Genomic DNA, 72,089 nt, shown 5'->3' with positions numbered 1-72,089 from the left:
TATCATAATGTTACCACTTCCTTATAGGTTTTTAAAAAATACAATATTTGAGAAATTAAACCTAGGCTTTTGCAAAGTAATAATCTTGTAATGAGGGCTGTTTTCTTCAATACCAAAAGAGTATTTGAATGACAACCACAAATTTTTAGTCTTATCTATCCTTATATACTATATTGCTTACTGTTTCCTATAGCTAATGTAAGACTACTGTCTACTAGAGATGGGTGAATACATTCAAGTGGAATAGAATCCCACTTGTATATTACAATATTTAGAATTTTCCAAAATGCACATTTTTTTGTAATTCAGTTTGGCGCAAATTCAGTAAAATGGATGCTGCTGGCCAGCACTTTTATAAACTGTAAAAGGCCATCAAAACTAAAAAACCTTTTCATCCATCTGGTCCTTGTCACAACCTCACATTGCCTCTGCTTGGGCTGAAATTTCCATAACTCTCTTGACCCAGGAGGGTTCTCTGCAATCCTGTGAAAGGTTTCAGCATCATGACATAATGGTATAAGGTGTGAACTTGCAAGTGCATGTGCAAGCCAGAAACCTCAGCTCAGCATGTGAGGTCTGAGAATTTCAGCATGAGTGATGATGATCTGAAGATGTGGCAAGGACCATAGAAGTGTGATGGTCAGGATCAGAGGACCAGAAAGGTGACTGGTAAGGTGAGTATGAGGATATTTTTTTCTATGTAGACCTCAGAGAATAATTAGGGACATTAAATTTGCAGAGAATAACTTCTCCAGGACACAAATTGCCCAAGAAAACACGCAAAAATAGTCAATATCCAAATTTTGCCTGATACAATCATTTCTATTGTATATCAATCATCTGAGCACCATCCTGCAATGTCTTAATAGTTTATTCACTGCCTCTAACATACATGTTGCTGTACAAGACACAGTTTTTTTTATTCTCCTATACTTTCCCAGATGAAAAGTTAAAAATATTATTATGAGATTATTATGTTACTTTTACTGTTTGACCAGTACTGGATTACTGTTTTATTTGAATAAAGACATTTACTGGATACAGACAAAGATATCTTTTGGCTTTCTCTGTAACATGGAGCTGTACATCAGCAGAAAGAGATTTCTACAATCAAGGTGTTGAACATGTTGCGGACAACAGTTTGAGGGTAATGAGAGTTATTTCATGCAGAGATTATTTTTACCATGTTTGTAGAACAGTTAATATACTCATATTTCCACACATAAAAGAATTTGCTCCAAAAATTTTCCATAGTGATTCTGTAGGAATAAGTACGGAAATCATCAAGATAAATATGTCATATGAACACCGTCCCTGTGGCATGTGGTTGTTATGGATCCATTAACCCCTTTCCGACATGTGCCGCACATGTACGGCACATGTTGTGTCTCTCCCTTCAGCGCGGGCTCTGGCGATGTACAGCTGTCATGTGCCCCTAACAGCCACGGGTGGAATCACGATCCATCCGCCGCTGTTAACATGTTGAATGCCGCTGTCAATCGGCATGACATTTGAGCATGACAACCCGGTGTCTGCAGGAGATCTCTGCGGTTGTCATTGCCAGGATGCTATAAGCGCCCCCAGTGGTCAGCGCTCATAACAAGCAAGCAATTCTGCTAAACACAGGAGATCTGAAGATAACCTCTGTGTGGTACAGGTGATCGAAGCTTCTAGTCTTCCATGGAGATTATTGAAGCATGTAAGTATTAAAAAAAGTCTTTAAAAATATTAAAAAATATTAAAGTTCAAATCACCCCCCTTTTGCCCCATTCATCACAAAACAATAAAAAAATCAATTATACACATATTTGATATCACTGCATTCAGAATCACCCGATCTATCAATATATAAAAAAATTAATCCGATCGGTAATGAGAGAAAAAAATCACACCTGAATTAAGTTTTTTTGGTCGCCGCAAAATTGCAATAAAATGCAATAATGGCCAGTCAAAACATAATATCTTCCCCAAAATAGTATCAATAAAAACATCAGCTCGGTGAGAAGAAAATAAGCCCTAACCCGGCCCCAGATCCAGAAAATCTTGCTACAAGTCTCGGAAAATAGCAACTTTTTTTTTTTAGCAAACTTTGGATTTTTTTTTCACCATCTAAATTCACCACTATCACCATCACCACCAATTTCACAAACATCAATTCTAGTGTCAACATTCAGACTCATATGACAATAGTGCATGTGTCTTGACCAACCAAAGAAAAACACATAAATTCAATACTCAAAATTCAGACAATAGCCTGTGTGTCCTGGCCTACTGAAAATAAACATCTGGATAATTAAGATTAAATGCTGTGTTGTCATAGTATGTCTTTTATTTCTGCACCCAAGGCATTTATTTGATGTTTAGCACCATATATCTTTAATGGCTACATGTTCTATTCTTGAAAAACACAAATAAAATAAATATCTAAATGAGCCCTTACTCACCTGTTAGCTATCTGCCAATCTGAGCACTTCACTGTTGACATACAAAACATTTTTGTAACTGCTGAAACCTATCACTGATTTCTGCATTCATGCAGCCCATCACTGTTGAGCTCAGTGATTGGTTGCAATGGTCACATGAATGATGTTTAGCATCTCATCATTGCAGAAACATCAGCATTAATCAAACTAATAAGGAACATACTGGGTGAATAATATTTTTTATTGTATTTTAAAACACTTAATGCTCTTAGACTACAATGCTATTAAATCCATGAAACAGCCTGGGAAAAATATACACTAGGGACGAGCAAATAAATTCAAGTGGAATTGAATTCTACTTGCATTTTACAAAAATCCACATTCACCAAAGTATGGATTTTTTTGTAATTTGACTCTGTTCAGATTCATCAAAATGGCAACCACTAGCCTCCTTTTTTCTGAACCATAAAAGGCCAAAAAATTGCTAGAAAATAAAAAAAACGTATAATCATCTCTCCGGCCCCTCCGATACTCACTGGCATCAGTCCAGTACTCATTGTATCTTCACATTGGTGCTGAAATCCCTCTAGCCTTATGAGGTTTTTAAGCCTGGTAGGGTTCTGTGCATGTGCCTGCAAAGGTCCCACACCAAGGCGTGTGTCACAACATTTGTAGCTGCATATACAGAACCCTCCCAGTCCTAACAAACCCAGAAGTCTTGGCCTAGTGACCGGGGCTTGGGAAATTTCATTGCTGCTAATGCTGTTCTGAAGATGCAAGGAGGACCATATGGGTGACAGTTAGAAGCAGAGGGGATGGAGAGGTGAATTGTAAGGTGAGTGTAAGAATTTTTATTATTTTTTACATATTAGTTATTATGCTCTCGGGTGTGTAGAGACATCAGAGAATAATAAAGGGCACTAAATTAACAGAGAATAACTTATTTTCTAATCAGATTTCCTCAGAAATAATATGTGTCAATAGGCAAACTCGAATTTTGCCTGATCCTTTCATCTCTAGTATACACAGCATTATGACTATAGAATGGCCTAAGGGAGCCAGGGCGTGACTGAAGCTATGTTCACTAGAGTAACAATTAGTTCTATAAAAAAATTGTTTTATTCAAAGTCTCACCTCCTATAATTGTTACAAATAATGATCTGTAATATTTAAAAAAAAATCGTTTATTTTGGTTGTGTTTAAAAGGTGGTTCAATGTCCTCAATGTCAGCCCTTGAACACTTAATAGCCATTAAAATAGGATTTGTGTAGTTTTCATATGGAGCAGCAATAAGGGCCCAACCACTAATTGAAACTCTCTCCAATTTGCTTATTTGTAGTTTGTAAGGAATATATTATATTATTAATATTGGTTTATATTTCCAGTTTCAAAGTAAACATGCCAGATTATAGACAGTATTATTCAATGTTTTAGGTAAGTCTAATCTCTAAATATTTAACTGAAATTCACTTACTTTAATTTGTAATAATAATTTGCAAGTGTTGATGAGCGATATTAGGGTGATTTTCAGCAACTAGGGTAAAGTGAAGTTTATCTCATTCGACTCGATCAGTAGTAACACTGGTACAACTGGTGCGTGCATCCTCTTGTAATAGAAACTGCAGAAAGAACTACTGAGTTTGCAATGTAGGCACCACATTAACTAGCTAATTATAGCAAGCGTGTTTGATAAATTATGACCCGCATCAACAGGTCCAAATATAAAGTTGTTCGAGAGATTTTCGACTTCCTTGAATCATCTGTATAAAACTAAGTTTTCGGCTGGAATGGATGGAAGATGACATAGTTTCAATCTGAGCTAGGTCCACGTAAGGAGTGTTTAGCATTTTGCACCAATCAGCTTGCACAATGCCATCCAAGAGATGATTACAGGGAAGTGTTAACACTGATACTCTTGTTCCTTGGTTCGCCAGCAAAGCCAGACATACATATCAACAATCAAGGCACCTTACGTGTCAGATCAGTGAGGGACTTGGCAATGCTGCTGCAATTAGGGAAAAATTTACTATAATACCCCGTTGTCCCTAGAAAGGCCATGACTTGGGTTTTAGTACGTGGGGTGGGCCACTTGGCTACGGCCTCAATCTTGGCCGGGTTCCGGTCATTGTTTTCCACCCCCCACCCAATGTCCTAAATACTGCACTTCTGCTTTGCCTACGTGACACTTGTTGGGGTTCAGGGTGATTCCGGCTTTGTGGATCCTATCCAATACTGTCTCTAGGTGATTTAGATGTTCATCCCTTGTTGCGCTGTAGACGGCGATGTCATCCAGGTAGGCACAAGCATAGTCCTGGAGACCACCCAGAAGCCGGTCAGCAAGCCTCTGGAAGGTCGCGGGGGCATTCTTCATCCCAAATGGCATAACCCGAAACTGGAATAAGCCAAACGGGGTGACAAATGCAGACTTGGAAATAGCATCAGGACTTAGGGGGATCTGCCAATAGCCTTTGCATAGATCGATGGTGGTCAAATACTTTGCCCCAGCCAGCCGGTCTAACAACTCGTCCACACGCGGCATGGGATATGCTTCCGTCACAGTTTTCTCATTTAGCTTGCGATAGTCTACACAAAACCGGGTAGTCCCATTTTTCTTAGGCACTAACACTACAGGGGACGCCCAGGGACTATCTGACTCCTCAATGACCCCTAAACACAACATCTCCTGTATCTCTTGTCGCATCCCTTCTCGTACAGACTCTGGGACGCGGAAGGGGGGTTGTCTCAGGGGGGGTCTGATCTTGTGTCTCAACCTTGTGTTGTGCAAGTCGGGTGAACCCCGGTCTCTCTGAGAACATCCTCTGCCGCTGCCTCAGCAATGTCTCGGCCTGCTCTCTCTCCCAGGCCCCTAAGTTTTCTCCTAAGTGTACCTGGTCCCAGGTTTTCGACTGAGTCCTCTCACCTAAGACATCAGGCAAGGGGAGTTCGGCTAAATCCTCTGCTTCGGGTGCGCAGATGGCAGCTACCTCTTCAGGGCGCTCCCGGTAGGGCTTCAGCATATTCACATGGAACATGCGGATAACCCTGGGGTCGTCACAATCGGCGACATTGTTGGTGGTGTCGGCTATTTTCCCCACTACCCGGTAAGGCCCCTGCCATGCGGCCTGGAATTTGTTCTGACTAACCGGTTCAAGTACCAGGACCTTCTGTCCTATCTCGAAGGTGTGATCTCTAGCCCTATGATCGCACCATACGCGCTGGCGCCGTTGGGCCGCCTGCATGTTCACACGCACAGCCTGAGTCAACTCCTGCAGGCGGTCCCGGAGGTCCAGCACGAAGGGCAAGATAAGGGTTCCTGCTATGGTTTCCTCCCCTTCCCAGAGTTCTCGCACTAAGTCTAGGGGACCCCTCACCCGCCTCCCATATAACAGTTCAAATGGGGAGAACCCCATAGATTCTTGGGGCACCTTCCGATAGGCGAACAGGAGGTGCGGCAAGAATTTCTCCCTGTCCCTAGGAGGTCCGGGTGAACGTCCCAATGAGTTGTTTTAACTTCCGTTAAAGCGCTCACACAACCCATTGGTTTGCGGGTGGTATGGGGTGCTTCTAATGGACTTTGCACCACACAGTCTCCACAGTTGGCTGGTCACCTCTGCCGTAAATTGGGTGAACTGATCCGAGATAATCTCCCGGGGAAATCCAACCAGTGAGAAAACCTGGAGCAGGGCAGCCGCCACCATCTCTGCCAGTATGTTAAGTAAGGCAACCGCCTCGGGATACCGCGTGGCGTAATCTATCACTGTCAATATATACCTTTTCCCTGACGGACTGGGTTTGGCTAACGGCCCTATCAGATCGACCGCTACTCGGCTAAATGGCTCCTTCACAATGGGAAGGTGGTGTAAATTGGCCTTGCAGCGATCTCCCCTCTTGCCAATGCGCTGGCAACTGTCACAGGTCTGGCAGTACTGATGAACATCATGTGATAACCATGGCCAAAAGAAGTTTGTGTCAGACGATGCCTGGTGCGGCTGACTCCGAGGTGCCCCGCCAAGGGTATGTCATGAGAGATTCGCAGCAACTCCTGCCTATACTTTTTGGGAACTACCAGCTGTCGTTGTACAGTGGGGCTCATCCCTGAGTGAGTTTGCTCTGTAACCCTGTAGAGGAATCCCTGATGCCATATAAACTGTTCACCTTCCAGTACCCCTCTCCCCTCCTGTGCCTTCCCGCGATACCCCTGCAATGAGGAATCCTCTAGTACCTCCCTCCTAAATTCTGCTGGGGTGTCCCATGAGATGTGGCTGGCTATGGGAATACGCGAAGGGCTGTAGTGTCTTACCTGGGCCTCCTCCGAGTGTGATTCCGCCTCCGCAGCTCGAGCTTGTCTCCGGGTAGTCACAGGATATGTCTCAGCCAGGAGGGCGAATGAGAAGGAAGACAACATGGGCACTAAGTCATTTCCCAGCAGGACATCTGCAGGCAAATCCTTCATCATGCCAACCTCGACAAGGCCATCCTCGGCCCCAGGGCTGTGGAGTCGGTAATAGAGATGAGCGTTGTTCTACTCGAACTGTTCGCCAATCTCAAATTCGAGCTGTTTTGGGCGGTGTTCGAGCCGTTCGGCGAACACGAACGATTTGAGAAAAATTCGGCTGTTCGAGGTTATGTTCGATAACTGTTCGTGCACCAAAATCATAACTGGATTTTTTCTCAGTAATGATGAAAATTAATGTTAATACGCAGTTTGAGTGTACAGCGAGGTGGGGGGAGGGGCAGGGGATGGATCTCTGCAGGAATAATGAAGATCTCCATTTTTTTTTCTCTTTCCCGCATTTGCAGTGGGGAGGTGCAGTCTGTCAGCCTATCAGCAGCGCACACACGGAGCGAACTGCTGTTTTTCACACAAGCAAGGGCATGTGTCATTGGCAGTGTATGTCACATGTCCTTGCCCTATAACACCAAGCCATTTTCCCCGTCGCCACCATTTTCTCACTGCTGCAGCTGCGTGTTAGACGGCATCGCTGTTGCTGTGTGCGCTATACCTTGTTAATTTCAAGCCAATTTTCGCACAAATCTACAGATAGCTTGGGAGTAGGGAATAGTTGTGATTGCAGTCCTTTTAAGGACTAGGTTACAGCATTTCCTACGACTTTTATCAGGCAGGTCTGTGCTCTTAAATAAATAGATTGTGGGAGTAAAGACTAATTGTAATTGGAGTCCTTTTCAGGACTAGGTTACATCAGTTCCTATCAGTTTTTGCCAGGCAGGTCTGTGCCAGTGCTGTGCAAGTTTTTTTCACAGCATTTGGCTGAATCTAGAAAAGCTAATCCTTTTTGGCCTATTGCAGAGTGTGTTAGTCAGTGGAGTAGCCTATCTGTGTTGCAAGATATACCACCTGTGTATAGAATACCAATTTTTTTACTGCACCTAGTGAAGTAAAATCTTTTGGGCATAGCATCATTCTATTAGTCCATCTATACTGACCTCCATCAAGTTGCAAATTGAATATAATTTTTTTCTGCATCTAGCGCTGAAAAAATATTTGGGCTTCTAGCAGTGTGTGGGACTTGTTCTATTAGTCCATCTATACTGACCTCCATCAGGTTGCAAACTGAATATAATTTTTTTCTGCATCTAGCTCTGAAAAAATATTTGGCCTTCTAGCAGTGTGTGGGACTTTCTCTATTAGTCCATCTATACTGACCTCCATCAGGTTGCAAATTAAAAATAATTTTTATCTGCATCTAGATCTGAAAAAATATTTGGCCTTATAGCAGTGTGTGGGACTTTGTCTATTAGTCCATCTATACTGACCTCCATCAGGTTGCAAATTAAAAATAATTTTTATCTGCATCTAGATCTGAAAAAATATTTGGCCTTCTAGCAGTGTGTGGGACTTTCTCTATTAGTCCATCTATACTGACCGCCATCAGGTTGCAAATTAAAAATAATTTTTATCTGCATCTACCTCTGAAAAAAAATTTGGTCTTCTAGCTGTGTGTGGGACTTGTTCTATTAGTCCATCTATACTGACCTCCATCAGGTTGCAAACTGAATATAATTTTTTTCTGCATCTATCTCTGAAAAAATATTGGGCTTCTAGCTGTGTGTGGGACTTTCTCTATTAGTCCATCTATACTGACCTCCATCAGGTTGCAAACTGAATATAATTTTTTTCTGCATCTAGCTCTGAAAAAATATTTGGCCTTCTAGCAGTGTGTGGGACTTTCTCTATTAGTCCATCTATACTGACCTCCATCAGGTTGCAAATTAAAAATAATTTTTATCTGCATCTAGCTCTGAAAAAATATTTCGCCTTCTAGCAGTGTGTGGGAATTTCTCTATTAGTCCATCTATACTGACCTCCATCAGGTTGCAAATTAAAAATAATTTTTATCTGCATCTACCTCTGAAAAAATATTTGGGCTTCTAGCTGTGTGTGGGACTTGTTCTATTAGTCCATCTATACTGACCTCCATCTGGTTGCAAACTTAATATAATTTTTTTCTGCATCTAGCTCTGAAAAAATATTTGGCCTTCTAGCAGTGTGTGGGACTTGTTCTATTAGTCCATCTATACTGACCTCCATCAGGTTGCAAACTGAATATAATTTTTTTTTGCATCTAGCTCTGAAAAAATATTTGGCCTTCTAGCAGTGTGTGGGACTTGTTCTATTAGTCCACCTATACTGACCTCCATCAGGTTGCAAATTCAAAATAATTTTTTGTCTGCATCTAGCTCTGAAAAAATATTTGGCCTTCTAGCAGTGTGTGGGACTTTCTCTATTAGTCCATCTATACTGACCTCCATCAGGTTGCAAACTGAATATATTTTTTTTCTGCATCTACCTCTGAAAAAATATGTGGGCTTCTAGCTGTGTGTGGGACTTGTTCTATTAGTCCATCTATACTGACCTCCATCAGGTTGCAAATCGAATATAATTTTTTTCTCCATCTAACCCAGCCAATAGTTTTGGCCTAATACCACAGTTTGGCCACTCAGCTCTGCTCAGTTCCCATCCATTGTTTTTTTGTGCAAACAACTCCAGAGTTGTGAATTAGTTAACCACCAAAATGAGTGGAAAAAGGCCTGCTGCTGGTGGAAAAGGGAATAGGCGTGTTGGGAAGGGGAAAAAAGGTTGTGTCCGTGGGGTAGGTGTTAAAGCAACAGTAACATCTGCAGAAGAAAGACCATCTTCCAGCCAAACTAAAATGTCTACTTCTTTTAGCGGACAATGTGATAAGATCCCTTTCTTACGGCCACGCCAATCGCTACAAATTCCAGATGAGGCACAAAAACAGCAGGTGCTTCAACGGATATCAAGTGCTCCTTTATGTGGGCTCTCCTCCACATCAACTTCAACATCACAAATACTCCAGTCCTCAAAGGTGTCACCCCAATCGCACTTGCTTCCTCACAGCTCCCAAATCTCCAGCTGCCCGTCTGTGTATGAGGTAGAACAGATGGTTGAGTCTGCAGAGCTGTTTACTCATACAATAGCCTGGGAATCAGAGGTCGACTCCAGCGCTTCTGTGAATCAAGATGAGGAAATGATCTGCACTGATGCCCAGAATCTTTATGACTCGGATCCAGGACAAGACGCAGAAGGTTCTGACCATAATGTAGACCCTCATTCCCAAACTGTAACTCCTGTTGGTGGAGACAATGAGGAAGACGATGATGAGACTCAAATACCTGATTGGAGCGACAACTTTAGTTTTTTGTCAGGGCAGGAACAGGTTGGCTCTGAGGACGACGGGTGTGATAACGCACAGGGTGATGATGATGAGGTTGGAGATCCCACTTACTGTCAACCCACAGTCAGCCAAGAGATGAGGTCAGCAGAGGAGGTGGAGGAAGATGCTAGTGACGACGAGGTCAGGTTGCGCCTTCCTGGACAGAGACGTAGTACTGGAAGCACGTCAACAACTGCATCCTCAAACACAACTCTGCCTCTCACCACAAGTCGTGGTGGCTCTTCAGGTCGCATGGGTGCTAAGCCTTGCATAGCCTGGGCATTTTTTCAGATCAATAAAGATGACCCAACTCGTGTTATCTGTAACATTTGTCAGCAAAAGCTAAGTAGAGGCCAAAAAATACATAGTTTGAGTACTTCATGCATGAACCGGCACATGGACATGAAGCATAAGTTCCAGTGGGAAGCTCAGTGTGCTACAATGCGGCCTAGCCGGCCAGGCCAACCACCGTCTGCCATATCTTGTGCATCCGCGGCCTCTTCATTCTCTGTGACTGGGGGGACAGCAGTCACACCTGTTTTGGGGGCGCAGACCTGCCATCTCTTTACCCGCAACAGCCAGCGTGATTGGCAGGTCATCATTTTCTTTGGAGGTGGTAACACCAGCTGGTGTTGAGCGCTGTCTGACATCGATAGCACCACCTTTGGATCAAGGCAACCTAACATGTCCGCCTGCATCTTCCTCACAGACCGTCAGTTTGCCGGGGACACCCTTATCAACCCCGTCTAAGCACAATAGCCAGCCCTCGGTCCCTCAGATGTGGACAAGTAAAAGACCATTTCCTCCTAGCCATGAGAAAGCTAAGAGGTTGAATTTCACCATCTGCAAGCTCTTGGCTACAGAAATGCTGCCTTTCCGCCTGGTGGACACAGAGGATTTTCGAGACCTTATGTCCGTTGCATTGCCCCAGTACCAGATGCCCAGTCGGCACTACTTCTCAAAGAAAGGTGTGCCTGCGCTCCACCAGCATGTCGCACACAACATCACCGCTTCTTTGAGAAACTCTGTGTGTGACAGGGTGCATTTCACCACAGACACTTGGACGAGTAGGCATGGACAGGGGCGTTACATGTCGCTGACTGGGCACTGGGTAACTATGGTGACAGCAGTAAAAGGGGCTGCTGTCCAAGTCTTGCCGTCCCCACGAGTTGTGCGTCAATCCTCTTTATGTCAAAGTTCCTCCACTGCTTCTGCCTCCTCAACCTCCTCTCGGTCTTCCACCTGCACCCAAAGCCTGTCTGGTCATGCCACAAGCTTTCTAACTGCGCAGAAGGGATCCTGCACACCTCCTTACTATGCTGGCAGTAGGGCTCAACGTCATCAGGCGGTTTTTACATTTAAATGTCTGGGAAATGTGAGTCACACAGCTGAGGAGTTGTGGTCAGCTCTGGAGAACCAATTTCATGAATGGTTGTCTCCACTGGACCTGAAACCAGGGAAGGCCGTGTGCGACAATGCTGCAAACCTGGGTGCGGCCCTTCGCCGGGGCAATGTCACACACGTGCCTTGTATGGCTCACGTGTTGAACCTGGTTGTCCAGCAATTTTTAGCCCACTATCCCAGACTAGATGGCCTTCTGCAGGGGGCACGGTCGCTGTGTGCTTACTTCCGCCGTTCGCATCCCGCAGCTCAGCGACTTACATCTCTACAGAAGTCGTTGGGACTTCCACTTCACCGGCTAAACTGCGATGTGCCTACCCGGTGGAATTCAACTCTGCACATGTTGTAGCGACTGTGGCAGCACCGACAAGCCCTGGTGCAATACGTTCTGACGTATAGCCTGGGCCAACGAGATCCAGAGGTGGGGCAAATCAAGCTGGAGGAGTGGTCTCAGATGAGGGACCTATGCACCCTTCTGGACAGTTTTGAAATGGCGACGAAGATGTTTAGTGCTGACGATGCCATTATCAGCATGACTATTCCGGTGATTTACATGCTAGAGCACATGTTAAACAGAATTCGGAGTCAGGTGGTGGAACAAGAGGAGGTGGAGGAAGTAGAGGAGGAGGAGTTGTATGCGGAAGGGCTAACATCTGCAAGGTCCAGACGGTCGGCAGCACCAAGGCGGCAGGCATGTGAGGGTGGGGGAGATGGTTTTACCAGGGCGCATGGTAGCAGCCAAACTAGTGAGGAAGGTGCAGGAGCCCAGGAAGAAGTGGAGGACGAACTGATGGAAGACTCATCAGATGAGGGAGACCTTGATCACATTTCTGTTGTGCGAGGTTGGGGGGAGAGGACAGAGGAAGGAAGCATGATTGTTACCTCGCCACCAACACAACAGGGACTTGGTGCTCCTGGATGCGCAACACACATGAGTGCCTTCTTGCTGCACTACCTGCAACATGACCCTCGAATTGTGAGAATTAGAAATAATCCTGACTACTGGGTTGCCACACTGTTAGATCCCCGGTACAAAAGTAAATTTGCCGAAATTATTCCTGCCATAGAAAGGGATGCACGCATGCAGGAGTATCAGCAGAGACTGTTGCAGAATCTTACATGTGCTTTTCCACAAAACACCAGTGGTGCACGTAGTGAATCTCACAGTTCCAACTTGCCAACCGTGGGACCGTCAAGTGTTCAGCACTCAAACCGTAACAGAACCACAGTATCTGCTGGTAACATCAATTTTGCGGAATCATTTCACCACTTTTTTAGCCCATCCTTTGCAAGGCCACAGGAGACAAGAAGTCTGACACATAGTCAATGCCTAGAGACGATGGTACAGGAGTATCTCCAAGTAAACATTGAAGCCATGACTGTGTCACTGGACCCTTGCTCTTTTTGGGCTTCCAATCTGGATAAATGGCCGGAGCTAGCCACTTACGCCTTGGAGATCTTGTCATGCCCCGCAGCCAGTGTTCTGTCTGAACGTGTGTTCAGCGCTGCTGGTGGTGTACTGACAGATAAGCGCACGCGGATCTCCACTGATAATGTAGACAGACTCACGTTCATAAAGATGAACAAATCATGGATCCGAAATGACTTTTCTACCCCTGTGTCATCCTGGGGAGAGTAAAAGCTTGATGATTGGTTAAAATCACCCTACCAAACGTTTTAAGCTTTCAAATTACTAATCATGTTTATCTGTATCTTGACTGGAAAATAATTTGGGCTTTGTAGCAGTGTGCAGCACTGATCCTATTAGGCCATCTACACTAAGCTCCACCAGATTTAAAATTAATAATAATTTTTAGCTGCATCTAGCCCGGAAAATAATTTTCGGGCTCCGAGATGCGCAAGACACATAAGTGCCTTCTTGCTGCACTACCTGCAACATGACCCTCATATTGTCAGAATTCGAAGTAATCATGACTACTGGGTTGCACACTCTTAGATCCCCCAAACTTTTCGATCAACCTTTTCATTTTAATAAAGACCAAAAAAATGGTCATTTTTGAAATTATAAGCATTAGCAGGTTATTAGAAACTGAAATCAAACAGTTTTCAACTCAAAACTTTATTCTAGGTGATGTTACATTTTCACATAGGACCCCTTGTTCGAAAGGAGCTTCTGAACTCTCTCGTCCATTGAATTTGTCAGGTTTTGGATGGTTTCTGCTTCAATTGTTTTGCATGAGGACAGAATACCCTCCCAGAGGTGTTGCTTAGATGTGAACTGCCTCCCGCCATCATAGACACTCCTTTTGATGATGCTCCAGAGGTTCTGAATGGGGTAGAGGTCAGGGGAGCATGGGGGTCACACCATAAGTTTGTCCCCTTTTATGCCCATATCAGCCAGAGATGCAGATGTTTTATGTGCAGCATGAGATGGTGCATTATCATGCAAAAAAATGATCTTGCTGTGAAATACACGGTTCTTCTTCTTGAACCATGGCAGGAAGTGCTGTTTGAGAAAATCCACATACATTATGGAGTTCATTTTTAGCGCCTTCAGGGATCCTAAAGGGGCCGACAATCTCTCTCCCCATGATTCCAGCCCAAAACATTACTCTACCTCCTCCTTGTTGGCGCTGTAGCCGTGTTTGCGTGGGGTGTCCATCAACCAGCCATCCTCCACTCCATCCATCTGGACCATCGAGCGCTGCACGGCACTCATCCGTGAACAAAACAGTTTTGAAATCAGTCTTCATGTAATGTTTAGCCCACTGGAGCCGTTTCTGCTTGTGTGAAGTGGATAGAGGAGGTCGACAGGATGGCGTATGCACAGCTGCAAACCTCTGAAGGACCCTGCATCTTGTTATTCGGGGGACGTTGGAGGCACCAACAGCTTCAAAAACTTGTCTGCTGCTATGACAAGGCTTTTTTGCCGCTGCTCTTTTAACCTGACGTAATTGCCTGTAGGAAAGAGTCCTCAATTTGCCCTTATCAGCACGCACACGTGTGTACTGTGAATCAGCTACATACTTCTGAATTGCCAAGACACTTCATCCTGATCATCGCACAATGTTGATTGCAGTCATGCCTTGACCTAAACACTCCACAATTTGTTGCTTCTCAGTAGCCGACACATCCTTTTTCTTTCCCATTTTGGCAGAAAATGTAGGCTGCTTAATAATGTGAGACAGCCTTCTTAAGTAGTCTTGCCTTTCATTGGACACACCTGCCAAACTAATTAGCACAGGTGTCTGCAATTGCTTACAGTGATATAAAGAGCCCTGACACACATCACCATCAATGAGTTTAACTGACAAACAAACAAATTCTTCCCTTATCACTCCTAAACACTTTTTGCATAATAATTTGGAACACAGTGTACATGTGCTTTTCCACAAAACACCAGTGGTTCACGTAGTGAATCTTACAGTTCTAACTTGCCAACCGTGGTCTGTATGGAGTTGTTCAATAAAGGGCCCAAAATTAAGATAACATAGATGGGAGAGGTCTCTATGAATAGGAATTCCTAAGTATTTGATACCCTGTGAGGGCCAGGCAAAGGGAAAGTTGGACTGGATGGAATCCTATATGGATTTGGGGAGGGAGACATCGAGGGCCTCAGACTTCGCTGCATTGATTTTAAAATTTGACCATGTAACAAAGTGATCTATTTCAGCCATAACAGCATGGATGGATATATGTGATTGAGTGATATATACTAGGACATCATCAGCAAATAGAGAGCACTTGTACTCGGTGCCTCCCACCTCAATCCACCTAATATTGGGGTTATGGCGAATTGATGAGAGCAGGTGCTCCGTCACTAGGATGTATAAGAGAGGGGACAGAGGACATCCCTGCCTTGTCCCATTGGTGATTGTGAAAGGTGATGAAAATGTTCTGATACACCCCCTGGGCCTTGGGACACCCGGAGCCGGACCCTTTTTGGTGGATGCTGGTGGTTGTAGTCTTCGTGGCGGTGACCCGGTTCCGTGGCTCAGGGTGGTCAAACCAGTGGCGGAACTATTTATGTGGTTTTGATGTTTAAATGTCCGACTATGCCACCCGTGGATTGCGGTCAGAGTGAACTGCCGCTGCAGGGCAGACCGCTGAGGCTGGTGTTGTGGGTGCAGCAGAGCGTAGCATAACTCCCCACGGGAGGAGTATAGCCTCAGGGCAGTGTATGCGGAGAATGGGGTGATGGTGCAGGGCAGCAGCATTAACGACACGGAGTCAGTGATGCAGTCCAGGGCCTTTACTCACAGTTCTTATTATCCAGACCACGTCTGCAGGTAACGGCTGCCCACGTCGTACTGTGCTCACCAGGTGAGGGGCTCAGACAACTCCCAGATATCTTTGGAGCGCTTCACAGGACCCCCTTTGTGTGTCATTTGTCTGGCCTTTCTTACCAACCCTTCTGTCCGGCTGCCTCGGGCCTCCTCTTGGTAAACTTGGCGCCAGTTTCCCTGACCCTATGTGGTGCCTTCCTAGCGGGTGTAGCGAGGGGCTGCGCCACATAAAATGTCACAGCCTCCGGTTTCTAGCTGAGGGTCGTTTCCTGCCTCCACTAGTTTCGGGGACCGGTCTCCCCCTTTGGCCTGACCCCTCCACGCAGGTGGATTCGGGCGTGCGGTGGCGACTCGCCCGTCTGCACCCCTGGGATCCCTTCATTCCTCGTTCCTGGAGCCTTCTCCGCTCCTCTTCCTTCCTTCTCCCTCTTCCAGGCCTGGGCCTCTGTTACTATGCCCGCCTCCGGAGCAGAGCTCATGCAGAGCCCCTGCTCCCTGCCACTTCTGCTCAGACTTCTCTGCACTAAACTAAGATGGTGCCCACCTTTTATACTCCCTTCTCAATGCACCCAGGAACTGCTTCCTCCCTGCTCCTGCACTACAGGGTTCCCCTTCCTCAGTGTTCCCTCCCCCCACTCCAGCTAGGGACAGGGACTGTCGTGCCCATCTCAGAGGCATATTGGTCGCCCTGCCCCACGGCAATGTGGTGTAATGCATGCAGGTGTCGGGTCCTGATCCACACTCCATCCTTACCTGAGAGTGAGATATCACACCTCTGGGTGAGGTGCAATACCTCTGTAGCAACCGAGCCCTCAGGGTGCTACAGTTCCATTTATCTTCAGCCTAGGTGACGTATTGTGATACAGGGCCGTGATTTTGGCTATAAAAGGGTCCCCTAGACCCCTACCCCAAGCTTTTTAAGAGAATAATATATGGCGTGCCAGGAGACTCTATGGAATGCTTTCTCAGCATCCAACGAGAGTATCTAATTACAAATTTTTAACTGCATCTAGCCCAGGAAATACTTTGTGCCTAGTAGCAGTGTCTGCTAGTCAGCGGATTATCCCGGCTGTTAAGCAAGCTACACCACCTGTAGTTTGGACACTTAATTTTTTCAAAGGAAATGCTTCGGGACCACGGGATACTCAGTGAAGAGCATCAGGAGGCACCCCAAGGCATAGGGGCTGGGACTGGCAGTAGGATGCCTTGCGGTGGACAGCCGAGCTCGATCCTTATAAAAGCTTTTTAACTGCAGCAGCTTTAGTGGACGCTACTGGAGCTGGAATTATGCGGCTGCTGGCATGAGACTTTCCCTCCAATAGATCCTTGTAAATGGATTTAAAGTGTATTCATTCAAATTAGAGAGACAATTTAAATTACAAAGCTTAGAGCTTCCTCCACCACAGGGGGGCTCGCTCGACCCACCAGCGGACAGGCACCAGTATTGGGAGAGGGGGGCTGGCCGTCAGGGTTCAACGCGGCTCTGGCACAAACCCGGCGACACGGAGGTGGCACGGGCAGGAGCGGACTGAACGTGTCGGCTTCTCACTTTTTGGATTTTAGAAGGGCATGACATGCCTATATTTGTGTCTCCCCCTCCTTTTACTCCTCCACCTCTTTTCTTTTCGCATGACTATATGTACTTGTCACTTTTCCATGTGTTAGTTGTGTCTTCTGAGCAGTTTGTCAGCTTTTGGACACCTTTGAAGGTGTTTTCTATGTGTTTCTATGTGTTTTTGTTTGCCTGCCATTGGTTTTAACGGTGTTCGAAGGTGTTCGACGAACAGTTCGACAAACAGTTCGGCGAACACACGGGTGTTCGACGAACTGAACCGAACTCGAACACTACGGGGGTGGCTCAACCCTAGTCGGTAAGCCACAGTTGCGACTCCGACTCATGGATTTTATCATGTTCCGACTCCGACTCCGGCTCCGACTCCGGCTCCGACTCTGACTCCTTCGTAAATGGCCAATTCGTAACAATAAATTTACTGTTGTAAAATATTAACATCGTGCTTATTCAGTATCTCACCCTCATATAAGTAATCAGACCACTTAGAGCAAAAACTATATTTATTAGAATGCAATTAGAATATAGCAAATAACTTTTATAAACTTTTCTAAACTCTTGTAAGTAAATATGCAATAAACACTGTTATGCAGTTAATAAGAAGAAATCTATAAATTTGTCCTCAGAAAAAGTATTGCCTCTGTCAGATCCTCCTTTATGGATGCCCTCAAATCTGATCTAATTATTTTGAGAGCAGAGAACAACCTCTCTACACTAACTTGGGTTGGTGGCAAAGCAGTAACCACTCGGGCAACATCTCTGACAATGTCAGGATACAGAGGAATCGCTTGTTGCACTGTTATTTTTGATGAACGGTCGAATTTCTTAATTTCTTTTAGTGCACATGAAAAATTCTGCTGAAATGTCCTGGCTGTGTCCTTTGATGGGGATGACTCTCCTTCTATGCGGGAACGCTTTGCACGGTCCTTGTGATCCAAATATTTTTCGAAATTAAATTCTTCATCAGTTGATGATGAGGGTGAAGGTGTGGCAGGACGACCAAGTTCTTCTTGTTCCACCTGACTGTTCTGCAACCCTTTCATCCTTACTGCTATTTCAAACAGAGCTTCTTTTCCTTTAGTTAGCTGTTGATCATCTAGAAGAATCCGATGCATTGGGTCTACATAAACAGCTGCCAAAAGAATGTTATTTTGTAATAGTAGCTCCTCTCTCTGTTTCATTGATGTAGCAATGCCACTTGCAATTAACCCTCCTCTTTGGCACAGGCAAAACATCAGGTTCTTCCACTCCTTTAACCCTCCGTCACATACAATAGGCCTGACAGGCACATCTCTTTTACTTTCATTTCTCCTTTCTCACCAGATTGTGAGGAAATCCCCTCCCTCCAGGTAGTCTCCTGTCTCTAGCAGCTCTGTGAAACCTCATACCACAGTTGGATTGCAGAGCTTCAGGAGGATAGATATAACTGCGCTAATCTCTCAGGCTCATTGTATGTGAACACGTGACGCTCAATAAGGTTGGTATTTTATGTTTTTATTCATCACAATTGTTTATTTAGCTTGTTTTATGAATGTATAGCACAAAGTGTGAGGATATTTCATATAAATAAGGCAGATTAAAAAAGAAAGTGTGCTGCTCTGGAATATACAGTAGTTCCCTAACACATATTCCTTCTCTTGCTTCAGATTATCTGCTGAAATGGAGAGGAAAATGTACAATTTATCAAAAAACCTTGATATTGAGGAAGTAACAAACATGCTGTTAGATGATGCAGACCCCACACTGAATGAGGATTTAGGAGAGGAAAGTGAGATGGATTCTCATGATGAGGTGGAAGTATGTGAAGTGGATTCTGAAACAGAGCAAGATGGTGACAGTGATGAGGATGAAGATGTAGAATCTTATTATATGGGAAAAGATAAAAAAAAACAATGGAATAAGAAGCCACTCCAGAAAAAATGTAGGGAACCTCAAAACATTATTACTCACCTTCCTGCAATTATAGGAACTGCAAGTAATGCAAAAACTGCAGTTGAATGCTGGAATAGTTTATTCACAGATGACTTTATACCAACCAATATATAGACATTATAAAGGACAAGTTCATCTGCAACAGAACCATCAAGGCGACAGGTGAAATTGAACTGCGTGCTTTTTTTGGATTATTATACCTTGACGGAGCTTATAGGGCAAATAGACAAAGTTTGGAGGAACTTTGGAGTAAAGACGCGGATGGAGTTGAAAAATTTGGCCTTGTTATGTCCATAAACAGATTCAAGCTTCTAATTCGTTGCCTTCGGTTTGACGACAGAACTACCCGAACCGAACGTAAAACACATGACCGACTTGCTCCAATTCGTGATATATTCCAAAAATTTGTTGAAAACTGTAAAAAAAGCTATTGCCCTGGGGAGAATCTCACTATTGACTAAATGCTCCCTGGTTTTCGTGGTAAATGTGCCTTTCGTCAATATATTCCATCAAAGCCTAACAAATATGGAATAAAAATGTATGCCCTTGTTGATGCCAGTAAGACCTACACTTACAACCTGGAAGTTTATGCAGGAAAACAACCAGACGGTCCTTACTGTGTCAGCAACAAACCCAGTGATGTTGTAAAAAGACTGGCTGAGCCCTTATTTGGATCGGGTCACAATATAACAGCTGACAATTGGTTTTCAAATTGTGATCTGATTGATTATCTGAAAATGCAGAAGCTTTCATATGTCGGAACTGTAAGAAAAAATAAAAAAGAATTGCCTACACAGTTTTTAAGTGTGAAAGGGAGACAACAGTACAGCAGTATGTTTACATTCCATAATGGAAAGGTTTTGGTTTCCTATGTACCACAAGCAAAAAAAATTGTACTTCTTCTATCAACACTTCATGATGATGATGCCATCGATCCTGGGACAGAGGCACAAAAAAACCCGGAGATAATTACATTTTATAATGCAACCAAAGGGGGTGTTGATACAGCTGATCAGATGTGCTCAACTTTCAACGTCAGCAGAAACACCAAACGCTGGCCAATGGTCATATTTTTTGCTATGTTGAATTTGGGTGGTATAAATTCACAAGTCATTTACCTTGAAAACAAGCTTGAACCACTCCGTAGACGATTCTATCTGAAAAAATTGGCCCATGAACTAGTGCTTGGAGAGCTACGCAGGAGAAGTATGAAAACAATCGGTATCCCCTCTCGCCTTCAAGTTCAGCTCAAAAGATTCCGCCCAGAAGAAGATAGTGAAAATTCACCACCTGCACCACCTCCCAAAAGAAGGAGATGCACCACCTGCACCACGGAAAGTGGAATCAGAAGGCTTTCTAATTATGAATGTCACAAATGTCATAATGCAATCTGCCTGACACATGCAAAAATGATGTGTAATTCTTGCTCTTTGCTCTGCAAGTGTAATTTTTCTGGGGAAACTTCAGGATCTAATTCTGATTGAATATGTGTTTAATAGTACTTAAGGTACCTTAAAATTAAGTTTGTTTCCATAAATTTTCTTTGTAGAGTTTTTTGACAGAGTCGAACTGGGGACTATTTGGCGGGAGTTTTGAAATGTTTGTATTTCAGAGTTATTAGTTTTATGTTAAGTAAATGTTTTTTTTTTGCACCTGATTATGTGTAGTCTCTTTTATTACATCCCTATAAAGGTGACTGATCACTTTTAGAGCACTGAAATTGCAAACATTAGATATTATAGGTATTTTTCTAGCCTGCGCCTGACAGTGACATTATATGTGAACTCGTTAGAACCGATATTGTATGTGACGGAGGGTTAAGAAAACACCTGGAGTTAAGTCCTCTGCTTGTAATTTTTTAGTCACTGTAAATGGGTGCTCTAGCAATTTTTCCAGCTCTGTCACCTGATTCCACTGACTTTCATTTAGCGTCAGTTGAGGGTTAGCCATGTCTACAAGAAAGGTTTTCAGTTCAACCAAGCGCTGAATCATTAAGTACTGCCCCATCGTGTGGCTTGATCAATAATTGCCCCTTTTCCAGCACGTCTCTTCAAAATTGAGGGGTTCTGGCAACAGTAGCCAATTTTCTCACCTTGCCAATCCGTGCAGCAGCATGTCCTTCTTGCAGACTGTCTCTTATAGCCAGCTGTAGCGTATGCACAACACAGCGCATGTGATGAATGAAAGAACGTATTGACACAGTTTCAACAAGATCATCTAAACTATCATGTTGCTGTTCATCTGAAGCAACTTCAGTTTGCTCCTCAGTTACAATACTGTGTTCCTCTATTTCAAACATTTCTGTGTCTGTGGACCCAGAATGTTCTTCTAGCTGCTGGTCACCATCATTACTCTCATTCATTAGCTTAATAGTGCTTATCATATTTGAAGCATTATCAGTTACGACAGAAACAACTTGCTCTTTTTTAAGTTCATAGTTTTGCAGAACCTTTTCCACCAAGACCTGGAGAAACTCTCTGGTGAGATGAGCTTTGGTGTAATTTACTGCCAATGTCTTGGTAACTATTTCATTTTTGTCACAAACAAATCGGACATTGATGGCAAAATCGTTCACTCTGTGACGTGGGCAGGCATCCATTTTAAGAAACAGAAAGCGTCCCTTGAGAGTTTTTTAAGTTCATCCTTTTGTTTAAAAGCTTCTTTGATTACTAATTTTCTAATACTCTCTCTCCAGAGAAACATCAAACTTGCGGGCCATTTCCCCATTCAGACACATAAAAGCTGGTCATGAAAATAATGAAATAGGCACACTATCCTTTACAACAAGCTCTATGATCTGTTTTTTAAATGTATCTACTGTCATTATCACAGTAACTTTGTCACTGACAAAATATCTTGCAACTGATGGCTGCAAAGTTCTCTTCTCCTTTGTTTGGCTGGAAGAGCTGGGCACTGGTTCATTGGTTTGGATGCAGTCTTTCTCATCCACTGCTTTCAGTACTTCTGGATGAAAACGCTGTAAATGTCTCTTTAGATTAGAAGCTCTGGTAGGAGCATTTTTATCTTTGCCTGAATATGCACTGATCTTGGCTTCACAGCATTTGTTTTCGTCTGGGTCATTTGTCATACACTGACAGACATAATGCTTTCTATCTTGAGTGATGGTGAAATGTTCAAATACAGCTGATTTAATGTGACGCTTCTTTGACATTCTCAGGTTTTTAATTCTGCATTCACAATCCAAATGACAATTGGTTTTCCTAACAACAATAGTACAAAATTATTGCCAGGTCGTACAACTGATATAGTGGTCAGTAATACTGTTATTCCTCATGTACTCACAGTTAACTGATGCAAAGTTTGTTGAAAGGATAATACTTCTTACAGTCTTCCTCTTCTGAGTAGCAGCTGTGAGATGCTTCGAAGACGCACACCTAGTAAACATCTAGTCTAGAGGAGAAGCTTTACTACTAAGAATTTGCAACACATTTTCACTTTCAGTTTCATACATTGTAAGTAGGGGGGTTGGGGCAGCATGAGGTTAACCAAGTATAAGATTAGATAAGGGCAGTGGAGAACAGTGACACACAAGAATTAAGAAATGTCTCTATCTCCAGCAGAACTGCTTATCACTGTTGTTCATAGCTGGATAGAACATATATATTTGAGGAACATTTATAAAATTCATATGAATTTTCAATTCTGAAATATTAATAAATTTTTTTTAAAGCTGGAGTCGGAGTCGGTACATTTCTACCGACTCCGACTCCAACAAAAACTAACTCCGACTCCATGACTCCGACTCCGACTCCTCAGCCCTGCTCGGCCCCCCAGTTTAGGTGAATCTTGGCCATGGGCAGTCGATGTATGTCTCCCCCTGTTACACGGACCGCCACTGTCTGACCCGTCTTTTGGTCTTGGGCGAGATGCGACTTCACAAGGGTCAGAGAAGCTCGAGATTCTCTTAATCCCTGCAGCCATTTCCCATTAATCCACACCGACTGTCGATGTTGTTGTCGATTATCCGCCTGGGCTGCCTGCACCGGGTCCACTTCATGCAGCACTCCCTCTATCACTTCCATCCCATAATTAGCCATAGCCACCGATGCCGGGTCGGCTTCGCCTTGGCAGCAGTGTACCGCGGCCCAGTTGAAGGTAGCCGTTTCTGGTTTTGGCCACTGGGTGCACTGGGTCCAGTTGGGACAGTGTCTCTGCAGGTGTCCCAGCTGATGGCAGGTGGACTCTGGTAGGCCGGGGTATTGGTGGGTTCCCCGCCAAGCTTCTGTGGTTTAGGGGCCTCCAGACCCATGGGAGGGCCCCTTGAGACAGTTTTGGACCCTGACAATTGGGCCCTCCTGGCATCATAATGTTCATCGGTCAGCCGTGCGGCCTCTTCAAGAGTCGTCGGTCGTCGGTCCCGAAGCCATTCTTGCGTCTCGGGAGTTAACCCAGTAAAGAATCGTTCTAACGCGATGAGCTGTAAGACGTCCTCCTTTGTGTCTGCTTTGCTACCTTGTACCCACTGTAGCAGTGACTGCCATAGTCTACAGGCCCATTCAGCGTGGGTATCCGTTTCCTGTTTTGTGGTTTTGCGGAACTTTTGATGGTATGCCTATGGTGTTAGTGCATACCGGGCCATGATCACTTCTTTGACTCGCTTATAGTCCATACAGTTCTTATCCGATACAGTGCAATAGGCATCCGCTGCCCGGCCTGTCAGCTTGCTGGCCAGAATCTGGACCCAATCCTCCGCCTCCACTTTATGAAGGGTACACTGCCGCTCAAAGTCATGCAGAAAGCCATCAATGTCTTCCTCTGCCTCCCCCAACTGTTGAAAGGCATTGTATTGGATCTTTTTGTGGTTTACCCCTGCTTGTACCGGGGAGGAAGCCAGGGCTCCCCCTGTTCGCTGTATCTCCTCTCTCTGCTCCGCCATCTCCATCTTGGCTAGCTCTATCTTGGTCCGCTCTCTGCCATCTCCATCCTGGCTAGCTCTATCCGCTCTGCCCTCTCCATCTCCATCTTTTTATCCAGATCAGTACGCACATCAGCCATCACCTTATCTTTGATCTGTACTGCCGGGTTGGGAGCATAAAGTGCCAGTCTGCTCTTTACCTCCCTCTGGAATTCAGTCTACTCCACGTTCCCATTGGAGGTTGTTGCATTGTCGAGCTCCATAATGGCTGCTATCAAATCCGCTTTTGTTTTGTTGCTGGCGGTTAACCCTCGAGCTTCCACAAGGTCCTTCAACGTATTCCTCTTTAGCTTCTGGTAGATGTCTTCCATTCAGTCCTTGGTTCCTGAAGAAGATGGACCGTTTCCTACCGCTGCAACCAGTGTGACGGGAGCTAGTTACCCCATCCGCGGATGTCCAATCTTCTTCTGCAGGCCCCTGACATGACAAGGCTTTTCTTACACTGGGATATATAAAATATGACTATCGCACAGTGTCTCCAAGATGAACTTAACTTTTATTCTCACAAGCAGGTTTTATAGGGAATCACACGGGCTATTTTTAGTACCCATTGTTCTCAGCAGATAATACCCACATTAGGCTCCCAGACAGCAATTATGCAACAACCCATTAATCAGCACATTGTCTGTTTGCCACTGCTAAGTGAGCACAGGAAGGTGGGGGCCAAGAGTGCTTCAGTCACATCACAGAATGTCCAACAATATGCGATCCACAATATTCACCCCACTTTATAACATTATGTCCCATTAGCTGCATAGGCGCTACGACAACCCCCATGTGGCAAAATCTTGGAGTACGGGGTTGATCCGTCACACTTGTGGTACCTCAGTGAGATTATTGTGGGTCTGACTTCTGTTGACAGTGAAGTTCCAACCATACAAAAGGTTGAGATGGTACTGGCTCTGCAGAAAGAAGGCAACAATGTCTGGTCAACTCACGTGCAGCTTGCCAAAAACCTTGTGTCACACAAGAAGCTTCATCACTTCATGTCATCCAACACAAAAAAAACAGTTTGTTGCACTGGAAATAAACCAAGATTTTCGTCATCAAGATCCTTGTCTATGGCACACTAATGCAACTTACATCAATGCATCCTCAAAAGTTGCCGGATTGAAAATCGCTAATGATGCAGCCAAACACTCAATTCCATTCATGAGTACATTCAATTTGTCACTGAACATGCAAGAAGACAAGAAAAGTTTATTCTCCAGTATGCGAAGAAGCATCGCCATGACTATCCTGAACCAAATAAAGCGTGTTTCGCTAAAAAAAGTGAAACAGTGAAACTACTGTAAAATTGTGCATTTACTTTGCTGCAAGACATTTATTACAAATAATTGTTAGTTTTGTGATGATTGAGACACCAATAAACATTGTTGCAATGTTATGAAACTTTGTGTATGTTACAATCACACCAAATGGATTATTCCCAGGGGTGAAACCTAAAAATTTACACACACATTTTTTGGCAGTCACCCTATGTTCATATGAGCATCAGTTACTTGCAATACTTTTTAAACTAGAAGTCAGAATTGCATTTTAACTTAGAAATGAAAAAAAAGTTGAATTACTGAGCATAACACCTATTTATACCTTGAAAAACCTATTTCCTATTCACTATATTAGGGCTATTTTTACAAATCCAATAGTGTTTGATGCAACAAACCAAACTCTAAAAACATCTTTGTATCATTCATAAAAGAAAACATTTGCTATGTTTTATTGCGTCCTTGAAAAATCCTTGAATTAATCCATTTATTACAAAGTAGAAATTATTTTCACTTGAAACAGTACGTTTCTCTTTTCCTCCACTTAAAGTTGATTCTTTGGCTATTAGGTGAAGGATGTTCACATTGCACTACATTAATTTCACTGGACACTGAGTTTTATCTATTTCAACAAGCGCGCCCGTGTTAATTAGGCCTCACAGGGGGAGTGATTGTGAGGAACGCCGCTAACTGTCACTAATCAATACTTGCAGCACAAGCAGTTCTAACAGTAAATTACTTTAGTTCATGTGAAGGAAAACAATTTTGTATTCAAGCTAACATTATTTTTTCTAAAACCGCAAGCAACTAATGCTATCTACTTTTATAAATTGCTGCCATTAAAAAATAAATAACACTCAGGACAATGGCGCATGATTTTGTAAATGAAATGTATTCAGTTTAAGTAATCAGTTTCTTTTTGACTATATACAGGAGTCGTCATTCAACAATGTAAACTGTACCTCTTGTTATCGTAACATAAATTATGTTCATTAACTATCCATTGGCAAAACTTTTTCTGGGCATATAACGTATACTTGAATGTTCTAGTCTTTTATTATTATAATAATTTAATAGAAAAATATATGCCTTACTGCAGATAATTTTATTTTACATATATTGCCAGAAAATGTTATTGTAATATTTAAATTGCAATAACAAATAAGAGAAAAATCTTAAAGAGTGACCATCATTTTATTGTTTTTCATATATCAATAGTACACACGAAAATAAGAAACTTTGTGATATATCTTACTAGAGAAATCTGCTATTTTCTCCTCCTGGATTGATCATTCATTCTCAAAATTCTCAATTTACAAGTAAAATCTGTATTCAATGAATTGAGATTTCCCCATTACTGAGATAGGAGATGACAGTTGGTGCTCACATTTCTATGGAGTGCTGTAGTTTCAGGAGAACTTGCAGCAGAATGTCTGTGTATTCCTCAAGATCCCCCTCTATAGAATGCTATTCGCCTCAACTGTCACCTCCGATCTCAGCAATTTGAAAGTCTTTCTTTATCAAATACAAATTTTACCTGTGAATTGAGAGTGGAAGATCAGTCCAACAGGAGAAAGAATCAGATTTTTCTGATAAGATATATTACAAAGTTGTTTATTTTCATGTGAACTATTGATTTATCAAATATAAATTAAAACGATGGTTACTTTAACAATACTGTTTCCTTTCCCTTCAAAAATCAGCTATTTTTGAAAAAATACTTCTTAAACCAAATTTACTAACAGGAAAGTAATATGACACATACCATGTTATAGATATAATAGAGGAGCAATGCTATCACAGTCACTCTTTCTACAGCCATTTAATACACTTCTATAGACAAAGCCTCCTTTATTTAATGGTAAGGCATAACTCACACCACTTTATAAGCTACGAATTTCCTCTTTCGATACAGGAAAGTTATATTTTTTTATCAATCAATGATAAAATTGATTACAAATGATCATTTCATCATGGAATCGACTATTATATAACAAAGGCAGGATTTTTAATGGTGCCAACCGCTTATTCTGGTGCTATTAATATTCATTGGAAAAATTGGATAGAAAAAAATAATCACAATGGAATCATAATTTACGTCATGACAGCTCTTGGTAAATTCAGTTGTTTTTAGTTACAATATAAATCTAAAGGATTTAACACTGGCTATACACATTATATTAAAGTTGATTGATCATGGCTGAAATGTGCTACCATGTCCTCCAGGATCTATGGATCTCTCCAATCGAACACATCTGGGAGGTCATTGGTCATTGACAATTGTAAAGGGAGCTGCCTACAGTGGATCTTGATGATTTGTTTGCCTAAATACTTTCAAAATGGCAGAGCATTCCTCAGACGACCATTAATAACCTCACTTACAGCTTATCAAGTGCGTATATTTCTACGCATGGTGCTGAATAATCGAGGTCCTTTAAAAATGTAGTTTTAATTTTGTGTCTGTTGTTTAATGTTGAAGCATGTGTATATATATACTCCAATGAATAAAAGTGAAAAAGTAGACTATATTAGCCCATTTGGTGTGGCAATGTTTCGATTGTAAAACAACCTTTCTCAAGCAGTGAAAGGATAGAAGTGAGTGGTATATAAAGCAGAATTACATCATATCATGATTACAAGCTAATTAGTAAAAATACAATAAAAACATGTGTATAATAAAATGACGTGTCAATGCAATTCATGCTATGCATATTACATGAAAAGACATAGATGTCCATAAGCATATGGAAGCAGTTACAGTTATAATATAAAGTGCAAAGTGCAGTAATGAGATATTAATGATCACATGTGCAACAGTGATTAGGAGTCTGGCTCACCCAAGAATAATGTAACTCTCATATACATACATCGCAAAAAGTCAGCTTCCGGAATTGTGCAACTGAGCAATGTCTATGCGCATCATAATCATATAGCCAATTATAGCAAGCGGAGTTGCTAAGGATACTCGCGCATGCGTCCTGAAGATATTCAGTACATAGTTGCCATATTAGTTGAGAGAAAATGTTTCCTATAGCAGTGTAATCGTTATAACAGCACTTTACAGGTACCAGAGATTTTAGATAACCATTTGTCCATTATCGCTATCTTATTGTGGGGAAATCATTTCCACTTATAATTTAGCGATTTTGTCAGCACATCACAGATAAACTGAATGCAGAGAATAAGCTTTTCAAGGGGGATAATCCCCATATCGTAGCCAAGTGAGTGTAATGAAGCAATATAGGGGCATATGTAAGAAATGTGCTCAGGTATGCATAGCTCATCATTTACCTTGGGCCCTGCAATCGCCACCCCCTCCGGAGGATGCTAACAGCGTCCATAAGTGTTTGAAGTGGTACAAGCCCCTGTCAGGGTGAGACTCCTTCAAAACCACAAAGAAGGAAGAGGTGCAGTGACAAGAGCCATCTCTCTTTTTCAGCCATCCCAAATGACAAATGCACATTATGGCTCCAAACCTCTTATAAACCTCTTATATCTATGGTGTGCTGACAAAATTGCTTTTGGCGCTCTATGTACAGTACAGACCAAAAGTTTGGACACACCTTCTCATTTAAAGATTTTTAGTCATTCTCCCATGACAGCACCACAAGAGAGAGGATCCGCCCATCAAGGACAGGAAACCTACAGGTTAAAAGGGCGGCACCTCTCTCTCGCCTCAGTTTAGGTTTCCTGTCCATGATGGGATGATGGGAGACCTCGCAGGCTTACCTGCAGAAGATGGTCTCTTGCCCCAGAGGGAGCCATAGGGCGCTGGGATGGAGCTGTTGGCCCTGGGCCTCTGGAGATGCCACGGCAGGGCTCATTGGGGCACCTCCGTGTGCGTTGCAGCAGGCGTGACATCCCCTCACGGGAGGTAGATGTCCGCCATGTGTGGAGCCGCTAGCGGACGTCCTTCCCCCCACGCTGTATGACGCAGGAGATCCGGGCCGCGCCGGCGGGGCACGTGACAGGCGCGGCCCTGTGACGTGTTTCTGGTGCGTCGGGGACGTCACCGGAAGTGGGCGGAGCTCGTGCGCGCAACCAGGAATTGCGCGCGAGCATGAGGACGCCGAAGTGTCCACGAGGAAGACAACGTCAGCTGGGCAGGCAGCGGTGAGCCCACCTGGGGGAGGGGATCCACGAGGGAACAATTAACTCCCTCTTGGGTTTTTAAAAAAAAAAAAAAACCAGAACAACCCATACATGGTACCTGGTATGGCCAGTATAAAAGAGTCCTGGCAACATACAGAGGTGCTTCCCAGCCCATTGTTACATTGGTAGACATGGGAGATTCGCAGGAGCAGCTTTCACCTCAGCAAGAACAACTGCTACAGGAGCAGCCCTCTGGGGAGCCCTCACAACTGGTGGTGCAACGTCATTCCCGGTCTGGGTCTAGTCGTTCAGCTAGGAAGTTCACCACTAAGAGCAGAAAAAATGGTCCGGTTCAGCGTGATTCCCCGCCGGTTATGATGGATTCTTCTGCTTCTACGGTACCAGATATTCTGTGGGGTAAGTGGAATCTTCGTGGAAGTTCTACGAATAGTTTCCTCCTCCTTTTTCTTTCTATAAACTCCTCTTTCAGAGCAAGAAATGTTCAGCTAAATCTAAACATAAAGAATGTGCCTTATGCAGCAATCCCCTCCCAGATGCATATATTAAGAAATTGTGCCAGCTGTGTATTAACAAAGTAATGACGGAGGAAACCCCGGAGTTTTCCCTGGGCCTAAAGACTTTAATTAGAGAGGAAATAGGCAAGGCTTTGCAAGGCTCAGAATCTACTCATATTTCTCGGGAACCTCAGCCGGGTTCAGACTCTGACATATCTGACGTTTCCTCCTCCGCTCCCTCTTCTTCTGATAGTGAATCGGATAGACAGAGTTTTCCTCTGCAGGAGGTTGATGCCTTGGTAAAAGCTGTCCGGTCTACCATGGGCATTGCAGACATGAGGGCAGAAAATCTGTGGAGGACGTAATGTTTGGTGGATTAGGTCAGAAAAAGAGAAAAGGTTTTCCCGTGAATACAAAAGTTAAAAACCTCATTGATAGAGAGTGGAAAAAAACAGACAGGATGGGCAGTGTTCCTCCTTCTTTCAAGAGGAGATACCCATTTGAGGATGCCATATGTTCCTCTTAGACAAAAGCACCAAAGCTGGACGTTGCTGTTGCTAAAGACTTCCCTCCCGTTTGATGACATGGGAGCATTAAAAGACCCCCTGGACAGACGAGCTGATACCTTCTTAAAAGGTGCATGGGAGACAGCTGCAGGAGCACTGAGACCAGCAGTAGCAGCCACCTGCACATCTAGAGCCCTGATGGTTTGGCTGGAACAGTTAAACAGTCAGCTAAGGGATGGTGTTAGTGTTGAGCCACCCCCGTAGTGTTTGAGTTCGGTTCGGTTCGTCGAACACCCGTGTGTTCGTCGAACTGTTCGTCGAACTGTTCGTCGAACACCTTCGAACACCGTTAAAACCAATGGCAGGCAAACTAAAACACATAGAAACACATAGAAAACACCTTCAAAGGTGTCCAAAAGCTGACAAACTGCTCAGAAGACACAACTAACACATGGAAAAGTGACAAGTACATATAGTCATGCGAAAAGAAAAGAGGTGGAGGAGTAAAAGGAGGGGGAGACACAGATATAGGCATGTCATGCCCTTCTAAAATCCAAAAAGTGAGAAGCCGAGACGGCCAGTCCGCTCCTGCCCGTGCCACCTCCGTGTCGCCGGGTTTGTGCCAGAGCCGCGGTGAACCCTGACGGCCAGCCCCCCTCTCCCAATACTGGTGCCTGTCCGCTGGTGGGTCGAGAGAGCCCCCCTGTGGTGGAGGCAGCTCTAAGCTTTTTAATTTAAATTGTCCCTCTAATTTGAATGAATACACTTTAAATCCATTTACAAGAATCTATTGGAGGGCAAGTCTCATGCCAGCAGCCGCGTAATTCCAGCTCCAGTAGCGTCCACTAAAGCTGCTGCAGTTAAAAAGCTTTTATAAGGATCGAGCTCGGCTGTCCACCGCAAGGCATCCTAGTGCCAGTCCCAGCCCCTATGCCTTGGGGTGCCTCCTGATGCTCTTCACTAAGTATCCCGTGGTCCCGAAGCATTTCCTTTGAAAAAAATTAAGTGTCCAAACTACAGGTGGTGTAGCTTGCTTAACAGCCGGGATAATCCGCTGACTAGCAGACACTGCTACTAGGCACAAAGTATTTCCTGGGCTAGATGCAGTTAAAAATTTGTAAGTAGATACTCTCGTTGGATGCTGAGAAAGCATTCCATAGAGTCTCCTGGCACGCCATATATGATTCTCTTAAAAAGCTTGGGGTAGGGGTCTAGGGGACCCTTTTATAGCCAAAATCACGGCCCTGTATCACAATACGTCACCTAGGCTGAAGATAAATGGAACTGTAGCACCGAGGGCTCGGTTGCTACAGACGTATTGCACCTCACCCAGAGGTGTGATATCTCACTCTCAGATAAGGATGGAGTGTGGATCAGGACCCGACACCTGCATGCATTACACCACATTGCCGTGGGGCAGGGCGACCAATATGCCCCTGAGATGGGCACGACAGTCCCTGTCCCTGGCTGGAGTGGGGGGAGGGAACACTGAGGAAGGGGAACCCTGCAGTGCAGGAGCAGGGAGGAAGCAGTTCCTGGGTGCATTGAGAAGGCAGTATAAAAGGTGGGCACCATCTTAGTTCAGTGCAGAGAAGTCTGAGCAGAAGTGGCAGGGAGCAGGGGCTCTGCATGAGCTCTGCTCCGGAGGCGGGCCTAGTAACAGAGGCCCAGGCCTGCAAGAGGGAGAAGGAAGGAAGAGGAGCGGAGAAGGCTCCAGGAACGAGGAATGAAGGGATCCCAGGGGTGCGGACGGGCGAGTCGCCACCGCACGCCCGAATCCACCTGCGTGGAGGGGTCAGGCCAAAGGGGGAGACTGGTCCCCGAACTAGTGAGGCAGGAAACGACCCTCAGCTAGAAACCGGAGGCTCTGTCATTTTATGTGGCGCAGCCCCTTGCTCCACCCGCTAGGAAGGCACCACATAGGGTCAGGGAAACTGGCGCCAAGTTTACCAAGAGGAGGCCCGAGGCAGCCGGACAGAAGTGTTGGTAAGAAAGGCCAGACAAAGGACACACAAAGGGGGTCCTGTGAAGCGCTCCAAAGTTATCTGGGAGTTGTCTGAGCCCCTCACCTGGTGAGCACAGTACGACGTGGGCAGCCGTTACCTGCAGACGTGGTCTGGATAATAAGAACTGTGAGTAAAGGCCCTGAACTGCATCACTGACTCCGTGTCGTTACTGCTGCTGCCCTGCACCATCACCCCCATCCTCCGCATACACTGCCCTGAGGCTGTACTCCTCCCGTGGGGAGTTATGCTACGCTCTGCTGCACCCACAACACCAGCCTTAGCGGTCTGCCCTGTAGCGGCGGTTCACTCTGACCGCAATCCACGGGTGGCGTAGTCGGACATTTAAACATCAAAACCACATAAATAGTTCCGCCACTGGTTTGACCGCCCTGAGCCACGGAACCGGATCGCCGCCACGAAGACTACAACCACCAGCATCCACCAAAAAGTGTCCGGCTCCGGGTGTCCCAAGGCCCAGGGGGTGCGTCAGAACATTTTCATCACCTTTCACAATCAAAAATGGGACAAGGCAGGGATGTCCTCTGTCCCCTCTCTTATACATCCTAGTGACGGAGCACCTGCTCTCATCAATTCGCCATAACCCCAATATTAGGTGGATTGAGGTGGGAGGCACCGAGTACAAGTGCTCTCTATTTGCTGATGATGTCCTAGTATATATCACTCAATCACATATATCCATCCCTGCTGTTATGGCTGAAATAGATCACTTTGTTACATGGTAAAATTTTAAAATCAATGCAGCGAAGTCTGAGGCCCTCGATGTCTCCCTCCCTAAATCCATATAGGATTCCATCCAGTCCAACTTTCCCTTTGCCTGGCCCTCACAGGGTATCAAATACTTAGGAATTCCTATTCATAGAGACCTCTCCCATCTATGTTATCTTAATTTTGGGCCCTTTATTGAACAATTCCATACAGACCACGGTTGGCAAGTTAGAACTGTAAGATTCACTACGTGAACCACTGGTGTTTTGTGGAAAAGCACATGTACACCGCGTTCCAAATTATTATGCAAAAAGTGTTTAGGAGTGATAAGGGAAGAATTTGTTTGTTTGTCAGTTAAACTCATTGATGGTGATGTGTGTCAGGGCTCTTTATATCACTGTAAGCAATTGCAGACACCTGTGCTAATTAGTTTGGCAGGTGTGTCCAATGAAAGGCAAGACTACTTAAGAAGGCTCTCTCACATTATTAAGCAGCCTACATTTTCTGCCAAAATGGGAAAGAAAAAGGATGTGTCGGCTGCTGAGAAGCAACAAATTGTGGAGTGTTTAGGTCAAGGCATGACTACAATCAACATTGTGCGATGATCAGGATGAAGTGTCTTGGCAATCAAGAAGTATGTAGCTGATTCACAGTACACACGTGTGCGTGCTGATAAGGGCAAATTGAGGACTCTTTCCTACAGGCAATTACGTCAGGTTGAAACAGCAGCGGCAAAAAAGCCTTGTCATAGCAGCAGACAAGTTTTTGAAGCTGCTTGTGCCTCCAACGTCCCCCGAACAACAAGATGCAGGGTCCTTCAGAGGTTTGCAGCTGTGCATATGCCATCCTGTCGACCTCCTCTATCCACTTCACACAAGCAGAAACGGCTCCAGTGGGCCAAACATTACATGAAGACTGATTTCAAAACTGTTTTGTTCACGGATGAGTGCCGTGCAGCGCTCGATGGTCCAGATGAATGGAGTGGAGGATGGCTGGTTGATGGACACCCCACGCAAACACGGCTACAGCGCCAACAAGGAGGAGGTGGAGTAATGTTTTGGGCTGGAATCATGGGGAGAGAGATTGTCGGCCCCTTTAGGATCCCTGAAGGCGCTAAAGATGAACTCCATAATGTATGTGGATTTTCTCAAACAGCACTTCCTGCCATGGTTCAAGAAGAAGAACCGTGTATTTCACAGCAAGATCATTTTTCTGCATGATAATGCACCATCTCATGCTGCACATAAAACATCTGCATCTCTGGCTGATATGGGCATAAAAGGGGACAAACTTATGGTGTGACCCCCATGCTCCCCTGACCTCTACCCCATTCAGAAGCTTTGGAGCATCATTAAAAGGAGTGTCTATGATGGCGGGAGGCAGTTCACATCTAAGCAACAGCTCTGGGAGGGTATTCTGTCCTCATGCAAAACAATTGAAGCAGAAACCATCCAAAACCTGACAAATTCAATGGACGAGAGAGTTCAGAAGCTCCTTTCGAACAAGGGGTCCTATGTGAAAATGTAACATCACCTAGAATAATGTTTTGAGTTGAAAACTGTTTGATTTCAGTTTCTAACAACCTGCTAATGCTTATAATTTCAAAAATGACAATTTTTTTGGTCTTTATTAAAATGAAAAGGTTGATCGAAAAGTTTGGGGGATCTAAGAGTGTGGCAACCCAGTAGTCATGTTTACTTCGAATTCTGACAATATGAGGGTCATGCTGCAGGTAGTGCAGCAAGAAGGCACTTATGTGTCTTGCGAATCTCGGAGCCCCAAAATTATTTTCCGGGCTAGATGCAGCTAAAAATAATTTTTAATTTTAAATCTGGTGAAGCTTATTATAGATGGCCTAATAGGATCAGTGCTGCACACTGCTACAAAGCCCAAATTATTTTCCAGTCAAGATACAGATAAACATGATTAGTAATTTGAAAGCTTAAAACGGTTGGTAGGGTGATTTTAACCAATCATCAAGCTTTTACTCTCCCCAGGATGACACAGGGGTAGAAAAGTCGTTTCGGATCCATGATTTGTTCATCTTTATGAACGTGAGTCTGTCTACATTATCAGTGGAGAGCCGCGTGCGCTTATCTGTCAGCACACCACCAGCAGCGCTGAACACACGTTCAGACAGAACGCTGGCTGCGGGGCATGACAAGATCTCCAAGGCGTAAGTGGCTAGCTCCGGCCATTTATCCAGATTGGAAGCCCAAAAAGAGCAAGGGTCCAGTGACACAGTCGTGGCTTCAATGTTTACTTGGAGATACTCCTGTACCATCGTCTCTAGGCATTGACTATGTGTCAGACTTCTTGTCTCCTGTGGCCTTGCAAAGGATGGGCTAAAAAAGTGGTGAAATGATTCCGCAAAATTGATGTTACCAGCAGATACTGTGGTTCTGTTACGGTTTGAGTGCTGAACACTTGACGGTCCCACGGTTGGCAAGTTGGAACTGTGAGATTCACTACGTGCACCACTGGTATTTTGTGGAAAAGCACATGTAAGATTCTGCAACAGTCTCTGCTGATACTCCTGCATGCGTGCATCCCTTTCTATGGCAGGAATAATTTCTGCAAATTTACTTTTGTACCGGGGATCTAACAGTGTGGCAACCCAGTAGTCAGGATTATTTCTAATTCTCACAATTCGAGGGTCATGTTGCAGGTAGTGCAGCAAGAAGGCACTCATGTGTGTTGCGCATCCAGGAGCACCAAGTCCCTGTTGTGTTGGTGGCGAGGTAACAATCATGCTTCCTTCCTCTGTCCTCTCCCCCCAACCTCGCACAACAGAAATGTGATCAAGGTCTCCCTCATCTGATGAGTCTTCCATCAGTTCGTCCACCACTTCTTCCTGGGCTCCTGCACCTTCCTCACTAGTTTGGCTGCTACCATGCGCCCTGGTAAAACCATCTCCCCCACCCTCACATGCCTGCCGCCTTGGTGCTGCCGACCGTCTGGACCTTGCAGATGTTAGCCCTTCCGCATACAACTCCTCCTCCTCTACTTCCTCCACCTCCTCTTGTCCCACCACCTGACTCCGAATTCTGTTTAACATGTGCTCCAGCATGTAAATCACCGGAATAGTCATGCTGATAATGGCATCGTCAGCACTAAACATCTTCGTCCCATTTCAAAACTGTGCAGAAGGGTGCATAGGTTCCTGATCTGAGACCACTCCTCCAGCGTGATTTGCCCCACCTCTGAATCTCGTTGGCCCAGGCTATACGTCAGAACGTATTGCACCAGGGCTTGTCGGTGCTGCCACAGTCGCTGCAACATGTGCAGAGTTGAATTCCACTGGGTAGGCACATCGCATTTTAGCCGGTGAAGTGGCAGGCCCAACGACTTCTGTAGAGATGTAAGTCGCTGAGCTGCGGGATGCGAACGGCGGAAGTGAGCACACAGCGACCGTGCCCTCTGCAGAAGGCCATCTAGTCTGGGATAGTGGGCTAAAAATTGCTGGACAACCAGGTTCAACACGTGAGCCATACAAGGCACGTGTGTGACATTGCCCCGGCGAAGGGCCGCACCCAGGTTTGCAGCATTGTCGCACACGGCCTTCCCTGGTTTCAGGTCCAGTGGAGACAACCATTCATGAAATTGGTTCTCCAGAGCTGACCACAACTCCTCAGCTGTGTGACTCACATTTCCCAGACATTTCAATGTAAAAACCGCCTGATGACGTTGAGCCCTACTGCCAGCATAGTAAGGAGGTGTGCAGGATCCCTTCTGCGCAGTTAGAAAGCTTGTGGCATGACCAGACAGGCTTTGGGTGCAGGTGGAAGACCGAGAGGAGGTTGAGGAGGCAGAAGCAGTGGAGGAACTTTGACATAAAGAGGATTGACGCACAACTCGTGGGGACGGCAAGACTTGGACAGCAGCCCCTTGTCCTGCTGTCACCATAGTTACCCAGTGCCCAGTCAGCGACATGTAACGCCCCTGTCCATGCCTACTCGTCCAAGTGTCTGTGGTGAAATGCACCCTGTCACACACAGAGTTTCTCAAAGAAGCGGTGATGTTGTGTGCGACATGCTGGTGGAGCGCAGGCACACCTTTCTTTGAGAAGTAGTGCCGACTGGGCATCTGGTACTGGGGCACTGCGACGGACATAAGGTCTCGAAAATCCTCTGTGTCCACCAGGCGGAAAGGCAGCATTTCTGTAGCCAAGAGCTTGCAGATGGTGAAATTCAACCTCTTAGCTTTCTCATGGCTAGGAGGAAATGGTCTTTTACTTGTCCACATCTGAGGGACCGAGGGCTGGCTATTGTGCTTAGACGGGGTTGATAAGGGTGTCCCCGGCAAACTGCCGGTCTGTGAGGAAGATGCAGGCGGACATGTTAGGTTGCCTTGATCCAAAGGTGGTGCTATCGATGTCGGACAGCGCTCAACACCAGCTGGTGTTACCACCTCCAAAGAAAATGATGACCTGCCAATCACACTGGCTGTTGCGGGTAAAGAGGTGGCAGGTCTGCGCCCCAAAACAGGTGTGACTGCTGTCCCCCCAGTCACAGAGGATGAAGAGGCCGCGGATGCACAAGATATGGCAGACGGTGATTGGCCCGGCCGGCTAGGCCGCATTGTAGCACACTGAGCTTCCCACTGCAACTTATGCTTCATGTCCATGTGCCGGTTCATGCATGAAGTACTCAAACTATGTATTTTTTTGGCCTCTACTTAGCTTTTGCTGACAAATGTTACAGATAACACGAGTTGGGTCATCTTTATCGATCTGAAAAAATGCCCAGGCTATGCAAGGCTTAGCACCCATGCGACCTGAAGAGCCACCACGACTTGTGGTGAGAGGCAGAGTTGTGTTTGAGGATGCAGTTGTTGACGTGCTTCCAGTACTACGTCTCTGTCCAGGAAGGCGCAACCTGACCTCGTCGTCACTAGCATCTTCCTCCACCTCCTCTGCTGACCTCATCTCTTGGCTGACTGTGGGTTGACAGTAAGTGGGATCTCCGACCTCATCATTATCACCCTGTGCGTTATCACACCCGTCGTCCTCAGAGCCAACCTGTTCCTGCCCTGACAAAAAACTAAAGTTGTCGCTCCAATCAGGTATTTGAGTCTTATCATCGTCTTCCTCATTGTCTCCACCAACAGGAGTTACAGTTTGGGAATGAGGGTCTACATTATGGTCAGAACCTTCTGCGTCTGGTCCTGGATCCGACTCATAAAGTTTCTGGGCATCAGTGCAGATCATTTCCTCGTCTGGATTCACAGAAGCGCTGGAGTCGACCTCTGATTCCCAGGCTATAGTATGAGTAAACAGCTCTGCAGACTCAACCATCTGTTCTACCTCATACTCAGACGGGCAGCTGGAGATTTGGGAGCTGTGAGGAAGCAAGTGCGATTTGGGTGACACCTTTGAGGACTGGAGTATTTGTGATGTTGAAGTTGATGTGGAGGAGAGCCCACTTAAAGGAGCACTTGATATCCGTTGAAGCACCTGCTGTTTTTGTGCCTCATCTGGAATTTGTAGCGATTGGCGTGGCCGTAAGAAAGGGATCTTATCACATTGTCCGCTAAAAGAAGTAGAAATTTTTGTTTGGCTGGAAGATGGTCTTTCTTCTGCACCTACCCCACGGACACAACCTTTTTTCCCCTTCCCAACACGCCTATTCCCCTTTCCACCAGCAGCAGGCCTTTTTCCACTCATTTTGGTGGTTAACTAATTCACAACTCTGGAGTTGTTTGCACAAAAAAACAATGGATGGTAACCGAGCAGAGCTGAGTGGCCAAACTGTGGTATTAGGCCAAAACTATTGGCTGGGCTAGATGCAGAAAAAAATTATTTTTAATTTGCAACCTGATGGAGGTCAGTATAGATGGACTAATAGAACAAGTCCCACACGCTGCTAGAAGCCCAAATATTTTTTCAGAGATAAATGAAGAAAAAAATTATTTTTAATTTGCAACCTGATGGAGGTCAGTATAGATGGACTAATAGACCAAGTCCCACACACTGCTAGAAGCCCAAATATTTTTTCAGAGCTAGATGCAGAAAAAAATTATTTTTAATTTGCAACTTGATGGAGGTCAGTATAGATGGACTAATAGACCAAGTCCCACACACTGCTAGAAGCCCAAATATTTTTTCAGAGCTAGATGCAGAAAAAAATTATTTTTAATTTGCAACCTGATGGAGGTCAGTATAGATGGACTAATAGACCAAGTCCCACACACCGCTAGAAGCCCAAATATTTTTTCAGAGCTAGATGCAGAAAAAAATTATTTTTAATTTGCAACCTGATGGAGGTCAGTATAGATGGACTAATAGATCAAGTCCCACACACTGCTAGAAGCCCAAATATTTTTTCAGAGCTAGATGCAGAAAAAAATTATTTTTAATTTGCAACCTGATGGAGGTCAGTATAGATGGACTAATAGAACAAGTCCCACACGCTGCTAGAAGCCCAAATATTTTTTCAGAGATAAATGAAGAAAAAAATTATTTTTAATTTGCAACCTGATGGAGGTCAGTATAGATGGACTAATAGACCAAGTCCCACACACTGCTAGAAGCCCAAATATTTTTTCAGAGCTAGATGCAGAAAAAAATTATTTTTAATTTGCAACCTGATGGAGGTCAGTATAGATGGACTAATAGACCAAGTCCCACACACTGCTAGAAGCCCAAATATTTTTTCAGAGCTAGATGCAGAAAAAAATTATTTTTAATTTGCAACCTGATGGAGGTCAGTATAGATGGACTAATAGACCAAGTCCCACACACCGCTAGAAGCCCAAATATTTTTTCAGAGCTAGATGCAGAAAAAAATTATTTTTAATTTGCAACCTGATGGAGGTCAGTATAGATGGACTAATAGACCAAGTCCCACACACTGCTAGAAGCCCAAATATTTTTTCAGAGATAAATGAAGAAAAAAATTATTTTTAATTTGCAACCTGATGGAGGTCAGTATAGATGGACTAATAGACCAAGTCCCACACACTGCTAGAAGCCCAAATATTTTTTCAGAGCTAGATGCAGAAAAAAATTATTTTTAATTTGCAACCTGATGGAGGTCAGTATAGATGGACTAATAGACCAAGTCCCACACACTGCTAGAAGCCCAAATATTTTTTCAGAGCTAGATGCAGAAAAAAATTATTTTTAATTTGCAACCTGATGGAGGTCAGTATAGATGGACTAATAGACCAAGTCCCACACACTGCTAGAAGCACAAATATTTTTTCAGAGCTAGATGCAGAAAATTTTTTTATTCAATTTGCAACCTGATGGAGGTCAGTATAGATGGACTAATAGACCAAGTCCCACACACTGCTAGAAGCCCAAATATTTTTTCAGAGCTAGATGCAGAAAAAAATTATTTTTAATTTGCAACCTGATGGAGGTCAGTATAGATGGACTAATAGACCAAGTCCCACACACTGCTAGAAGCCCAAATATTTTTTCAGAGCTACATGCAGAAAAAAATTATTTTTAATTTGCAACCTGATGGAGGTCAGTATAGATGGACTAATAGAACAAGTCCCACACGCTGCTAGAAGCCCAAATATTTTTTCAGAGATAAATGAAGAAAAAAATTATTTTTAATTTGCAACCTGATGGAGGTCAGTATAGATGGACTAATAGACCAAGTCCCACACACTGCTAGAAGCCCAAATATTTTTTCAGAGCTAGATGCAGAAAATTTTTTTATTCAATTTGCAACCTGATGGAGGTCAGTATAGATGGACTAATAGACCACGTCCCACACACTGCTAGAAGCACAAATATTTTTTCAGAGCTAGATGCAGAAAATTTTTTTATTCAATTTGCAACCTGATGGAGGTCAGTATAGATGGACTAATAGACCAAGTCCCACACACTGCTAGAAGCCCAAATATTTTTTCAGAGCTAGATGCAGAAAAAAATTATTTTTAATTTGCAACCTGATGGAGGTCAGTATAGATGGACTAATAGACCAAGTCCCTCACACTGCTAGAAGCCCAAATATTTTTTCAGAGCTACATGCAGAAAAAAATTATTTTTAATTTGCAACCTGATGGAGGTCAGTATAGATGGACTAATAGAACAAGTCCCACACGCTGCTAGAAGCCCAAATATTTTTTCAGAGATAAATGAAGAAAAAAATTATTTTTAATTTGCAACCTGATGGAGGTCAGTATAGATGGACTAATAGACCAAGTCCCACACACTGCTAGAAGCCCAAATATTTTTTCAGAGCTAGATGCAGAAAAAAATTATTTTCAATTTGCAACCTGATGGAGGTCAGTATAGATGGACTAATAGACCAAGTCCCACACACTGCTAGAAGCCCAAATATTTTTTCAGAGCTAGATGCAGAAAAAAATTATTTTTAATTTGCAACCTGATGGAGGTCAGTATAGATGGACTAATAGAACAAGTCTCACACGCTGCTAGAAGCCCAAATATTTTTTCAGAGATAAATGAAGAAAAAAATTATTTTTAATTTGCAACCTGATGGAGGTCAGTATAGATGGACTAATAGACCAAGTCCCACACACTGCTAGAAGCCCAAATATTTTTTCAGAGCTAGATGCAGAAAAAAATTATTTTTAATTTGCAACCTGATGGAGGTCAGTATAGATGGACTAATAGACCAAGTCCCACACACTGCTAGAAGCCCAAATATTTTTTCAGAGCTAGATGCAGAAAAAAATTATTTTTAATTTGCAACCTGATGGAGGTCAGTATAGATGGACTAATAGACCAAGTCCCACACACCGCTAGAAGCCCAAATATTTTTTCAGAGCTAGATGCAGAAAAAAATTATATTCAGTTTGCAACCTGATGTAGGTCAGTATAGATGGACTAATAGAATGATGCTATGCCCAAAATATTTTACTTCACTAGGTGCAGTAAAAAAATTGGTATTCTATACACAGGTGGTATATCTTGCAACACAGATAGGCTACTCCACTGACTAACACACTCTGCAAAAGGCCAAAAAGTATTAGCTTTGCTAGATTCAGCCAAATGCTGTGAAAAAAACTTGCACAGCACTGGCACAGACCTGCCTGGCAAAAACTGATAGGAACTGATGTAACCTAGTACTGAAAAGGACTCCAATTACAATTAGTCTTTACTCCCACAATCTATCTATTTAAGAGCACAGACCTGCCTGATAAAAGTCGTAGGAAATGCTGTAACCTAGTCGTTAAAAGGACTGCAATCACAACTATTCCCTACTCCCAAGCTATCTGTATATTTGTGCGAAAATTGGCTTGAAATTAACAAGGTATAGCGCACACAGCAACAGCGGTGCCGTCTAACACGCAGCTGCAGCAGTGAGAAAATGGTGGCGACGGGGAAAATGGCTTGGTCTTATAGGGCAGGGACATGTGACATACACTGCCAATCACACATGCCCTTGCTTGTGTGAAAAAAAGCACTTCGCTCCGCGTGTGCGCTGCTGATAGGCTGACAGATTGCACCTCCCCACTGCAAATGCGGGAAAGAGAAAAAAAAATGGAGATCTTCATTGTTCCTGCAGAGATCCATCCCCTGCCCCTCCCCCCGCCCCGCTGTACACTCAAACTGCGTATTAACATTAATTTTCATCATTACTGAGAAAAAATCCAGTTATGATTTTGGTGCACGAACAGTTATCGAACATAACCTCGAACAGCCGAATTTTTCTCAAATTGTTCGTGTTCGCCGACCGGCTCGAACACCGCCCAAAACAGCTCGAATTTGAGATTGGCGAACAGTTCGAGTAGAACAACGCTCATCTCTAGATGGTGTCTCTAGGAAGGAGATTATTTCTTCCCTTCCACTGGTTCAGGGTGCAGCAGCCTTTCTTGCTGATGCGTCTGCGGACTTAGTCAGATTGGCAGCAAAGTCATCAGCTCTGTCAAATGCGGCTCGACGAGCGTTATGAATTAAATGTAGAGGCCTTCTTTTTGGTTCATCTCCAAAAAATGAGCAGAAGCCAGGGAATGCACAATCAGCCCAGGTGGGAGGGAGATTGTCATTATTTTTCCCAGCATGGGAGCAGATTTCTCATAGTAATTGGATTTTGAGCCTGATTAAATATGGTCTAAAATTTCAATTTCAAGCTTTTCCTCACAAGAGATTCATGATTGTTCCCTCTAGTTCCTCCCCAGAACGCCAGACTGCCCTCATATCGGAAATTCAAGTCTTAATAAGGAAAAACGTCCTGATTGAGGTTCCAGATTCAGAAAAGGGTCTCGGATTCTACTCCCCGCTCTTCTTGGTCCTGAAACCAGATGGGAGTTTCAGGACAATTATAAATCTAAAATCTTTAAATAGCTTCCTTAAAGTAGACACTTTCAAAATGGAATCCTTGAAAACAGTAATAAAATTGATTTTTCCCCACTGTTATATGGTAGTTTTCGATCTCAAGGATGCATATTACCATATTCCCATCCATAGTTACTATCAGAAATACCTGAGGCTGGCCATTGAAATTGAGGGGGTGGTTAAACACTTTCAGTACACTGCACTTCCCTTTGGGTTAGCAATAGCCCCACGAATTTTCACCAAATTAATGGCAGAGGTTATGGCCCATATAAGAGAAAGAGACATTCTAATAATCCCTTACCTGGATGATCTCCTGATAGTGGGAAACTCTTTTGTTCAATGCGAGGCCCACCTTTGGGTGACCAAGTCTGTCTTGGAGGGCTTGGGGTGGTTTCTAAATTTGGGAAAATCTAGATTAACTCCACTCAAAGCTCAGCAGTATCTGGGGGTCATTTTAGATTCTAAGACACAGTTATGTTATTTATCTGAAGAAAAAATTACAAGAATCCAGGGTTTGGTAAGACAGTGTATGGATAAACCCTCTATGTCACTCCGTAAAGCCATGTCGCTATTAGAGACCTTAACCTCGAGTTTTTCCGCAGTTCGTTGGTCACAATTTCATTCAAGGGCTCTTCAGTGGGATGTATTGTATAACAACTCAGTCCTAGAGGGACATTTAGACCATGAGTTTACCCTGTGTCCTCAGGCCATACATTCCCTTCATTGGTGGTTACGACACGATAATCTTTCTAGGGGAGTCCCCTGGGAGTGTAAGCCAATGGCAGTCTTAACTACAGATGCGAGTGATGCAGGTTGGGGAGCTCACTTCGAAGGAAACTTAGTTCAGGGGACCTGGTCAAGGAGTGAGGTACAGTTGTCATCAAATGTTAAGGAGCTTTTGGCGGTGGATTATGTGTTCAACAAGTTCTTTATATATTTACAGGGCCAGCATGTCCGTATACTCTCGGACAATCAAGTCTCGGTAGCTTATATAAATCACCAAGGGGGAACCCGCTCAAGAGACTTAATGAGGGTAGCGGACAGACTTCTTCAGAAGGCAGAATATCATTGTCTCTCCCTTTCGGCTATTCATCTAAAAGGGAAAGAAAACGTCACAGCGGATTTCCTAAGCCGTACTTCCATAAAAGAGGGAGAATGGTCCTTGAATCCTCAAATCTTCTCCAGAATTGTGGCAATGTGGGGTCTTCCGACAGTGGACTTATTTGCGACAAAATCCAAACGAAAGGTGACAACATTCTGTTCCCTAAACCCCAGAGAAGAACCCCTGACAGTGGACGCCTTTATGGTTCCCTTGAAATTCCCTCTGGCATATGCATTTCCTCCCATGATCCTGCTTCCAGCAGTTATAAGGAAGATCAGGGCAGATATGGATAGAGTAATACTCATATGCCCCTTTTGGCCCAAAAGACCGTGGTTCCCTTGTCTCCGAAAAATGTCCATATCAGATCCCTGGATCCTTCCAGAGATTCTGGACCTTCTCACTCAGGGTCCGGTTTCCCATCCTCCAGCCTCGAGTCTCCATTTGACAGCATGGAATCTGAGAGGGTGCTGTTAACCAACAAGGGATTCCCCGCAAATGTAGTAAATACTCTCTTGTCTAGCAGAAAACCCATTATCACCCGCATTTATGCTAGGACCTGGAGGAAGTTTTTATCATTTACTGAATTTAAACCAGAGGAGGGGCCCCCTATTGGGAAAATACTAGAGTTTCTGAAGCGGGGCTTAGAGTTGGGGCTTACCACTAGTACCTTAAAAGTACAGGTGTCGGCTTTGGGAGCTTTGTTTTCTTCCGATATTGCAGCTAATTTTTGGATAGCATGATTTATGAAAGCTTCCTTTAGGTGTAGACCCATTATCAATGCAAAATCCTCTCCCTGGGATTTGAATTTGGTCCTAGATGCCTTAAATAACCCTCTCTTCGAGCCCCTAGATTTAGCCTCCCAAAAAATAATTTTCCTTAAAACAGCCGTTAGTTGCCCTGACTTCAGCCAGAAGAGTGAGTGACATACAGGCTCTTTCCATATGTCCGCCATTTACTCAGATTCTGGATGATAGGATTGTATTAAAACCTGACCCAGCCTTTCTTCCAAAAGTAGTCACTTGGTTCCGTAGAACTCAGGAGGTAATTCTCCCAACTTTTTGCTTTCCCCCCAAAAATCAAAAAGAAGAGAGGCTACACACTTTAGACGTGAGGAGGTGCGTACTCAAATACCTACAGATTTCACGCAGTTTTGGGAAGGATATTTCCCTATTTATATGCCATCAGGGGGCTAGAAAGGGTTGTAAGGCCTCAAAGTCTACGATTGCAAGATGGATTAGAGAGGCCATATCCCTCTCCTACTCCTCAGGGAATAAGGAGGATCCGGAGGGGATGAGAGCTCATTCCACCAGAGCGATAGCAACTTCCTGGGTGGAGAAGACAGGGCTTTCCATCGAAGAGATATATAAGGCTGCCACTTGGTCTTCTCCTTCTACCTTTTATAGGCATTATAGATTGGACCTGGGTGTCTCTGCCGATCTCACCTTTGGGAAAAGGGTGCTTCAAGCGTGGTCCCTCCCTAATTCCCTTTCGTCTCTGTAATTCTCTCGTGGTGCTGCCATGGGAGAACGAATAAAGCCTTAGTTTCTTACCGGTAACGGGATTTTTCGGAGCCCATGACAGCACCCGTATATTCCCTCCCTTCACTGGTGTTTTGCACTCCCGTAGAGTTGGCTTTCCTTTGTTTTGTGCACCTTTGGAAGAAGTTGGTGAAAGTAATGTACTTAATGTAATGATGTGTTTATTGTAACTAACCTTGGCGGTCCTCTCATGCTCTGTTAACTAAACTGAGGCGAGAGAGAGGTGCCGCCCTTTTAACCTGTAGGTTTCCTGTCCTTGATGGGCGGATCCTCTCTCTCGTGGTGCTGTCATGGGCTCTGAAAAATCCCGTTACCGGTAAGTAACTAAGGCTTTCTGTATTTTCGTGACTATGAAAATTGTACATTCACACTGAAGGCATCAAAACTATGAATTAACACATGTGGAATTATATAGTTAACAACAAAGTGTGAAACAACTGAAAATATGTCTTATATTCTTGGTTCTTCAAAGTAGCCACCTTTTGCTTTGATGACTGCTTTGCACACTCTTGGCATTCTCTTGATGATCTTCAAGAGGTAGTCACCGGAAATGGTCTTCCAACAATCTTGAAGGAGTTCCCAGAGATGCTTAGCACTTGTTGGCCCTTTTGCCTTCACTCTGCAGTCCAGCTCACCCCAAACCATCTTGATTGGGTTCACGTCTGGTGACTGTGGAGGCCAGGGTATCTGGCGTAGCACCCCATCACTCTCCTTCTTTGTCAAATAGCCCTTACACAGCCTGGAGGTGTGTTTGGGGTCAGTGTCCTGTTGAAAAATAAATGATGGTCCAACTAAACGCAAACCGGATGGAATAGCATGCCGCTGCAAGATGCTGTGGTAGCCATGCTGGTTCAGTATGACTTCAATTTTGAATAAATCCCCAACAGTGTCACCAGCAAAGCACCCACACACCATCACACCTCCTCCTCCATGCTTCACGGTGGGAACCAGGCATGTAGAGTCCATCCGTTCACCTTTTCTGCGTCGCACAAAGACACAGTGGTTGGAACCAAAGATCTCAAATTTGGACTCATCAGACCAAAGCACAGATTTGCACTGGTCTAATGTCCATTCCTTGTGTTCTTTAGCTCAAACAAGTCTCTTCTGCTTGTTGCCTGTCCTTAGCAGTGGTTTCCTAGCAGCTATTTTACCATGAAGGCCTGCTGCACAAAGTCTCCTCTTAACAGTTGTTGTAGAGATGTGTCTGCTGCTAGAACTCTGTGTGGCATTGACCTGGTCTCTAATCTGAGCTGCTGTTAACCAGTGATTCCTGAGGCTGGTGACTCTGATAAACTTATCCTCAGAAGCAGAGGTGACTCTTGGTCTTCCTTTCCTGGGGCGGTCCTCATGTGAGCCAGTTTCTTTGTAGCGCTTAATGGTTTTTGCAACTATACTTGGGGACACTTTCAAAGTTTTCCCAATTTTTCGCACTGACTGACCTTCATTTCTTAAAGTAATTATGGCCACTCATTTTTCTTTACTTTGCTGCTTTTTTCTTGCCATAATACAAATTCTAACAGTCTATTCAGTAGGACTATCAGCTGTGTATCCACCAGACTTCTGCACAACACAACTGATGGTCCCAACCCCATTTATAAGGCAAGAAATCCCACTTATTAAACCTGACAGGGCACACCTGTGAAGTGAAAACACTTTCCTGTGACTACCTCTTGAATCTCATCAAGAGAATGCCAAGAGTGTGCAAAGAAGTCATCAAAGCAAAAGGTGGCTACTTTGAAGAACCTAGAATACAAGACATATTTTCAGTTGTTTCACACTTTTTTGTTAAGTATATAATTCCACATGTGCTAATTCATAGTTTTGATGCCTTCAGTGTGAATGTATAATTTTCATAGTCATGGAAATACAGAAAAATCTTTAAATGAGAAGGTGTGTGCAAACTTTTGGTCTGTACTGTATGTACAAGGTAAACTGTGCAGGCGAGGGATATGGCCTTTTTTGCTAGCTTCAATATTAAATGGAAGAGTTACACAACTTTTTTTGCACAATATGTATAGTACATCTGGGGATTCTTAATTTTCTGCAGAGTAATAATCATATATGCATTGGTAATTGCTTTTTTTAGCTTTTATTAACTTTATCACAGTATTCTATTGAAATTACTTTTTTTCTCTGTGAAGGGATAAATTATAATAGTTGAACATTAGTAAGCTCTCTGATTGTTAATACTAAGTTATTGAGTGGGACTATCTAAATGACAAAAGCCTTCAAGTGTTTCTATGGAAACACATCTAAGTTCAGCTGGAAATAAGGGAATATTTAGAAAAAAAATGTCTTTTTTTTATTTCATTGTTAAAATAAGAATAATGTGACAACAAGTAACTATGTTTATTACTGTATATTTCATAACTGTAAAGTTATTTAATTATTATTTGACAAAATATTCCAGGTAATATAACTTAAATTCTACAGTTTTTTTAAATTATTATTATTATTATTATTATTATTATTATTATTATTATGTTGTTGTTTTTTGTCTTTTTAATATTTCTATTTCTAATAAGATTTTTGTTTATAAATTTAGTTACATTTTATACATTTTTAATATAAGGTGATAAGTATAAAGTAAATTGAAATAGATAAATAAATTACTTGAGTGTCAATGAGAAGATTGCACTCATTTATTAAGTTTAGTTAGCTTTACTTATATTAAATTCTATGGATAAGAATAAGGCTTCATTGTGCAAAGACATCAACTGAGAGTTACTATAAAATAGCAAAATTACCATAACTACCAAATTGCACTGGAAGACAAAAATAACAAGGCCCCTTGCAACAATTTGAGGTTATTTTTCACAGTGATTGGCATTAACTTATTTTCAGCTGGCATAGGGCAACACTGAAGTCCTAGTATTGTGTCACGTTACCAAGCACTTGCTATTGCATGGGTGAGCATAAGTCTAAATGTACAAGTTGTAGGATGCTATGATGTGGCAGTGACACTAGTTCTATTCAAATTCTACTATTTTTCGGTGTCCAACACATACTGTATATATACAAATCATTTTGTTTTGGGATCTAACTAGGAGTCATCAGAAAAATAAAACTATAGCATGTTCTTTCGAATACCTAATATGAAGCTGGTCTTTTCTACAATCTTGCCTCAGGGGAAAAATATTAAAAAAATGCATCATTAAACAGAGTAAAATATGGGTTCCAGATGTATTATACTTAAAGAGTTAGCCCACTATTTTTACATGATCATCAATGTCTAATCGATGGGGGTGTGACACCCGGTACTCCTGCGGATCAGCTGTTCTCCATAAGGGAAGTTGTGCAGTACCTGGTCAAGGCCACTGTACAGTAGATAGGGCAGTGCTGTGCAGCTTTGTAACTGGTCAGTTCCTGCTGATGCCAACAACGAGAACAGGTGATCGGCGGGAGTGCCTGGTGTCGTAACTGTACCAATCAGACATTAATGACCAATCTTAAGAATAGGTCATCAATAATAAATTAGTGGGCAACCTCTTTTATATAGCCAAAATTATATTTTTAGATTAGCTTGGTAAGTTTTACCTAATAAAAGGGAATCAAAAGTAATTAAAAAGTGAATAATTTAAATATTTTGAAAAAATAAAAATATATCACCTGGTTACACTATGACATATTTATGGCTTGGATTTAACCCCTTCAGGACCGATGACATATATTTGCTTCATCGGCCGTGTCCTTGCCTTTGATGTGGGCTCTGGCGCTGGGCCCGCATCTTTGCCCAGACTTGATAGCTGATTGAATCATCTTTCAAGTGCCTCTAACAGCCACTGGTGGATGCGACATCCACATGCAGCTGTTAACCAATTAAATGGTGCTGTCAATCACTGAAAGTTTGATTTAACATATGCAGACAGGAAGAGCATCAGGGATCCCGTTCATTGCCAAGCCCATCACGCGATCATGGGGCGCCGATGGGTTGTCATGACAGCCGTGGGTCTGCCGAAGACCCCCATGGCTGTCATTATGATACTCCTGTGAATGCTGGCTCATAACTGGCATTCATAGGAGATTGTGATTTCTGCTATACATAGCGGTAATGAAGCACTGCGATGTATAACTTGGTCGATCAGATGATCGCAGCTTCAAGTCTCCCAGGTGGACTATTAAATATAGTAAAAAGTAAAAAAAAAAGTTTTAAAAAATATTAAATAAATAAAAAAACAAAAAAGTTCAAATCACTCCCCTTTTGCACCACTAAAAATAAAATAATAATAAAAAATTACACATATTTGGTATCGCTGAATTTAGAAATGTCTTATCTATCAAAATATAAAATAAATTAATCTGATCGGTAAACGGTGTAATGAGAAAAAAATCTAAACTTTGTTTTTTGGTAGCCGCAACATTGCATTAAAAGTCAATCAAAATCTTGTATCTATTCCACAATGGTATTAGTAAAAAAGTCAGGTCAGGGCGCAAAAGATAAGCCTTCATAGAACCCCAGATCCCAAAAAATGAGAACGTTACGGGTCTCAGAAAATGGCGACAAAAGCTATTTAAAAAAATAAATCTGAATTTTTTTCACCACTTAAATAAAAAAAAATACATGTTTGGTGTCTGCGTACTCATACTAACCTGGAGAATCATACTGCCAGTTCAGCTTTATCATATATTGAACATGGTAACTAAAAAACTCAAAAAACCATTGTGGAATTGTACTTTTATTGCAATTTCACCACACAATCCCTCAAAAAATAAGCCCTCACATGGTTATATAGCTGGAAAAATAAAAAGTTATGGCTCTTGGAAGAAGGGGAAAAAAAACAACCCGAAAATCACCCGGGAATGAAGAGGTTAAGACAGATGCCTAGCCAGATGCCTAAGCAAATAAGCAGTTGAATGTTTACTCATAAGACTTGAAATTCAAAAGTACAAGAGAACTACAATTGTTTTGGATCTGAAATCAGACAGTCAGACTTTGTAGAAAGGGGCATTATTACTTTGTGAAAAAAGGTGGATACATAGGTACCACTATTACTATTTTCTTGATTTGAAAACATCATTACTGTTTTTTGGCATTATAATTATTTAAGATAGAAAAGGTGATGCTTCTATGAGATTTTTTACTGTGTGGTTCCCTGTTACAGTCTGAGACACATTATATGCATTATTTGTTTGCCACTACCATTTTGGGAACACTATCTTAAACTGTTGCCTTTAAGAAGCAAAGTCTGTCTGATGAAGAATAACCATTATTTCTGAAATGCAGTCTTTGAAGGCACTTTAAAACATAGGAACAGTAATTATGGGAATAGGGGGACAAAAAGCAGAATTGAGAAGGATAGGAAGGTTTATGGTGAGAAAAAAGATAGGAAGAGTGCTGGAGCCAAAGATAGCATCTTAGTTTCTGTTTCCGAACCACAAACACAGACTTTTTATCGAATGCCCCGTTTACTGTTCAGATTTGGATGCCAAAAAAGTTTGTTTAAATGCTGCAGCACAGCCAATCAACAAGCCTTTAGGTTGTGGGCACTTAATGAGCCATAATAGCTATGTCAAGTATTGGCATGGCTGTGATTGGCCAGTGCACCATGTTACCTGGACTGTATAAATGCTGGATCACAAGTGCCGCCGCCATTTTGATCTGATTAGTGTACGGACAGGAGGCAGCTGAAGTGAGACAAAATTAGACTACACAATCTGCAAAAAAGTTTCTTTGTGTACTTCGGATATGTCTCATTGGGAGTACTGTGCCAAAAATCCACTGTGTGTACTCTGCACTGATATATGTGGGGGTACTGTGCCTTTAAGCCACTGTGTGTACTCTGCACCCTGCCTCTGAGAGCACTGTGCCTTTAAGCCTCTCTGTGTACTCTGCACCTCTGCCTGTGAAAGCTCTGTGCCTTTAAGCCTCTGTGCGTATTCTGAAACCCCGTCTGTGAGAGATGTGCCTTTAAGCATCTGTGTAACTCTGCAACCCCACCTGTGGGAGTTCTGTGCCTGTAAGCCTCTGTGTGTACTCTGCAACGCCATCTGTGGTAGTACTGTACCCTTTAGCCTCTGTGTGTACTTTGCATCCCTGTCTATGAGAGTACTGTTCCAAAAAGCCTCAGTGTACTCTGCAGCCATGTCTGTTTGAGTAGTGTGCCTACAAAATAATTTTATGCTGCAGCTGTCTTTTTGCAAATAGTGGGCCTAAAAATAATTCTACTCTGCCGCTCTGTCTGTATGATTAATGTGCCCTAAAAAATCATTCTATTAACTTTACTCACTCTGAGACTTTTACTTTGTTCAGAAACTGTTAGAACCCTCCTGTTTGTTTGATTGTTTTTTTCCGTCTTGTGTTTTGCGGTCACGTGACCATCTGCCTTTATATTCCAGCTCCACCCTTTTGGCTGTGCTTCGGTGCCTTTCTCTGTCAGTTCGCTTGGTCCTTCTGGGACCTCTAGTACCTTTTTGTCAATTTGTCTTTTTGTGTTCTGCAACAACTTCTCTGTTTAGGAGGTGTCCCATTTTGACCCAGTCCTTAGTACTTTTAGGGACCCCTCTCCTTATGCTATAGGTCTTCTTTCAGACTAGCCGAGGGCTAAGGCGGGTCTGTTTGCTAGGAACAGGCAGCCCACTACATAGTAGGGATTCAGCTTAGTCTTACTGTAGGGACAGCTTTCCCCTATCATTCCTTAGTACTTGTGGCAGATCATAACAGTAAGCCCAGCCCAAAAAACGAAAAGGAAAGAAATTCGGGGATCAGTATGGCTTCCGTCCAGGATTTGGCTCAACACTTGCAGGGATGGTCTCTGGAGGTGGCCGAGCTACAGCAACACGTGAGTAGCTGTTCTGGAGCGCATTTTGTGGAACCCAAGGTAGGACTGCCTGATGTTTTTTATAGTAAACAGCAAGATTTTTTTTCCTTTAAAAATGCTTGTTTGTTTTATTTTTGTTTGAGACCAAAGTCCTCTGGGAATGAATCACAGCGCATTGGTTTTATTATGTCACTTTTGCGCAATTAACCACATTGGTTGGCCTTTTCTCTCCAACGTAATGATCCATGGTTAAGGTCTGTAGAAGAATTTTTTTCTGCTATGGGTCTATTATATGACGATCCTGATAGAATCCCATCTGCTGAGGCAGAACTCAGACGTTTGAATCAGGGGTCAAGTGAAGTTGCAAATTATTGCACACACTTCAGAAGATGAGCTTCAGAAGTCTTATAGAATGATCCTGCTCTGAAATATTTATTTCTTGCTGGTCTGAGTGAAAGGGTTAAGGATCTTCTAATTGCATTCCCTGCACCTGAGACTCTGCAGGATGCCATGCAATTAGCTGTTCATGTGGACAGGAGGCTGAGGTTCAGGCTGAATGAGGTAAAGACTCCTGTAATGTCAGGTCCTAGTCCCCAGAAAATCTGCTCAGACGGCGAAGAACCGATGGAGGTTGGGGCAATGTCACTCCGCTCTCAGGAAAGAGACCGGAGGTTCGCTGAGTGATTGTGTCTTTATTGTGGTAAAGATGACCATTTGATTAAGTATTGTGAGCTTCATTTAAGTAAAGAAAAAAAAAGGTCAGGCATGCCCATATTGCTTGTTTATGCTCTGCAGGAGTATTTCTTTCTGGGAGTACTACTTTGCAGGGAGATTTGATTGAATTTCAAGTATTTGTGGATTGTGGTTCAACACTTAATGTGATTAATAAAGGGTTTTTGGAAAAACTTAACTTGAAATCCAAACCTTTTTTCATCACCTATTTCTGTGATTGCAATTGATAACACTCCCTTGAAATGTATTACTCACAAGGTTGCTGCATTTCCCCTCACTATCAATAGAGTTCACCAAGAAATTTTGGACTTGGTTGTATAAGATAATTTACCCTCTCCAGTTGTTCTAGGATTGCCTTGGTTACAACTGCACAATCCTTTACTGGACTGGTCTACTAATGTGATTAAGTCTTTGAGTCCAAAGTGCTATGATAAATGTTGTAATGGTTGCATTGCGGCTGTGGTAAAAGGGGAATTACTGGTACCTATTCAAGATTTTTGGAGGGTTTTTTTGGGTGAGGAGTCGCAAGTTTTACCTCCTCATAAGGATTATGATTGAGCCATTGAGTTTGTTCCGGGAGCTACTCTTCCCAAGAGTCGCTTGTTTAATCTGACTATCCCTGAAAGAAAGGCCTTGGAGTTATACATACTGACGAGCCTGACTGCTGGTCACATTAGACCTTGTAAGTCGCCTGTGGCAGTTGGATTTTTCGTTGTTAAGAAAAGGACGAGGGTTTACGTCCATGTCTGGATTTTCATGAAATTAATGAGATTACTGTACACAATTCCTACTCATTGTCGTTAATTCCTGACTTATTTAACTAGTTAGTGGGGGCCAAGTGGTTCTCTAAAATTGATCTTCGGGGGGCATACAATTTGCTATGAGTGAAGGAGGGTGATGAATGGAAAACTGCTTTTAACACTCCGGTAGGTCATTTTGAGAATCTGGTGATGCCTTTTGGTCTTACCAATGCACCTACATTTTTTCAGAACCTTATTAATGACATCCTGAGACCTTTGATTGGTAAGAATGTGGTTGTGTATTTGGATGACATTTTGATTTATTCACCAGATCTAGAGTCCCATTGGAAGAGTGTACGTGAAGTTTTGCAGTTATTGAGTGATAATTCACTCTTTGCTAAGCTGGAGAAATGTGAGTTCGCTGTGCAGAAAATTAGTTTTTTGGGCCACATTGTCTCCAGCGAGGGCTTTGAGATGGACCCTGTGAAGGTTCAGGCTGTGCAGGAATGGCCTAGGCATATTGGTTTGAAACCTATACAGAGATTTTTGAGTTTTGCCAATTATTACAGGAAATTCATTAAGAATTTTTCTGTAGTTGTTAAACCTCTAACCGATCACACCAGGAAAGGTGCAAATACGGTCCAGTGGACTACTGAGGCCATTGAAGCGTTTAAGTATCTCAAAGAGAGATTCAGTTCTGCCCCTATCCTTATGCAGCCTGATGAGACCAAGCCTTTTTTGGTCGAGGTCGATGCTTCATCGGTGGGGGTCAGAGTAGTTTTGTCTCAGGAGAACAGGGATGGAGTATATCCTTGTGCCTTATTTTCGAAAAAAATTTTTGAAACCGAACTGAATTATGATGTTGGAAATCGGGAATTTCTGGCTATTAAACTCGCGTTTGAACATTGGCGTCATTTTTGGAAGGCACTAGATTTCCTATTCAGGTTTTCACAGATCATAAGAATTTGATCTATCTGGATGCTTCCAAAGCTTGAATGCCCGTCAAGGAAGGTGGGCACTTTTTTTTTTCTCGGTTTCATTTTTCTGTTACCTATATCCCTGGTATTAAGAATGTTAAAGCCGATGCTTTATCTCGCAGCTTCTCTCCTACGGTCGGTGCAGAGGAGGAGGAGAGCATTTTACATAAAGGAGTTGTGGTGGCAGCATTGGACTCCGTTTTGGAGGATGGGATTCTGAAAGCCCAAGATGATGCCCCATCTAACACTCCCCATGGAAGGTTGTTCGTGCCTTGAACCTTTAGGAGAGATTTGTTTGTGGAATGTCATGAGTCTCGGTTGGTAGGTCATCCAGGAATTTCTGAGACTAAGAGACTTATCAGTCGCAGTTTTTGGTGGCCTGGATGGCATAAAGAGGTCATCACGTGGGTGCATCAATGTACTGTGTGTGCTAGGTCAAAGGCTTCACATACTCCTGCTGCGGGTTTGTTTTGCCCTCTGGAGGTTCCTAGTGCGCTTTTGACTCATCTCACAATGGATTTTATTACTGATCTTCCTGTGTCTGAAGGTTTTACACTCATCTGGGTAGTCGTGGACCATTTTAGTAAGATGTGACATTTGGTTCCATTCATTAAGTTGCCCTGCGCCAAGACACTCGCTAAGGCGTTTGTTAAGGAGATTGTCAAGCTTCATGGCATTCCCACGGATATTGTTTCTGATAGAGGACCTCAGTTTGTGGCTCACTTTTGGCATGTTTTTTGTTACAGGTTGGGAGTCCATTTGTTATTTTCGTCTGGGTATCATCCTGAGTCTAATGGACAGACTGAAAGAAAGAACCAGGATGTAGAACAGTTTTTGCGTTGTTTTGTGGCAGACAATCAAGAGGTGTGGTCTGAGTTTCTGCCTCTTGCGGAATTTGCTCTTAACAATCATACATCCTCCTCTGCTGGGTGTTCTCCTTTTTTTTGTTTTGTACTGGGAGACATCCGTCTTTTAGTTCATTCTCCAAATGGAGGTCGGCGGTGCCGGAGGAGGAGAATTTTTCTGGCAATTTGGAGAGAGTTTGGACTAATGTACGTTGCAACCTTCAAGAGGCTAACAAGAAGTCCAAGAAGTATTTTGACAGGAAACGTAAGGAGGTTTTGTTTACTGTGGGTGACATGGTTTGGTTGTCCTCAAAGAACCTGCGGTTGAGGATTCCCTCTAAAAATCTGGGTCTTAAGTTTGTGGGTCCATTTAAAGTGCTTCAGGTTGTTAACCCGTCTGCTGTTAGGTTGGATGTCCCTACTTCCTGGAAGATTAATCCTGTGTTTCATGTTTCCTTGTTGAAAAAGGCTGATGTGTCAGATAGGGATGCCACTGTCACAGCTCCTCCTGTGGTGGAAGACGGCGAATATGAAATTTCTCATATCTTGAATTCTAGATGGCATAGAAGGAAATTACAGTATCTTGTCTCCTGGAAGGTTTTTGGTCCCGATGACAGCTCTTGAGTGAGGACGGATGATGTCTCTGCTCCTAGGCTTGTTAAAGCTTTCCACAAGAGGTTTCCAGATAGACCCGGGCCTGAAGGATCTGGAGGATCCGGAGGATCCTCATAAAAGAGGGGGTACTGATAGAACCCTCCTGTTTGTTTGTTTTTTCCATCTTGTGTATTGCGGTCACGTGATCATCTGCCTTTATATTCCAGCTCCGCCCTTTTGGCTCTGCTGAACTTCAGTGTTTGACTGTTTCTCTAGCCAGGTGCTTCGGTGCCTTTCTCTGTCAGTTTGCTTGGTCCTTCTGGGACCTCTAGTACCTTTTTGTCAGTTAATCTTTTTGTGTTCTGCAACAACTTCTCTGTATAGGATGTGTCCCATTTTTGTCCCTGTCCTTTGTTCTTTTAGGGACCCCTCCCCTTATGCTTTAGATCTTCGTTCAAACTAGCCGAGGACTAAGGCGGGTCTGTTCGCTAGGAACAGGCAGCCCGCTACATCGTAGGGATTCATCTTAGTCTTACTGTAGGGACATCTTTCCCCTATATTTCCTTAGTACTTGTTGCAGATCATAACAGAAACAACCTCTTGTAGTTAATTCACACTCTGCTCTGCCCACCGATTCTTTAGGAGGAACATGAACAACTCAACGGCCGTTTAGCGAGTTTAGATCCAAGTTTCCATCTAATAGTTGTTTGGTTAGGGCTATCTCTGTACCCGCAGGCATCACTAAGGACTGCAGTGTCAGGATATCTAGTCTATATACAGTGGTGGCCAAAAGTATTGGCACCCCTGCAATTCTGTCAGATAATACTCAGTTTCTTCCTGAAAATGATTGCAATCACAAATTCTTTGGTATTATTATCTTAATTTAATTTGCTTGCAAGGAAAAAACAAAAGAGAATGAAGCAAAAATCAAATCATTGATCATTTCACGCAAAACTCCAAAAATGGGACAGACAAAAGTATTGGCACCCTCAGCCTAATACTTGGTTGCACAACCTTTAGCCAAAATAACTGCGAACAACCACTTCCGGTAACCATCAATGAGTTTCTTACAATGCTCTGCTGGAATTGTAGACCATTCTTCTCTGGAAAACTGCTCCAGGTCCCTGATATTTGAAGGGTGCTTTCCCCAAACTGCCATTTTGAGATCTTTCCTCAGGTGCTCTATGGGATTCAGGTCTGGACTCATTGCTGGCCACCTTAGAAGTATCCAGTGCTTTTTCTCAAACCATTTTATAGTGCTTTTGGAAGTGTGTTTTGGGTCATTGTTCTGCTGGAAGACCCATGACCTCTGAGGGAAACCCAGCTTTCTCACACTGGGCCCTACATTATGCTGCACAATTTGTTGGTAGTCTTCAGACTTCATAATGCCTGTACACTCTATGTTGATGCTTTTTCCCTAAAAGCTCTACTTTTGTCTCATCTGACCAGAGAACATTCTTCCAAAATGTTTTAGGCTTTCTCAGGTAAGTTTTGGCAAACTCCAGCCTGGCTTTTTTATGTCTCGGGGTAAGAAGTGGGGTCTTCCTGGGTATCCTACCATACAGCCCCTTTTCATTCAGATGCCAATGGATAGTACGGGTTGACACTGTTGTACCCTCAGACTGCAGGGCAGCTTGAACTTGTTTGGATGTTAGTCGAGGTTCTTTATCCACCATCCGCACAATCTTGCGTTGAAATCTCTCGTCAATTTTTCTTTTCCGTCCACATCAAGGGAGGTTAGCCACAGTGCCATGGGCTTTAAACTTCTTGATGACACTGCGCACGGAAGACACAGGAACATTCAGGTCTTTGGAGATGGACTTGTAGCCTTGAGATTGCTCATGCTTCCTCACAATTTGGTTTTTCAAGTCCTCAGACAGTTCTTTGGTCTTCTTTCTTTTCTCCATGCTCAATGTGGTACACACAAGGACACAGGACAGAGGTTGAGTCAACTTTAATCCATGTTAACTGGCTGCAAGTGTGATTTAGTTATTGCCAACACCTGTTAGGTGCCACAGGTATGTTACAGGTGCTGTTAATTACCCGAATTAGAGAAGCATCACATGATTTTTCAAACAGTGCCAATACTTTTGTCCACCCCCTTTTTTAGGTTTGGTGTGGAATTATATCCAATTTGGCTTTAGGACAATTCTTTTTGTGTTTTTTCTTTGAAGACAAATTAAATGAAGTTAATAATACCAAAGAATTTGTGATTGCAATCATTTTCAGGAAGAAACTGAGTATTATCTGACTGAATTGCAGGGGTGCCAATACTTTTGGCCACCACTGTAGGAACTGGCAGGCTCAGTTGCAGTTTTTAGTGCCTATCCTATTATATTTTATATTACCTGAGTGGTCCACAAAATGGGTGCTGCGCACAACCCAATTCGCATTTCGGACCAAGGATCCTTCGTCAGGGGGTAGCGTTTGGTATAACCAAAGGGGATTAAAAAGAGAGATGCGACCAATTGGAGGAGACTGGGGATGATGTTGCCGCATGTGCTGCCAAGAGGAACCCGAAAATCATGGGCACCTGGGTCATGTGACCACTCACATCAGGGAACAGGACATGTGACCCAACGTACCAGAAACAAACAGATACAGGGGCCAGTCGACAACCAGGACACAGACAGCGCATGCGCGCTTGTCCCGTCAGGTCCTATGAGCTGTATAAAAGATGGGGCATTAGAGGCTGAGCGTATATGCAAGTAAAATATATAAATGGATATTAATGTAGAACAGAAAATAATGAACGTAGAAGGCAAACAGATGAAATAGGGAAAGTATATATACAATTGTTTGCAATATTGTGAAAAAAGGTCATGATTGGGAAAACAATAAAGTAAAGATAAATGATTAAAAAATAAATAATAATGATAAATAAATAATAAATGAAAGATATAGAAAAATCAAGGATGTGTTAATGACGCGCCCCCTGGGCCTGTGTTATGCAGGGGAACCCGGAACCGGGCCTGTTGTAGAATGCTGGGGGTTGTGGTCTCCGTGTGGCGGTGACCCGGTCCGTGCCCAGGGTGGTCAAACCAGTGGCAGTCTTAATGTATAGCAAATGTCCGACTACGCCACCCGTGGATTGCGGTCAGTGGGGACCGCAGCTGCGCTGCTGACCGCTGAGGCTGATGTTGTTTGCGCAGCCGAGTATGGGATAACTCCCCACGGGAGAAGTATTGCCTCAGGGCAGCTAATGTGAGAGATGATGGGAGTGATGGTGTGAGGGTCCCAGTGCTAATGGTGCTGGTGCGGCAAGGAATCACAGAGACGTGAGGTGCAGTTCAGGGTCTTTACTGATGGTACAAGGCAGACCCTCCCGGGAGTACTGACTAGTATAAGGGGCCTGGTCAGTCTGCGAGCAAGCAGGAGTTCCCCTGGCCAGGTGGAGTTGTAGGCCTCCCCGTTTATCTGCACTCTTCCTGGCTACCTTGCTGTCAGCGGTTAAAAGTAGCCCACATCCCTGAGTATACCGTGTGGTGCTCACCCGTATGGCTGGTGACTTGGGGCCTTCTGTTAGCCTCCGCTCCTGGATGGCGGCGCTGGTCCCTTCTTTGTGACTGAGCCTCCGGGCTTCTATGGCCAGAGGACCTGGAATCCCCTGCCGGCTGGTTTCTGCTGGGTATATATCAGTCCCCACAGCCTCGGACTCCTGTGTCCGGTTTTAGTAACTTCAGCCAGGGCGAGCTATATCTCTGCTCACAGCCCCTGGCCTTCTGCCTCTGCTCCTACAGAGCTCCTGATGTATCTTTTCCTGTGTCTGGAACTTTACTCCAGGCTCTGACTGCTCTGCTTGTTCTGCAGGCTCTGTCTCACTTAATCCCAGTTTATAAGGGCAGATTCCTCCCCTCCCAGGTCTGGGCGGGCAGTGTTGCATGCTTAGTGCTCCTGACCAGAGAAACCTCCCACTTGCTCTCAGACATAATATCTCTATTACTGTGGCAACCAGACCCCTGGGGTGTCACATTAATAATCCCAGAATATATATACAGTGTATCTAGCAGATATAGAAATGTATGCATGTGTGAAGAGTATCAGAATAGATATAAGGACGTCTGGCAAACATAAGCATACATAAAGTGGATGAATGTGCCAACTATAAAGGTGTAAGTAATACTAAAGGTAAAATTAATTATGTGTATGTGCAAAATGGAATAAAAAGGGGGGGGGATAAATAAGTAAAAATGAATATAAAAGTGCTGAAAAATATATGAGTACTAAAGGAGATTTAAGTACATATATACATATAGAGGTGTGAGGAGCCGCCCACTTCCTAAAGACTATAAGACTTTTACAGCACGGAGCACTCATTTTCGTTGATCTTATTGTTGTGTTTTGTTAGAAATTTTCTTGCTGTGTTTTATTAGTGATTTGTTTGCTCTTCAGTTCAACCTCAGGTATCAATGCTTTCATTCAGAGATGTTATCTGAGCCAAGAGACCTCTTGTGCAGATGGGAAGAGTAGACGCTGAGGAGCTGTCACCACAGGGAGTCTCACATGCAGACCCAGGTGATGGCTTCGACCTGAGAAAATATCTCCACTAAGGCACACTTAGCTGTGAGCTCTTCTGCGCATTCAGGGGGCTGATCCCAGTGAAGGAGAAAAGAAGCCACATGTTTAGTGGGGAGTTGTGTGAAAGGACATCGAAGGAATAGGATCGAGACTGAGGACATGGAAGAATGGATGGATGCATGGCATATTCAGTCTAGGAGATCAGTAGCGATTGGGCTGAATAAACGTGCTATAGTGGGATCGTGATGAGCGAGCGCCAAAATACTCGGGTGCTCGTTGCTCGAATCGAGCAAATCGTAATGCTCGGGTGCTCGACCTGAGAAACAAGTTCAATGTAGGTCAATAAGAAACTCAAATATTATTCCAGTGGCCCCCCTCGGATGTCTTCAGGGGGCCAAATCGATATGAAGAGTGCTAAAATTATATGGAAACAGCATGGGGTAGACCCCTGGCAGCATCTCTGACTCTCAGGTCACTGTTGTGAACAATGTTGTCAGTGTATTATGCCACTTTTACGGACTCATAATAAAACATACAAAAACGAAGCCAAAATGGATTTTCCTGGAAAAAATGTTAAGGAACATTCTTTCCAGGGTAATTGCTTGTATATAAGGCAAAATAAATAACCAAAAGCAAAAATGCTCCACACATTGGCCTATGTTCACACATAGCGTTTTTGATGCGTTTTTGCACTTTTGCTTTGCTTTCAATGGTCAATAATACATTCACCAGTAAATGTAATTTTTACATTTTACTACCTTATATGGTCATCTGGTGTGTGAGACATGATCAGACATATCCAAACATTGCTGAAATGACATGGGAACAGCATGGGGAAGACCCCTGGAAGCCACTCTGCATCCCAGGACACTGCCTAAAACCGTGGTCATCAGACGTGATCCTATATTACTGCGGTAATAATACAGACATTTTTCTCAATGTGAAAAATATTAAGCTCCATTTAAAATTGGCAAGGTGCATAGCAAGGAACGGGGAAGTGGACATAATGGTGATGGTGATGGTGCACGCATAGGACAAGGCAGTGGGCAAGATGAAACTGTGAACCAGAAAGAGAAAAATATACCCAACAAAATTTAACTTTTAATAATTATCATTAAAAGTGTACTTAATAGTCCAAATGGGACAAAACATAAATATACAGCATGTAAATTATGACATGATTGTATTTGACTTTGGTCAATACGTATAATATTATCCATATGTCTGTTTAGGGAGATTCAGGGACAGGTGAGGGACAGCCTCCGTGGAGCGGGGACACCAATCCTTACCGTTAGGGTGAAAACACTCCGCTGTTAGGTAGAGTAATCTTTCCCTTAAGGGCTATACAGGGTAAGATTGACTGTATATTCTGTTACCCTTACTATCCCTCCCCCATATAATGCTTTTATGATATGTATAGTTATGTTTTGTCCCATTTGGACTATTAAGTACACTTTTAATGATAATTATTAAAAGTTACATTTTATTGGTTATATTTTTCTCTTTCTGGTTTACATGAAATTGTATACCCCTTTTTTGCCAACCTGGTTTGGCTTGGTCTGTCTTGGTTCTTCCAAGATGAAACTGTGCCTGCTGAGGGAGCACAACAAGCACCCACATCATGTCAACTTAGTTTCCTGTCCCACTTTCTAGGGGGCCTCAGAATACCACTGTTGAAGCTCGACCAGTGTGAAAAGATTGTTGTCTGGATAGCAGATGAATAGATAATGCTTCCAGTTAGTTCCATCACCACCACCCTGTCTTCCACATGGTCCAGTTTCAGTATCCATGAGTCTGGACCACAATATTATTATTATTATTATAGCGTCATGTATTCCATGCCACTTAACATGTGAAAAAGGGGTAAACATAGCAAAAACAATTACAATAATCTTAAACAAAAATGTGACGCCAACTGGTGCAGGAGGAGAGAAGACCCTGCCTGTGAGGGCTCAAAGTCTACAAGGGATGGGTGAGGATACAGCAGGTGAGTGTAAAGCTGGTTGTTCAGCGGTATGGTGGAGCGGTGGTTACTGGAGGTTGTAGGCTTGTCAGAAGAGGTAGGTCTTCAGGTTTTTTTTAAAGGTTTCCACGGTAGGCAAAAGCCTGATATGTTGGGGTAGAGAGTTCTAGAGTAGGGAGGATGCACTGGAGAAATCTTGAACGCGATTGTGGGAAGAGAAGAGTGGAGTAGAGAAGGAGATCTTGTGAAGACCGGAGATTGCATGCAGGTAAGTACCGATAGACTAGGTCACAGATGTATGGAGGAGACAAGATGTGGATGGTTTTGCATGCCAAGGTTAGGGTTTTAAACTGGAGTCTCTGGGCAATGGGGAGCCAGTGAAAGGACTGACAGAGAGGAGAGGCCGGGGAATAGCGGGAGGACAGGTGACCTAATTGGGCAGCAGAGTTTAGGATAGATTGGAGGGGTGCAAGAGTGTTAGAAGGGAGGCAACAGAGCAGGAGGTTGCAGTAGTCATGGCGTGAGATGATGAGGGCATGCACAATTGTTTTTGCAGATTCTTGTTTGAGGAATGTGCGTATTTGGGAGATTTTTTTTACTTGTTTTAATTGCTGACCCTGATCTTCCTTTCTTCTACCATGCCAAGTGCCCTGAAACAACTGAACCCAAACTTGGACACTCCAAAGAGCTGTTTTGTTCATCTTTTCATTTATAGATTTTGGCCTCTCACTCGGTCCACTTCAACTGGGGCAACAGGAGATCTCGTGTAGCGATGCCCAAATATTTCAGCAACCATGATCACATGAAGGTGACAGTGGAAAGAGTAATTACTGTCACAAAAGGTGAATGATGATGTGACACAATGGACAGAGTCAGGAGGAGGACCAGGGTGTGGAAGTTTAGGACGAGGTGGTGGACGATGAAGTCACTGACCCAACCAGGCAAGGTGATGCATAGCAAAGGCAACAGTGCAGAGGGGGAGGAAAGCATAGCACCCCAACAGGCAGGAAGAAGTAGTGGGGTGGCCACAGACAGAAGGCATGCAACTGTTTCCCAAAACACCAATATCAGGGAAATTGCCAGTCCAACTGCTAGGTCTTCCCGAGTTGTTAAAGACTGTCCAGTTAACCTCAAAAAGGCCATTTGCAATATCTGCCATGCCAGCATCAGCAGGGGCAGCAAAACTACCAGCCTGACCACCACCAGCATGCTCAGGCACATGACAGCAAAGCACCCAACTGGGCCGAACGCCAGGGTCCAGAAACAGTGTCTGCGGGTGACACCACTACCTCTTTCCCTGTTGTATGTGCATGTCAAGCCTCCGTCCATGATGCAGATGAAGATGCCTCCCACCCTTCACCTGTCGTCGCATACTTGCAACCATCACAGTCAGAAACCTTGTCCACGTTCATGTCCCAGCGCAGCGTTCAGTTGTCCCTACCCCAGTGGTTGGAACCCAAGCACAAATACACAGCCACCCACAAGCCACAATACTAAACTGTCACATTTCTCGACTGCTTGCACCAGAAATTTTGCCTTTTAGGCTCGTGGAGGACGAAGCTTTCTGTAACCTTATGGCGGCGGCTGTCCCTTGGTACTCTGTCCCCAGCCGCCACTATTTCTCCTGGTGTGCTGTCTCGGCCTTATACAAGCACGGGTCCCAGAACATTACCCGTACCCTTACCAAGACAGTTACTGGGAAAGTCCACCTAACCACAGACACGTGGACAAGTGCTTGTGGCCAGAAATGGTACATGTCACTGACAACACACTGGGTTAATATAGTAAAAGCCCGGACCCAGTCGGACCCTGTGAGGGAACACGTCCTCCTGATGCAGGGCCCTGGGTCAATCAGGGTAGCCCCCACATTCTACAGCTCCTGCACCTCCTCATCCTCTTTGGCCTCCACCTCCAAAATGACCACATCAGTGACAATCTGGAAGCACTGTAGCACTGCCTTGGCCAACCGGAAACAGGTTGTGCTGAAGATAAGATAATATGCTCAGGTGACAAACGGCACACCACTGCAGAGTTGTTGAAAGCTGTAACAGAGCAGGCAGATCTGTGGCTCTCACCGCTGAACATACAGACAGGCATGGTCGTGTGTAACAATGGCTGGAACCTGGTTGCGACTCTGAGGCTTGGCAACCTTGCACATGTACAATGGCTGGCCCATGTGCTCAACTTAGTGGTTCAGTGGTTTTTCAAAACTTACCCAGATCTTCTAGAGCAACTTGTGAAAGTATAACACATGTGTGCCCATTTCAGAAAGTCAGCTACAGCTTCCATCACCTTGGCAGTGCTTCACCAGTTTTTGCAGCTTCCAGCTCACCGACTAGTGTAAGATGTCACCACACGTTGGGAATCAACATTGCAGATGGCAGTTGTTGAGTACCATCTTCAACACCCCCGTGAGAACTTAGATAAGTCTCAGCACATAAAAGCTGATTAATGGGATGTCTGACATCTGTGCCATCCTCCAAAACTTTGTGGACCCCATCAATATGGTGAGCACAAATGCCACATTTAGCATCACCATCCTGCTTCTCTGTCTACTGAAACACTCGCTGCTCATAATGAAAGTGGAGGCATTGCTGGCAGAGCAAGGAACTCTACAGGGTGATGCTACACAGCCCAGCCTCATCTCATCTCAATGCAGATTGGGTGATAATGAGGAGGAGAAAATGGACAGTCGTACTCTTGGTGAGGACCGGGATGTCTTGGTTTTCATGGAAGTCTTGTTACCCTTCTTTTAGTCTGTGGGAAAGCTGTATGAGTTTCGCTTAGTGATGACCTTCAGTGGCCTAAACCGTGGCTTTGCTAATGCACGTTATTTCCCAAAACACATTGCAGATCAGGCCATTGCCCAACTCTGTAGACATGAAATTCAAGACATAAAGATCTTTGTGTGTTGAAGCACTGAGAAGTGTGAGCTGATGTTGGACAGGCTGCCATTGCTTATGTAATAAGCTGCATTAGAGGACTTCCTGGGACTAATGACAGCCGGAGTAGATATGGTTGCCCTCTAGGCTAGTCCTTTCACCGACATAAAGAATAAGGCTGTGGTGAAATAATACTCTCGCCGAGAATCAGCTTTGGCTAAGAAAAGTCTATATAAAGGTTCCCGGACATGCTATAGCTGCTTTTTTACTATGGACTGGCTACAGCAATCTATAATACTTAAGATGCAATCTGACACCTTGACAAAGACCAATTCTGTTCTCCCTCTGATATCTAACAAACAGGTCATGCTGAAGAAGCTTGCACCTTCTGCCACTCAGTGTCTTCAGTACTTTTGTGAGAAACTAATGTTTGGACAGCCAGTCTAGCAAATAAAATTCCTGAGAAATGAATATAAAAATTGTGGATGGCTTCGCTTCTTGCACTGGGTGCTAATACCAAAGCATGATGTGCCATTCACTGGATATTCCTTGCTGGTTGGAGACAAGCTCATTCCCACAGAAAAGTACCAGCAAGCTAAGGAGATGGTAGCCTCTATCATCATGAAGGAAATTGCTCATTGTCTAGGAGACCGACCACCTCTGCAGTCTTGTGAACATTGTGTTGAAACTTGCAAGGATTAAGACGTTACATTGGCGAGTTTGGTTTTTATACTAAATATCCTGCTGTGTTTTTATAGTTTTTTTTCTATGTCTCTTCAAATGTGAACTGGAGTGCATCCTAATTTTTGGCAGCCCTTCAAATTGCTGCATATATGGAATAACAGTATAGGAGACCCACTCCTTAATAATGGGAAGGACAATTCAAATAGAATATATACAGTGGATACGGAAAGTATTCAGACCAATTTAAATTTTTCACTCTTTGTTTCATTTCAGCCATTTGGCAAATTCTAAAAAGTTAATTTTTTTTTCTCATTAAAGTACACTCTGCACCCCATCTTGACTGAAAAAACAGAAATTTAGAAATTATTGCAAATTTATTAAAAAAAACTGAAATATCACATGGTCATAAGTATTCAGACCCTTTGCTCAGACACTCATATTTAAGTCACATGCTGTCCATTTCCTTGTGATCATCCTTGAGATGGTTCTACTCCTTCATTGGAGTCGAGCTGTGTTTAATTAAACTGATAGGACTTGATTTGGAAAGGCACACACCTGTCTATATAAGACCACACATCTCACAGTGCATGTCAGACCAAATGAGAATCAAGAGCTCAAAGGGACTGCCCAAGGAGCTCAGAGACAGAATTGTGGCAAGGCACAGATAGGACCAAGGTTATAAAAGAATTTCTGCACTACTCAAGGTTCCTAAGAGCACAGTGGCCTTCATAATCCTTAAATGGAAGAAGTTTGGGACCACCAGAATTCTTCCTAGACCAGGCCATCCAGCCAAACTAAGCAATCATGGGAGAAGAGCATTGGTGAGAGAGGTAAAGAAGAACCCCAAGATCACTGTGACTGAACTCCAGAGATGCAGTAGGGAGATGGGAGAAAGTTCCACAAAGTCAACAATCACTGCTGCCCTCCACCAGTCGGGTCTTTATGGCAGAGTGGCCCGATTGAAGCCTCACCTCAGTGCAAGACATATGAAAGCCCGCATAGAGTTTGCTCAAAAACACATGAACACATGAAGGACTCCCAGACTATGAGAAATAAGATTCTGTAGTCTGTTCAGATGAAGATAGAACTTTTTGGTGATAATTCAAAGCGGTATGTGTGGAGAAAACCAGGCACTGCTCATCATATGACCAATACAATCCCAACAATATGACATGGTGGTGGCAGCATCATGCTATGGGGGTGTTTTTTCGCTTTAGGGACAGGATGACTGGTTGCAATTGAAGGAAACATGAATGTGGCCAAGTACAGAGACATCCTGGATGAAAACCTCTTCCAGAGTGCTTTGGATCTCAGACTTGGCTGAAGGTTCAATTTCCAACAAGACAATGACCCTAAGCACTCAGCTAAAACAACAAAGGAGTGGCTTCAGAACAACTCTGTGACCATTCTTGACTGGCCCAGCTAGAGCCCTGACCTAAACCCAATTGAGCATCTCTGGAGAGACCTGAAAATGGCTGTCCACCAACGTTCACCATCCAACCTGATGGAACTGGAGAGGATCTGCAAAGAAAATGGCAGAGAATCCCCAAATCCAGGTGTGAAAAACTTGTTGCATCATTCCCAAGAAGACTCATGGGTGTACAAGCTCAAAAGGGTGCTTCTACTCAATACTGAGCAAAGGGTCTGAATACTTATGACCATGTGAGATTTCAGTTTTTCTTTTTTAATAAATTTGCAAAAATTTCTACATTTCTGTTTTTTTTTCAGTCAAGATGGGGTGCAGAGTGTACTTTAATGAGAAAAAAAATAAACTTTTTAGAATTTACCAAATGGCTGCAATGAAACAAAGAGTGAAAAATTTTAAGGGGTATGAAGACTTTCCGTACCCACTGTATTCTAGAATATTACCTGTCTTATCTGAAATTTGTTTACGGGTGAGCTATCGCGATTAGTGATGAGCGAGCTCTAAAATGCTCGGGTACTCGTTGTTCGAGTCGAGCAAATTTGAATGATCGAGTGCCTGGTCCAAGTAACCAGTCCAATGTAAGTCTATGGTAGACTCGAGCATTTTTCCAGAGGCCCCCCCCGGCGGTTTGCAGAGGGCATAAAAATTGCCCAAATCGATGGTGCTCAAATGACATGGGAACAGCATGGGGAAGACCGCTGGAAGCATTTCTGATTCCCAGGTCACTGCTGTCAACAACATTGTCAGAGGTATTACGTCACTTTTGCGGACTCACAATAAAACATACAAAAACGAAACCAAAATGTATTTTCCTGGGAAATATGTTAAAGAACATCCTTTCCAGGATAATGACTTGTATATAAGGCAAAATAAATAACCAAAAACAAAATGCTCCTCCACATCTTGGGCTATGTTCACACGTAGCGTTTTTGATGCGTTTTTGCACTTTTGATGTCCAGAGGACGTGTTGCGTCCCAAGGTCTCATTGGGTCCCACTATGTTAACCCAGTGTGGCTTCAGTGAGATGTACCGTCCCTGCCCACAAGCACTTTTACACATGTCCGTGGTTTGGTGGACTTTCCCAATAACTGCGTTGCTGAGGGCACGTCTAATGTTGTGGGACACGTGCTCATGTAATGCGGGGATGGCACACAGGGAGATATTGTGGTGGCTGGGACTCAGTACCAAGGGACGGCCACCACCATCAAGTTGCGGAAAGCTTCCGTCTTCACAAGCCTAAAAGTCAACATTTCGAGAGCGAGTTTACGAAATGTGTGAAATTAGTAGTGTGGCCTGTGGAGCGTTGGCTGCGTAATTGCGCTTGCGTTCCAAGGACTGGGGTAGGGACAACTGAACGCTGCACTGGGACAAGGATGTGGACCTGCTTCCTGATGGTGTTAGTTGAGAGTGTTCAACAACAGGTGCAGCGCGGGAGGCATCCTGGCATGCGCCATGGACAGGGGATTGATGTTCACGTACAATAGCGGAACAAGCAGTGGTGTCACCCGCAGACGCTGTTCCTGGACCCTGGGGTTCGGCCCACTTAGTCGGGTGCTTTGCTGTCATTTGCCTGATCATGATGGTTTTGGTCAGGCTGCTAGTTTGGCTTTACCTGCTGATGCTGGCCTGGCAGGTGGTGCAAATGGCCTTTTTGGGGTTATCTGCAGAGTGTTTAAAAAATAACCAGACTCGGGAAGACCTAACAGTTGTACTAGAAACTTCCGTTGTGTTGGAGTTACGAGGAATGCTTTTCCACCTTGTGTCTGCAGCCACCACACTGTTTCTTCCTGCCTGTTGTGGTGCTATGCCTCCCTCTCCCTGTGTGCTGCTGTCCTCGCTTTGTATGTCCCCCAGCCCGGTTGGGTTAGTTACTATATCATCCACCACCTCGTCTTCCACTTCCGCACCCTGGTCCTCCTCATGACTTTCTGGCAATTGTGTCTCATAATCATCATCATCCACTTCTTGCGACAGTATTTGCACTTTCCCGCCGTTGGCATCATATGACCGTGGCAGCTCCAATATTAGTTATACGCGTTCATCTCTTGACTTGCTTGAAACTGGCCGGGCGAGAGGCCAGAATCTACAAATGGAAAAGTGAACAGCTGTTCTGAGTGTCTAAGTGTGGGATCAGTTGTCTCCAGGCACAAGGCATGGTGGGAGTAAGAAGGATCAGGGTGAGGAATATGTGGTCCAGACTCACGGCTAGTGAGACTTGACCGTGTGGAAGACAGGGTGGTGGTGGTGGCAAAGTGACTGGAAGCATTATCTGCTATCTAACCAACAACCTTTTGACACTGCTCTGGGGTCAATAGTGTTATACTGCAGCCCCCTATTAATTGGGACAGGAAGGTCGAGCGGCAAGATGTGTGTGTTTGTTGTGGCACAACTTCAGCTTTGTCCACGTCCTCAGCCTCGGCCTCTGCATGCACCATCACCATCACATCAACTTCCCGTCCTCTGCCACGCACCTTGCCCATTTTTAATGGAGGACAATATTTTCCATGTTCACGAGAAATGGTTGATTTTGGAATGCAGTTATACGTGATACGTCTGACAGAGAACCACAATTTTAAATAGCCGGCCTGCAATTTACTAATGCTATTCTACACAGAGACCCAGTGTGAATAGCTTGACCGACACACTGAAACAAAATGAAAATGGAAGAAATGGCTGATTTTGGAACACTCTTATAGATGATATGTCTGACAGAGAACAACGGTTTTAAATAGCAGGCCTGTAATTTGATTATGCTATTCTACACAGAGAACTAGTGTGAATAGCTTGACTGACATACTGCAACAAAATGAAAATGGAAGGAATGGCTGATTTTGGAACACTCTTATAGATGTTATGTCGGACAGAGAACCACAGTTTTAAATAGCATGCCTGTAATTTGCTAATACTATTATTCACAGACACCTAGTGTGAACAGCTTGACCATCACACTGCAAAAGAATGGAAAAGGAGGCCAATATTTTCCACGTTCAGTTTAAATTTCTGGATTTTTATTGCTGAAATATGGAACAGATTTGACTTTATTCTGCAGTGAGAACAAGCAAATGGAGCAGAAAAATGGTGTACTCTGGATTGCTTTTTAAGCAAATAACCAGGATTGAGATAAAAAAAAATTGCCCATGCCCCTGGTATCTGGGGCTATGTCTACAAATATCTGTAATTATTACAGCAGCAGCAGATAGGAAATTCAATGGACCCTTTTGTGCTGTATCATACAATTCAGTCTGCCACATACACTGACTGCGTGCCTAACTCCAGCTATCATTACTGAATATATGCAGCTTGATTAGTCCTCAGAAGGACTGTTAGTTCAGATGGATATATACTGTATATATGTTGTGGAATACCTATACTAACTGTAATCAAGCAAATCTCTTCCTGACGCAGCAGCACCTCTCCTTACTCTGCCTGATGTCGGGGTACACTGAGATGAGCATAGTGGCGGCAGGTGTTATAGAGACCTGATGATTCTGTATGGCCAGCCAATCACTGTAATGCCCACAACCAACATGGCTACGGCATTACAGTGTGTGGCAGGCAATCCCTGAATGTTCATTGGCTCTCTAAAGAGTGCCAAACATGCAGGGAGGGGACCCAAGTTCGTGCCCTAGCAACCCAGAAATACTCGCCGAGCGCCGAGCTCCAAGCTCGTCGAGCACAGTGATGCTCGGGCGAGTGCCGAGCATGTTCACTCATCACTAATCGCGGCATGGATATCGTATTACACCGATC

Source organism: Phyllobates terribilis, unplaced genomic scaffold, assembly GCF_046119375.1.
Source record: "Phyllobates terribilis strain yellow unplaced genomic scaffold, ASM4611937v1 Scaffold_2__4_contigs__length_985480577, whole genome shotgun sequence".
NCBI lineage: Eukaryota > Metazoa > Chordata > Amphibia > Anura > Dendrobatidae > Phyllobates > Phyllobates terribilis.
The sequence above is the reverse complement of the archived record's forward strand: the minus strand, read 5'-3'. Positions refer to the sequence as shown.